The following is a 72089-nucleotide window of genomic DNA, read 5'->3' on the forward strand; positions in this document are numbered from 1 at the left end:
GTTCAAATTTAAACTATAAAACCTAAAGGGATAAATTGAAACTATTTCACAAGATAATTCAAATCTAAATTACAAATAATCAAACTTTATCTAATAAAACAAGTGATTATCTAAATTTTGACAATTATCTTCTATTTAGGTAAGGATAATCACATAATAATGAAAAAATTCGGATTTTATCACAAAAACGAGTTTATGGTAATTATCCAAAACCAAAACAGGAAGAAAATCGCGAAAACGAGCTGTCAGACACTTTGACTCGTCGAGTCTGGGCTTGGACTCGTCGAGTTCAGCTGACTCGGCGAGTTCACCAAGTGACTCGGCGAGTCAAACCTTCAAAACTCAAAAAAATCGATTTTCAGTGCTTATTACGATCAAATATGCATCAATACAATAGAAACCAATCAAGGCTCTGATACCACTGATGGGTTTTGGTCATAAGACATCCTATGTGCTCATACAAACCCTAATGCTTGGATCTAGGTTTCTCTATTGTACATGCTTTGAATCCAAGACTATAAACCCTAATTCTAACATGCAAGTAATCATATTAACATGTAATTAGGTTTAAGATCATACCTTGATTGTTATGTAGCAATAACAATCCCAATTCCCCTTGTATTGACTTTGGAATGCTTAGAGTCACAAGTGTCACTCCTCTAATGGTTCACAAACACCATAAGCAAGAGGATGAAGAGGAGAGAGGTTGGAGGCTGCCAAAAACGTGTGTAAACCCTTACAAGAACATTCGCCACGTTTTTGAGCCTTAAGGGGTCTTTATATAGTTAGGCTATTAGGGTTATCTAACAAGGAAACCCTAATTTGGATGCTTAAGCCCTAAGCAACCCATAGACTCCTTTAATTAAGCCCATGGATGATTTCCTTATGGGTTTCCCATTAGAATTCATCCATCCCTTAATACAAGGCAATCCATGGCCCAAATTGCAATTATCTTATAATTACAATTCCAGTCCCTTAAGTTTAATTAATCTCTTTTAGTCACAAAACTAATTACCAATTAATTATTGACTAATATTAATTAAACAATATGATTTCTCCTTTAATATATTATTCCCATAATATATTAATAAATCATATTTAATCCTTACTCTCCATAATTCATCCTATCAAGTTGCTTTGGTGAAGGCAACTCAAAAGGACCATGCACCATCGGGTCAAGTACATACCAAAATAGTTATGGACTTAGACACTAATCCAACAGTAAGCTCATGGATATAGGAAGCCAACATTCTTTTGAGATGTTTCAGAATCGGTTCATACTCTCTTTGATTTGAGAGAAGAATGTTGTATAGCAGAATCCAATCATGAGGATTCAGACTGGGAAGATCTGCCAGAGAAATAAAATGTTCTGTGTTGGCCGTTCCCCTGTTGACTTTGAAGTTAACGTTCACAAATTTCCTAGCCTGTGTTGGTTTCAGTACCTTGACCTTTATAATCTTCTGTGCACTCCATGTCAAGTACTGTGGTTGACCATACTTCAAATAAAAATCTATTAATTCTTTGTCAACCTTCAAGTTTGGATGAGGGACATCAGCAGTGACATCGAAGCAATGAAATGTAAAAGCCTTTCTTGTGATCGGCATGTCAAACTATGAGTCTTTAGTATTCTCACACTTAAAAGATGCAATCGGTTCCAACCAATACATGGAGGGAAACTCAATCGCTTGATTAATGAGTGTGTCTCTGTCCCATTCTGGGAACAGAGTCTTCTTGGCCTTTAAAGCATCCTCATCCTCTTTGATTTTTCTTTCTTTGGCCTCTGCCTCTCGAGCTATTTTCAGAGTCTCATCCAGCTCTTTGTCTCTTTTCTTTCGTTGAAGAGCTTCAGCAATAGTTTCATCAGTATCTGACTCGCTCTCAACAAGTAATTGTTTTCCAGAACCCGAAGCTAAATTAACCTTCGGGTCTATCTTTGGTATACCCTCCTCTCCCCCTTGTCTGGGAAGAATGAGCTTCTCCGAGACACCCTTCATCTCGCTCAGAATGGTAATCGCAGGAAGGAGTTTAGCCTGGAGATGCTGTCGGATGGTAAGGGTAAGAAAGGGATCATGAGTTTCGAGGACAGTCGTCAACATGTTCTTGACATCACCAGCACAACCTTGAAGAACAACCTACTGAGTTTTTAGCAAAGAGATTACTTTTTGTGCCTGGGCCAGTTGTATCTTCTGAAGGTCAATAGTTGCCTGATACTTGACAAGATCCTCTTTTAAAGTTCTCTCTGCTGCTAGAGAAGCAAAACGTGAATCCAAAGATTGAAGAAAAGAGGTGGATTCAGTTTTGAGGTCAGCACGCAGAGCCTCGAACTTGGAGGTTTCACCCTGAAGGGTAGCCTAAAAGGAGTCCACAGACGTTTGATACTTGGCCGCATTAGCATCAGCATGTGCTTTGAGAGAATCGAGAAAAATCTGAGTTGTGTGTACAACCTCAAAGACTTCCTTTGTGGCTTTGGAGCACGAAGCGGCTGATTTGTCAATGGCATCAGTGGAGCGATCCAGAGCATCAGTATACGTCTTGATTGCAGACTCGATAAAGGCTTTCAGCACCACATCCCCATAGGCTTTATTGTCAGCCAACAAACTATCGAGTTTGTCATGAATGTCTTGAAGCTTCTGACTGGTAATAGGGGTATCTACATCAGTATCAGTGGGAATCCGGTATGGGCTATAATAAAGAGAATCGTAGTCTTCATCATCACCACCCAAAGTAGCACCGGAGGTTGATGAAGGAGAAGGTGATGGTGGGATGTTAATGACAAGTGTTTCAACCACAGTAGTAGCCCCTGTATCAGATACATTGACTGTTACTGGTGGTTGGGAAGAGGTGGTAGTAACGGATTCGGTGAAGATTGGAGTGGGGATCAAAGATGTAGGGATAGGAACAGAGAAAGGAATGGTTGAGGTGGGTAAAGAGGTTGGTTCTGTTGTAGTGGGAGTGATGATGATAGGAACAGAACGTGAAACCTTCTGTTTCGGTGATGGGGGTGGGGTAGGAATTTTAGGAGAAGGTGGAGAAGTGGGTAGTTTTGTAACTTTGGGAGATGCTGGTGGAGAGGGAATATGAGTATCTGTAGGAGAGGATGGTTTTTGAGGAGACTGAGCAGGAGTTGGCTCTTTTGGTGAAGCATGAGGAGCTGCAGCCTCTGCGTCTGATGTTTCATTTGGAGCAGAGCCGGGAGAAGGGGATCCTTTGGCCCTTTTAGCCATCTTCTTAACCTTCTTTGATTTTGACTGAGAGGGTTCTTCTGCATCATGTTTTCGCTTAGAGGATCTCGACTTTCTCTCCTTTTTCGGTGCGGTTTCCTTCTTCTCTTCTTTCTCCTTTTTACCAGCCCTCTTGCCACGGTTTGCAGGTTGATCAAGGGCTTCCAAGGCAGCCTTCTGTTCGTCAGTCAGAACCCTGGGAGGCAAAGGAGTTCTGGTGCTGTAATCGGCCATGATCTTGCTATGAGGCGTGGCACACCTGTACATGGATTCAGGAATTAATCCATAATGTAGAAACTTACTCGGGTCAGAAACAATAATCTTCTTAGTATGGAAAGAAGCTATTGAGGCCAGAAGAGCATCCTTCATCACGGGGATTTCCAGAGAATCCATGGCTTTCTTCGTGATGAGCGTCCAGAAACATCCGCAGGAGATCTCGGAGTACCGGGTTGTGGTGTTAAGACTCTGAACGACTTGAGACCAGATTATGGAGCCATAATCTAAGTTGATGCCATTGTAAAGTCCATAAAGGATGGTGAGAAATCCTTTGCTCGTGGTATCAGAACCACCACAGCGTTCCGCTAAACCCTTGATTAACAGGGTAAGCAAGCCATTCCACTGCGAAGGAAGAAAAGACTTCTTGACCTTTGCGATCATTGTGAGTACATCGGTATAACCCATCTCGTACATCATCGAGAAAAGCTGGGCAGTTAAGACAAAATCTGGTGAGATGACGGATGAATCGACGGCAAGCCCTAGAAGAGAACAAAACTTGATTTTGGAGACGGAGGTTTTCTTGTCATGGATGGTGAATTAGATACGATCTTTGTGTTTATCATAACTTGTTGATGTGTAAACTTGAGAAAGCAGGGACATCGGAACTGCTTCCACCTGCGTGAGAGCCAACAGCAATAGGGAATATTTCAGACATTCCACCACATGGAGCATGTACGCATCATACAAGAAAGGAGTCATCTCGATAATCATATTCTGATTAGGCTTGATGGAAAGCAAAGATGAAGATGCAGTTTGATCGTGCGTAGAAGAAGAAGTCGCCATTGTTGAATCGAAGAAGAAGATGAACAGTGGAAACTTTTTCAGAGAGAGAGGATACGTGTGTGGTAAATGACAAAGAACACGATCACCCCTTATTTATACCGTTCACTGGAGAGAGAAAATCGTGATGATTATGGAACCAAAACGTCGCCTGAAAAAGCGCGATTGGATGTTATGGTGTATCCCAGGAAAACGTCAGCACACGTGGGTGTGAAACGAATCAACTACACGCGCCCAGATCATATTTTTGTACCGTTTGAAATTCCTTGTGCCCTTGTTTGGTTACAACTGAAACTTAAAACCACATACCAAACAGCAATAAGAATGTTGGAAAAATTAATTTTCGTGCATAAGAGTGTGAAAGATAAAGAAATAAATCAAAGGTGTTTGAGATGTGAGTGATGTCTATGAAGAAGACATAAGGCGGAGGATTCCGGGCAAGAATCACTTCCTTCAAAGCCAAGAGAGACTTGAAGTGCTTGTGTGGTTTCCCGAGAAATACGATCAATTGTCTGTCAATAAACAATGAAAGGCATCTTTTGATCATAGGCTGTTGGGTGGCTGTCCTCTAACCGAACATCAAGTCTCAACATAAAACTGAGTATTGGCATAGGTACCTGTAAGACCGATGTGATTTGTTGAACAGGTAGGTGGGAACTATCTTGTGACAAGCATGGGATAAACAAAAATCTCAAAAAAGAATAAACTGGACCTCTTTGGGAAGAAATGTCTGAGGTATAGACGATTTCATAAAAGATCACGCAAAAAGAAAATGAGATTTCCAAGTAACAACTTGAGTATATCACTCACCGTCAATTCATTTTAGGTATTGGATTTTGGGTTTCACTTAGAACGTGGTAATCGAATCCAAGATCATAAACACAGATGTTGTGTAACCATATGCTTCAGTGGTGAAGACCGAAAGCATCAAGGGTTACGTTAGGGAATCGAAGGTAAATGTAGAATTTTAGGAGGTGGTTAAGAAACCGAATGTACCTTCTGCTACAGAAGTGTGACAAAGCAAAGCAACTCTAGTCTCAAATGAGAAGAGTAAGGTAGCTCTAGACCGAGTGTTGGAAAATAGCCTGATTGGGAAGAAACGATAGGTATTGATCGAATCATTAAGGCTTAATCAAGGTCATAGAGGCTTGTGGCAACATACAACAACATGCTTCTAGGGACTTCTAACTAGTCTGAGAGAAAAATGAAACATACCTGGTTAAACACTATCGAAGGTGATACTTGTATTTACATGTGCAAAGCTTACACCAACCAGAACTAGCGAGTAGTGAAAATAAGTAAGAAACTGAATAAAAACGAAAATGAAAATATTTTTGTATTTTAAGATTTTTCTAAAAGAGAAAGATAAAATATTTTTGTGATTTTGAAATATTTATGAAAAAGAAATAAAAACAGAAAGATAAAATGTTTTTGTGATTTTGAAATTTTTCTAAAAAGAAATAAAAACAGAAAGATAAAATGTTTTTGTGATGTTGAAATTTTTCTGAAAATGAAATAAAAACAGAAAGATAAAATGTTTTTGTGATTTTGAAATTTTTCTGAAAAAGAAATAAAAACAGAAAGATAAATTGTACAACAGAAAAAAAAATGATGAAGCAGAGATAGACCGAGCGATCTGTGTATTTCGGTGACATTAAAATTTCAGAACAGAGAGGAACCGAGCGATTTGTCTATTTCGGTGTCATTAAAATTCCAGAACAGAGAGGGACCGAGCGGTCTGTCTATTTCGGTTCCATTAAATCGCCAGAACAGAGAGGGACCGAGCGGTCTGTCTATTTTGGTTCCATTAAATCTTAGTTAGAGATTTGAGGATTTGGGACCGACTCTCCTACCATCATACCTAAGCCTTGTAGAATTTTGTTGAAAGTCGCTTCAGGAAGAGCTTTGGTAAAGACATCGGCCAACTGATAAGTGGTTCGAACAAAGTGTACTTCAACGTTTCCATCTTCCACGTGATCTTTGATGAAGTGATACCTTAGTGCGATGTGCTTGGTCTTGGAGTGTTGCACTGGGTTATGACAGATCCTAATTGCACTTTCAGAGTCACAATATAGTGGGATCTTTTTCATATTGAGTCCATAGTCTCAGAGTTGACTCTGGATCCAAATCACTTGAGAGGTACAGGAAGCAGCGGCAATGTATTATGCTTCAGCTGTAGACAAGGATACACACGTTTGTTTCTTGGACTGCCAGCTAACCAACTTTCCATCGAGGAATTGGCAACCGCCAGTGGTGCTTTTCCTGTCGAGGCCACATCCACCAAGGTCTGCATCTGAGTAGGCTTGAACGAAGAAGCCTGAGTTAGAAGGGTACCACAGACCCAAAGAGGTAGTTCTCTTGAGATATCGTAATATGTTCTTTACTGCAAGAATGTGAGGCTCCCTAGGATTTGCCTGAAACCTAGCACAGTAACAAACAGAAAACATTATGTCCGGCCTGCTAGCAGTAAGATACATTAGAGAGCCTATCATTTGACGATAAAACGTAAGATCAATAGCCGGTTTATCCAGGGATGGAGTGAGTTTAGTGCCGAACGCCATTGCAACTTTGACCTTTGAATCTCCCATCATCCCAAATTTTGCTAAGAGGGTCTTCGTGTAAGCTTCCTGGTTGATAAAGATGCCTTCAGGTCCCTGTCTAATATTTAAACCAAGGAAAAAGTTAATGGGACCCATCGAGCTCATTTCAAATTTAGTCTCCATCAGCTTTCTGAATTCAGCTGTTAGGCTAGGATTCGTTGAGCCAAAGATGATATCATCGACATAAATTTGAACGATCATCAGGTGGTTACCTTCCTTTTTGCGAAAGAAGGTTGGGTCAACCGAACCTTGTTTGAATTTGGACATCTTTAAAAATTTAGTCAGCGTTTCATACCAGGCTCTCGGTGCTTGTTTCAGACCATACACGGCTTTATCCAAAATGTAACAATGATCGGGATACTTTTCATTCACGAATCCAGGAGGTTGCTCCACATACACAGTTTCTTCGAGTTCGCCATTGAGAAATGCACACTTGACGTCCATTTGAAAGACCTCAAAGTTTTTGTGAGCAGCATAGGCGAGAAATATTCTTACTGATTCCAGCCTAGCTACAGGAGCGAAAGTCTCTTCATAGTCAATGCCTTCCTCCTGACAGTATCGTTTTACGACCAGACGTGCTTTGTTTCTTATAACGTTCCCTTCCTTGTCAAGTTTGTTCCTAAAGACCCATTTGAGGCCAACAACCGAGGCATCTGGAGGAGTTGGAATAAGACGCCAAAATTTGTTCCTTTCAAATTCATTCAGTTCGTCTTGCATAGCTTGAACCCAATCGGAGTGATCAAGAGCAGTGTTAACAGTCTTTGGTTCAACTTTTGATAGCAATGAGTTAAACATGCAGAATTCTACTTTTGAGAACAAGGAAGCTTGTTTTGCCTTGAGTTTTGATCGAGTCAGAAATGTTTCTTAGACATTACCAACAAATTGAGAGACAGGATGATTTCTGGTCCATTTGGTGAGAGGAGGGAAGTTTGGATCAAAAGATGGATCTAATTCAACATTTATCATTTCTTCTGGTTCGGACAGACTGTCGAAGTCGTATGACATATCAGCATGCTCCTCCTCGACAAATGATCTTACAGGAATGTCTTGTGAATCTTGAGCTACAGTGGTTTCTTGTGGTGTTGAGCTTTCGGGCGTTGATGCACCTTCGGTTGGTGAGGCACTTTCGGATGGTGAGGCACTTTCGGTTGGTAAGGCACTTTCGGTTGGTAAGGCACTTTCGGTTGAAGTTTGAGACCTTAGCTCCCCCTCAACTTGTGAACCAGGCTGGGAGGATGGTGGATCCTCCCCCTCGACTGATGGTGGACACTCTCCTTCGACTGATGGTGGACACTCCCCCTCGACTGACGCATTGTGTTGGGGAGAGTCTTTTGAACCTGATTCTTCTTCATTCATTCTTCTTGCAGCATCGTCAACAAGTTGCTTCAAGTGATCTACTCTATTGTCTGTTGCATTGGATTCAGAAAGAGTGGCCTTCTCTGGTTCATCAAAAAGCTCCATGAAATTCTCGAATAGATTAGCGATCGAGGCTGTGACTTGGCCAGTTTGAGGAAAGATTTCTCCAGCTGTGTCATCGTTGGCCTTTAGCTTTTTAACATAGCTATCCTCAAAAGTCACGTAGTAAGTTTCTTCTATTTTCCTTGAACGCTTGTTTAACACCCTGTATGCTTTGGAAGTAAGAGAATAGCCAAGAAATATCCCTTCGTCAACTTTGACATCAAACTTGTTGCGGTGTTCTTTAGAATTGAAAATGAAACACCTTGAACCAAACACATGAAAAAACTTCACATTTGGCTTCCTATTGTTGATGATCTCATAAGGAGTGAGAGTGAAGCGCTTGTTAAGATACGACCTGTTCTGTGTAAAACAAGCAACAGAAATAGCATCAGCCCAAAAATATAAAGGTAAGGAAGCAAAACTTAGCATGGTTCGGGCAGCTTCACATAAGGATCGGTTTCGTCTTTCGACAATCCCGTTCTGTTGAGGTGTGTAGGGAGCTGAGAAGTTGTGACTGATTCCCTTTTCTTCCAGGAACTTTTCAAATTCTTTATTTTTGAACTCCAACCCATTGTCTCTTCTGATGTTGCGAACGGCCTTCTTCAGCTGTACTTCAATCTGCTTGATGAACACTTTTAGCTTGTGAGTCGCTTCAGATTTAAGCTTCAGAAAGAACACCCATGTAAAACGTGAAAAGTCATCAACAATAACAAGAATATACTTGCTACCACCAATGCTTTCGATAGAATATGGACCGCATAAATCAATATGAAGTAATTCTAGTGGTTCAACAACTTTGACGACTTTGCTTCCCCATTTCACATGCAGCACACAGATGATCTCTATCATACTTGAGCAATGGAAGACCTCTAACGTGACCTCCAGTAACAAGTTTGTTGATATCTTTGAAGTTGAGATGAGAGAGTCTTCGGTGCCATAGCCAGCTTTCGTCAGATTGTGCTTTGGATAACAAGCAGATGGTTGGGTTACCTTTGATGGGTTTGAGATTTAAAGGAAACATTTCGCCTTTACGCTCCGACTTGAGAATAACTCTTTTCGTCTTCTTTTTAATAATTTCCGAACCTTCATCATCGAATGAGACCTTGAGACTGGTACCTCCAACAAGCTGAGATACACTGATGAGATTATGTTGTAGTCCCTCTACATATGCAACCTTCCTGATTGTGAAATCACCGTTTGTAATCATCCCGTAGCCTTTGATGGTGCCGAAGGAGTTGTTCCCAAATTTGACTTTTCCACCATTTGAAAGAGATCTGAATTCCCTTAGCTCTTCCTTCCTTCCTGTCATGTGACGCGAGCAGCCACTATCAATGTACCATTCTTCGTCAAACTTCTCGTCACTGATAACCTGCAAAAATTAAGCAGATTTAGGAACCCAGAGCTTCTTGGGTCCACGTGAGCTTTTTACAGGAACAGGAATAGTAAGAGAGATGTCAACTAAATATGTTCTTTTTATTAGTGTTGTTTCATCTTTCCTTTTGATGGTGAAAACTTTGATTTTATTTGGATTTGATGCTTTTGGTATTGATTCTGGTTCAAGATCTGAAACCCTCTGTTTTCCTTTTTGTTCAGCTGATGACTGAGATTTTTGAGAAGGAACAGAGTGGAATTTAGGACAAGAAGAGACAGAAGATTTTGAAGAGTTAGAAGAGTTAGAATGAGATAGCTCAGATCGGTATGACTTCCTGGTTGACGATTCTAGGTGACTCTTTTGCTTTTGATTAACAGTAGGACCAACCCTAGAGTTTTGATCTCTTTTGATTTCTGAACCAAACCTGTGCTTTCGGTTGAGATCATTTTCTGAACCGAACCTATGCTTTCGGTTGTTGTTATGCTTTGAGCCGAACCTCTGCTTTCGGTTGTCATTGTGCTCTAAACCGAACCTCTGCTTTCGGTTTTCATTGTGCTCTGAACCGAACCTCTGCTTTCGGTTGTCGTTTTGCTCAGAACCGAGCCTCTGCTTTCGGTTGTTATTGCTCTCTGTCGATCCAACAGGATTTTTCTCTGGTTTTAAATTCTTGTCTTGATGTGAGAAATAGGCATTTTGCGATTGCCAAAATTGTTTTCTTTCTGAGAGATTCTTCCTGTATCTCTGATTCCTTTCTCGTTTTTGATTTCTCATCTGCTTTGGTTGATGATGGATGTTAGCTTTATGTTTTTGGTTTTCGTTGGCTGATCCACTCTGAACTGATGTAGTTTCACTTGGGGATGTGACTTCTTTTGAAGGAATTTCTTTCTCTTGGGGGACATCTTTTGTTCCACTGGTACTTGCCACGTTAAAGCTATCAGGTTTATTCAAAGGTTCTGGTACGTATCTGCCTTTGCTTTTCCATGAAGTCCTTTCAGACAGACCTACTGTTTCATCAGCATTGTCAGTGGGAGCTGACCAGAAGAACTCGTCACAGCCATCAGCATTATCTTCGTTCACAATAGCTGTGAGTTCAACAGTCTGATGTTCGGTTACACCTGTGACTTTATACACCTGATTTGGAGTGGTTCTAACTTTTTGGTATACGACTGCCTTCTCTACAAGAATCGGGGACTTTTGTTGGGACAACCTAGTGAACTCCACAGAATTTTCTGAAATGAGATTTTTGTGGTTCTCGGGTTCATTCTTGACAAATTCTGAACAATCAACTGTGTCCTCTACAGAAATTTCACTCATATTATCGTCCTCATTAAGCTCAGATGCATTTTCAACATCAATTTTATTTTCTAAGCTTAAGTTGACATTCAATGAGTCAAATTTTTGTATGGTTTCGGTTCTAAGCTTCAGTTTATCATTTTCATCCAAAAGGTTTTTGAGCATGTTCTTGTGGTCCTTGGATTTTATGAAAGATTCTATTTTGTCCAGTCCATACATATATGTTGGATTAACATCCTCAGATGAAATAATACTCTCATAATTATATGCTTCAGCATCAATTTCATCTTCCTTAAACTCAAGAAAGGGTAAAATCATGCGATGAATCTTTTGCCCTATATCACAATTCAAATGAAGCTGAGTAATATTTGTATAAAGACGTTTGGCAATCAAACAAAAAACATTTCGCTGTTTCAAAAGCTTTAAATTGTCTCTTTGCAAATAAATGTTTTCATCTTCTATTTTGATTAACTCCGACTCCTTCAGTTCGATCCACATCCGCCGTTCCTCACTCTTCGAAGACACCCTGCTTAATTGGTCAGTTAGGTTAGAATTGGTGGCCCGAGTTTGAGTTAAACTACTATCTAGATGAGAGATTCTTGAATTAACACTTTTTAATTCCTTTTCATATGAGCATTGTGGGACTTTAAATGAGACAAAAACTGATTGTACCTTCTTGATCAGTTCATCAAGTTCGTTGAACTGCAGCTGAGTGGTTTGGCAGTAAAGCACAGATTCTTTTGTTCGTTTGTGTCATCATTCCCACCATCAGTGTTGTATCCCCTCATCTGAGATACGTCGGACACCATCAAGCATCTTCCTCCACTGCTCCCTTCTTTCGCTACATAAGCCTTTCCATGTGAAGGCTTCCTCACTTCATCATCTTCGGAGTCGGTTGACCAGACCTCCATGCTACCGAACTCATCATCAGCTACCGAACCCTGCATAATTAAAGCATTCATAGGAGGGTTAGCAGCAGATTTCTTCATCCTTAATTCATCAAGCTTTTTCATCAACACAGCTTCTTCATCATTTTCCTCGTCCTTTTCTGCCATCTTTTTGAGGACGCAGTCTTTTGCATAGTGGTTCTTTCCTCCACAATAAAAGCAGCTCACTCCAGAATCTCCTTCAGCCTTCGGTTCCTTCTTTGACTCTGCAGCCTTCGGTTCATCTTTGACCTTTTCAGAGCTATAACTCCCTTGCCAGTTTCGGTTCCTGTTAGTGGGGAATCTCTTCTTGATGAATCTCTTGGGGTTTGACACCATCATAGCATAGTCCTCAGACGTGAGATCATAATCATCCAAGTTGAGATCTTCGTCCTCTATCACCGCTTTGCTTTTCGACAGGAGGGCCAATGAACCAAGACCTGAAACCACGTTTTTCTCCTGTAATACGATCTTTTCTTGAGATTTTAGGATCCCCACCAGTTTTGCCAAAGAATAGGATTTGAATTGCTCGTGCGCTTTAACTATGGACACGACTGCTCTCCACTCAGATCTGAGTCCGTTCAAAAACGTAACCTTCTGTTTAATAAGCTTCCTTTCGATGTCATGTTTGATCATCTTGCTAAGAAGATGATTGAAGTGATCGAACGTTTGAGTTACCGTTTCTTCTGTTCCTTGCTTGAACTCACCAAACTCAGACAAGAGTAAGTTTTGAATGGAGTGTTCAAGATCTTCGTCTGTAGAGTACAGTTCACGTAGCCTGTCCCATATCTCTTTTACAGTCGTGCATGAACTTACCAGCCTAAAAGTATCGGATTGAAGAGCAAATCTGATCAATCTTAACGCTTTGATATTGCACTGAAATTTAACTTTTTCGTCTTGCGCTACATCTTTAACATCTTTCAGAAGATCGTTATACTCCTTTTGATTTTTAATAATCCTTGAAGTTGTTGAATGAGAAAAAGGTCCAGAGATGATTGCTTCCCAGATGAGGTATCCATTATCCTCAGATCCTATGACATAATCTTCAAAGTGATTCGCCCAGACTTCATAATCATGGGTGTACAGGATGGGAATCTTCGTTGTTGATCCAATGCTGTTTGAAATATTGATGGGATTGGATTGCGACTCGTCCATAATTGATCGAATAACCTGTTCAAAGATCAGACTTGTAATATATCAAATTAGGGCAAAAATAATAAATATCGAGATACGTCAATTATGAGATGACGGCTCAATAAATATCAATGAATGCGGAATAACCCTAATCAAAGCTTTTGCACAGAAAAGAAGTGTATCGATTACACAGCCTCCTGCTCTGATACCAATTGATAAGTTTAATAATAAACTTGAAGATCAATTAGATCTATGAAACAGGTAGAGAAATAATCAGATAAACAATAAGAACAAGCAAATGGATCAAAAAGTGTCGAATGATTAATAAACAATCCTCAGAAGAGCTCGATAAAGAACATCAACTGTAGAGGATTTTAGGGTTTACAATAATCAATGAGAATGACGACTACCCCATTATACGCATACATGCATGCATATATTTATATTAAAACCCTAACAGTTTATCTAAGAAAAAGGAGGCTAATCTAGATAAACATGGATTGACAAGCCCAATCCGGTTGTAAAACAAAAGGGCCCAAGACGCAACACATTAATCTTCAACAACTGTGTTATGTGTTATGTGTTTCAGGTTTCTCAGGATCGTGGGACGACACTGGCTTGATTGTACACACTAGAGAAAGAGTTATGTCATGAGGATCCTGGATTATTAATTAATCAAACATGGAGTTTTGTTTTGTAAATTGAATAAATGAGATTTTTATACAATCTGTTATGAAAAGTATGTGATTTTAAAAATGAAAATTTTGTTTGAAAATTTACGTCGTTACAAGTTGTCGGTGGATTTTAAAAATGAAAATTTTCTTCCCCAATTCGCATTCTACTGTAAAATTCACATTCTTCATTCACCCTTTTTCTTCGCATGTTCCAGTCATTTTTTTTTAGTTCATTCGCATTTGAGTTGTTTGTCTCACCAAATACGAAATGAATATTAACCATAATCACCTTCGCATCTTTAACCCCAATCCATACAACCTCATATGCGAAACCCAATTTTGATTTGTATTACCAAATGCGAACATTTTTGCTTTTACACGTGAACTGCATTTGACTCCAATATTGAACAAATCACATTTCACAGTCCTTCTTGACTTCGCATTTTTCCTCACGAATCGTCCCTCAATCAATAACCCAATTAACCCAATTGCGAATCCAAAATCAAAACTTATCTGTTTTCATATGCGAACCCAACTGATTGGCTTTTCAAAATCAAATTCGCAACTCCAAATCGTTCGATTATTCGCCCCAATTCCAAAATCAAATAACAGATCCTTCGTATGATTCATTTAATAACCAAGGCTTCTTTTACTTCAAAATGACCATATTGCCCCTAACTTGATAAGTATTTCATATATCGCAATTAACAATTAAGACAAATCAATCAATCAATCAATTTGTATAATAAAAATGCGAAATTCTTAGCTTTCTTCCCCAATTCGCATTCTACTGTAAAATTCACATTCTTCATTCACCCTCTTTCTTCGCATGTTCCAGTCATTTTTTTTAGTTCATTCGCATTTGAGTTGTTTGTCTCACCAAATGCGAAATTAATATTAACCATAATCACCTTCGCATCTTTAACCCCAATCCATACAACCTCATATGCGAAACCCAATTTTGATTTGTATTACCAAATGCGAACATTTTTGCTTTTACACGTGAACTGCATTTGACTCCAATATTGAACAAATCACATTTCACAGTCCTTCTTGACTTCGCATTTTTCCTCACGAATCGTCCCTCAATCAATAACCCAATTAACCCAATTGCGAATCCAAAATCAAAACTTATCTGTTTTCATATGCGAACCCAACTGATTGGCTTTTCAAAATCAAATTCGCAACTCCAAATCGTTCGATTATTCGCCCCAATTCCAAAATCAAATAACAGATCCTTCGTATGATTCATCTAATAACCAAGGCTTCTTTTACTTCAAAATGACCATATTGCCCCTAACTTGATAAGTATTTCATATATCGCAATTAACAATTAAGACAAATCAATCAATCAATCAATTTGTATAATAAAAATGCGAAATTCTTAGCTTTCTTCCCCAATTCGCATTCTACTGTAAGCCTACACTACTCTCACAACGAATCACACATCCTAATCTACAAATATTTCTGAAAGAACATCAACAAGAATGACCAATACAGAAAACCCTAACTATTAAGAACTGTGTGTACAAGAGAGAAAATAAGCTCTGTGAAATATCTACCCGATAATGAAGCTGCAACAGGAGATAACTCAATATATAGTCGGGTCAAGAATACATGAAGAGATCCGCATACAAACCCACCCGAGAAACAACAATTTACAACATGCACCCTTCAAAACAAACAACTAAACAATATACACCCTTAACTTCAAAATGTTAGTTTGACACAATATAAATATTATTAATTTTAACAAATTCCCGTCAACATACCACACCTGTATTGGTATTTGATTGATTTGGATCTCCTTACATGGAAGTGAGCATATATGATTCAGCTCAATGGTGTGGTTTCTTTAAAAAATATGCGGGTGACGGTAGTTTCAAATCGTTGGGAGATAGTATATTAAGTGAACTAGACCACATATCATATTGGGCCCATTTTCCAAATAGACAGAAACCTACTAAGGTGGAATTCGTTAAAGCTAAGCATGTGCCGCAGCAGGAAAAAGTAGAAGAATGAGAAAGAGGAGATTGTGGAGTTCTTGTGTGCATGTTCATGGAAATGCTTGCATTGGATGTACCAGTGGAGACAAGTCAGTCACCTAGAGATACGAGATTTAGTTACCGTAATAGGATGGCATAATTATTTTGAATAGTAGACGTTGATTGTGTTATTTGGAATAGTAGACTTGGATTGTATTATGATTATTGTTTTAAGAATATTTTTTTTTTATGTTTTGATTATATTATTTGGAATAGTAAACTAGTCGTCCCTAATTACCAATTGTCATTGGGATTTTACAAAAAATACAAAATGCAACATATTACCACTTTAGGCTGACTTTACAAAAGATACAAAAAAACCTTTACATCCAATACATTCAGCTACACCAATTAAAACAAAACAAACATGAGATACCTAACAACTAGAACAACTACCAACAGCTTGTACATACGTATGCTCTTCTTGGAATCACACATCCCCTTCTCCATGCTTGCCACTAGACTCTTCTCCTTACTCAGGAGAAACTCCAACTCACCATTCTTAGTCCTCAAGTTTTTTATGACACCAAGATCCTCTTTGGAATCCAACTGTTGCTTCATGGAATAGATGAGGTTTTTGTAGTAACCATCTTCCAGTGCAACATCTTTCCATTCAAAGTAATCACATTTCCTCAATCTTGTCTGTATCAAACCCACATGAATAAAACATCAAAACACAATCACTAATCACCCAAGATGTATTTTAAACAACCGCGATCGTACATGTATTTTTAGAAACGAAATCATGACAACAACCTAAGATAATCAAAATTACTTTTAGGGTTTTTTTTGTAATATAATGGGTTTTTGATAGTAAAGCCCTAAAAAATCTTTCATTAACAAATCAAACTAGATCGAAGCTTACCAAGCAGTTGTTACAGTTCCAAAAACATCTGTCGGGGTTAGTGAGCTTCCAACATGTCCGTTCCTTAGCTGGAACATCGCAGTCACAGTTGTTAACATCATCTTTAACAAATTAACAGACGAGCAACTTGAAGGCGATTTCTTGCATTGGACGAGGTCGCAGACATTGTGTTGAAGAATCGAACAAGCTGATTATATAAAGGAGGGTGCTTGATTCGACTTTTCACGAAGGGGTAAGAAAGAAATGAATGAGGTCCAAATCGGGGTTTTAATTAATAGCATAATTGGGAATATAACACGTCAGGTGCCACGTTGGAAGTCCAGGTAAAGGGTTTTTGACACATCGCTTAGCCACGTAAGAACTGTTTTCTGCAGATCATTGTACACCTCTACGGATCGGTGTACACCTCTACGGATCGGTGTACACCTCTACAGATCGGTATACACCTCTAAGGATCAGTGTATACCTTTGTGGATCAGTGTACACAGTACACCTCTATGGATCAGTGTACATCTCTAATGATCAGTGTACACCTCTGCAGATCAGTTATAAAAGTTATAGACGTATTTAAGTGGTTTTTTGTGAGTTTCAATTACCAGTAGAAGTTCTTTTTTCGTTGTGTTTGTGGAGAGTGATTTGTAAAATGAATTGAATTTTTTAAATTTCGTTTACACTTCAGATTTATTTGTTGAAATGAATTTTGAATTATTTTAATTGTTTTAACGGGAATTGATTAATTTGTATTGCAAGAACTATTAGTAAGCAACTAATCATCTTCTATCGATAAAAAGGGTTCAAAACAATCATCTCATATCTAATTTGCATCAAGACGATTACATATAGAATTTGACAAACCTTTAAGAGCATATAATGGAACAAAACTAAGTATTAATATAAAAGGAGATGTAAAGAAGATATTTCTCTCCGTTTTGGGATTGAATAAACTTGAAAATTTGATTATGTGCATTGCATGTACTCATCATTTGCTGTTTATTCTTTTTCATGGAAACAAAAGTAGATAAACACAATCATCTTCGGCATTAAGTATGGCATAAATGTGCATCCGAATACAAAAGATCTAATACATACATGTTTTTAAGGAATCAGGAGCAGTGCTACTTAAAGTTTTTGAGATACTTTGCGGTTGATGTGGAACATAAAATCACAATCCATCACCATAATTAACTACTATCACAACGAATAAAAACTCAATGTATATCCTTTAAATGATATGTTGTGATAACCATAAAGTGGGACTTTAGCATTTATATGTTTAAAAATAAAATAAGAAAAACAAGAACGAACCAAATTGTTCAAAGCCACAAAACAAGTTCACGACCATAAGAGATAAAGTTTGTTGGTAAACAATTTGCAATTATAAAGTGAATTACGAGCACTATTCCATTCAATATGATTTTTTATATTATTTTGACCTTTAACAAATATAATATCGTTTTTTATTTTTTATTTTTTTTTAATTTTTTTTATTTGGGTAACATACCTCCTTTCTCCCGCCTATGTCAGTTATTCCAGTAGAGCACACTCCCACACCCAAAAATCGTGTCTCCATTTCGTCGTCTTCTTCTGATCTTCTCCCTGCTTCATCATCTCTTTGTTCGTCTCACTCATCTACTCATCCTTCAGGTGAATTATTCACTCCATCTCCGTTTTTTTTTATCGATGTTTGCTTCTATCATGTTTCGAGTGTAATAGAGGGGATCTTATATGTTGATATGCAGAATCGAGAGTTTATCTTCACACCTGAATTGTCTCTGCATTTCATCTTCTTTCTCCCTGGATCATGTTGTTCTTCACTCTATCAGCCTTCAGGTATTCACTCCATTTCCGGTTTATTTATCGGTGTCAGCTTGGTGTTTGAGTGTAATATAGGGATCTGTGAATTGATCCATTTCAATCAATGTTGATTTGCAGTGAGATCGAGAGATATCTTCACACCTGAATTGTCCAAGCGTTTCATCGTCTTCTCCCTGGTTCATCACGTTCTTCTTCATCTTCAATCCACTCAGCCTTCAGGTACTCACTCCATTTCTGGTTTTTTATTCATTTATGGATGTCAGCTTTCATGTTTAAGTGTAATAGAGGGATATGTGAGTTGATCTATTTCAATTAATGTTGATTTGCAGTGAAATCGAGAGTTTGTCTTCACACCTGAATTGTTTCTGTGTTTCATCTTCTTCTCCCTGCTGCATCGTGTTCTTATTCATCTTCAATCCTCTCAGCCTTTAGGTACTCATTCCATTTCCGGTTTTATTTATTTATTTATTGGTGTTAGCTTTCATGTTTAAGTGTAACAGAGGGATCAGTGAGTTGATCCATTTCCATTAATGTTGATTTGCAGTGAAATCGAGATAGTTGAATTGTTTTGCTGCTTGCTCCTCTCATTAGTCCTCTTGCTCATCTGACATTTGCTATTACCCTTGAGGTATTATATTTCGTTTTTAGTTCTATTGGTATTGAAGTCATTATGTATCCACTGTTACAGGGGATATCTGTGTTGATTCAATTCAGATTTCGTTGATCATTTATCAAATTTAGGGGATATTTTTATCAAATTTGGTTAAAATCTGTGAAGTCTTGATCATGCATCAACCCGTTGGTTTCAGTGGCTAGGTCTAGGTATACAATTTCGAGTTTTTGACCAACGGATTTTGACTACTTTATATGTTTAAAATAGAATTATAATGCATAAATATATTTAGCTGTTTTGGAAATTAACAAAAAATTTAATTGAAGTTTTGAGACTTTTAAGTGTTGAAATATCATATTTTATTTACTTAGTATATAATCTATACATCATATTTACACTTCTTAATTTTAAAAACATTGTATTTACCCAATTTCTTTTTTTAAACTTCTTTTTAAATCTTATAATCATATTTCATATTATATAATCACTTTAATTAATAAAAGAAAATCAAGTTTACGAAATTACACTTAAATATCGAAAACCCTTTTTGACTAAATTGGATTGACCACGTTGCTCTTAACCTTCTTTAATCACATAGATGTAAATTGCTAAAAATCAATAAAATTGACTACATAACTCATTTTTGTGTCATTTGATATTTTCTTCAAAATTATAGTGGTTGTATTCCATTAAAAAATCAAGAACACAAGTGAATCTTTGAGGGTGTGAATGACATCATCACACATTTTATTTATACAATTGGTTGTTTTAGCAACATGTCATATCCACGATTCAAGAAGAGTAAAGCGATTAGGGAGTAATTTTGTCAATCCAAGTCATTGCAAAGGGACTTTAATATTGAAGGGCAAGTTGGTCCATTGAGTTATTTTTATAAATTAAAATGATTATAAAATGTGAAAACTAATTAAAAGTTTTTAAACAATATTTAAAAAAAGAATTTGGATAAATATGATATTTTAGAAATTAATAAGGATAAATATGATATTTAAATTTTAAGTTGGGTAAATACGTATTTTGATGTTTAATAAGGATATATAATTGATAAGTGGAAACGCTTAAATTTGCTAAGGATAAGAGGCGGATTAATTATATCTCATCATATTTTGTAAATTTCAAAATAAGGGCAAAAACGTAAAAACAATTTTATTTTAAGTGAACATCTAATAGATAAGTGGAAATATCAATTCTCCCTAAAAAAAAAAAAGGGTTATATAAAGAAACATCCACTTCCATTTTTTTTTTATTATAGCACATACTTTCATTTCTTCTTTTTACAAAATTGTATATTAAAAATATGTGGTTATAGCAATGCCATTTAAATATAAAACAATTTTCACTCCTATCATTGTCCTAAGTAATAAGAATAACAAATATGTACATATGTCTTGAAAGGGCTTGTTTGTGTATGTAGACAGTTATTAGTTAAATTATGCAATATACATCGCCTTTTATCTTTTTTTCAACTTTATTTTGTTTATTGTTTCTTATAGCACTTTACAATAATACTGCCAACGAGGGATGGCTAGGTACTCTATATGATCTGGACTCTTTTATAGGTAGGTTTAATTTTAGTGTGTTTGTTCAAGGGGAGACTGCGTCAAATGTGGTATGATCTCCTATGTTATGCATGTGGTTTACAATTTGATTAGATTTCTGTTTGTGGGTCAAATGTATCAAACCTCATTAACCTGCAAACTAGTTGACATTGAACTAAAGGAAACTAGAAACTTGTTTTTAAATTATCGTTTCTGTGTTGTTTTTATAACATTTGATTTTGTATACAGGCATCTCATAAACAATGAATCATCCCGCACCTACTCTACTCGAAGTTAACAGAGCCAACTATTATGCAATCGCGGTTCCCTTATACAAGGCGTGTGTCCTCGGTGACTGGAGCATTGCTGAGCCCATCTTGGCACAAAACCCAGAAGCAGTGGGACTAGCTATTACAGCTAGTCTTGAGACTCCTTTAATGGTTTCGGCTTCGTCAGTTGTTAACAAAGATATTGAAGAGTTTGTGAGCCGCTTAGTACGCCGGATGACATACGAAGACTTCAAATTAGTAAACACAGAAGGAGAGACAGCTTTGTACATAGCTGCGTCACATGGAAGCAAAGAAATCGCAAGATCAATGTTAGAAAGATGCCAAGCATTGCTGACTATTCCTAAAGTTCCTGGCATTTATCCAATAACACGAAGTGTTGAGTGTGGAAATCGGGAAATGACGCGATTTCTCTATCTAACATCTCTCGGTATGAGCGGTGCAGTGTGGACACCAAACATTCGAAATAACATTCTCATAGGCTGCGTAGAAAATGAAATGTTTGGTAAGTCTTACATTAAATTTAATTTGGATATCATTTTGCTTTGTAATGTAATTTTTGTTGATTTTGATTATTAAACTCTATTTGTAGGCATGGCTAGAACCATTATGGATGCAAACCATGATTGGTTACATCCTGTTGTTTGTGGAGATATCTTCCGTGCTTTGGCTGGAAAGACGGACGCCCTCAACCGGAAGGAAAAGAATATGATTTTGAGTCGCTTAAGATGGAGTAAGTATATTCCTATTCATTTTTTTATTTTGTAGACCTACCATCTTCTTATACATTTAAGATTGTGGCACTTATCAAATTAAATTTTTTTATTACAATTGTAATGATCTAAAAGTGATAGCAAGATGGATAGAAAGAATAAATAGGAGAATATTTAATTTCTCTTTTAATAGATATAATAACTGTCATTTAATTTAGGGAAAACTTCATTTATGTCGTTGTAAATACTAAACTTCAATATCCTTATAAACTTTAATATTGCATGTATGTCCATCTAAAACTTTAAAAATTACAATTATATCCAAAATCATATTTTAATTAGAATTATATTAATTTTTTTTTTATCTAATATTCAAAATTATATACTTTTAGAGTAAATTACACGAATGGTCCCTATGGTTTGAGGTAATTTGCATGCTTGGTCCCTAACTTATTTTTTTAACTCGGAAGGTCCCTATGGTTTGTTTTTGTTACACGTTTGGTCCCTAATGTTTATTTTTGTTACACGTTTGGTCCCTGTCTTATCTAAAAAGACTATTATTTAAAGAGAAAAAAATGATGGGGTAGGTGAGGTAAGGTGAGGGGGTAGGATTAGGGGTGTGTTTATTTAGATAAATTAAAAAAATCAAGGGTATAATAGTCTTTTTAGGTAAGATAGGGACCAACCGCGTAACAAAAACAAACAGTAGGGACCTTCCGAGTTAAAAAAATAAGTTAGGGACCAAACACGCAAATTACCCTAAACCATAGGGACCATTCGTGTAATTTACTCATACTTTTACGATATACACGTAATATTAAAAAAGTTTATAAGGACATTGAAGAGTTCACAATGACCAAATTTTCCCTCATTTGATTTACATAACTATTTATTTTTTATAAGAAAATCTCCTATAAAGTCATTATATTTTGACATCATATTCAATTAAGTATGTATTTTTTTCTGATTAAGTCATTAATACTGGTAATTGTATTCATTTTAATCATTTTTTTCTTGTTATCATTCACTTTCAAAATTTATATTTTGGCCTAGATTTTAAACTTTATTAAAAATTTGGTCTAAAATTTACACTTTTAACTCAAATTTCAAAATTTTGTTATAAATTCATCCTAAATTTATTTTATATATATATATATATATATATATATATATATATATATATATATATATATATATATATATATATATATATATATATATTCATCCTAAATTTATTTTATTCAAAATTTTGTTTTGATCTTGTTATTTTTGCTTTATAAAATCATATTTATACAAAAAAACATATTTTCACATAAAAAAACCTTTTTTTTCTATATAAAACCTTTTTTTAAAACATTTTTGCTAAAAAAAGGTTTTTATATTTGAAAAATGTTAAAATATTACAAAAAACATAAGCAAGAAACAATGATCGCATACTATTTTATTACCATCATTATATTTATTGTCATTAATATTATTAGTTTTTGTTTTATAATTTTTTACTTTTGTTTGCTGGTTTATATTACAATATTAAAAAACAAAATAGAAAACTTTGGTTGAATAACAAGAGAAAACTTTGAAGTTGATTATGTTTACTAGATTTTGCTTAAAAACTAAAAAATATAAAACATATTTATTATTAACAAATGGATGGTCGTATGGTATGTATTTTACTAATTAATATTTGTAAATTAATAACTAAATAAAAAATCTATATAATTCGAAAACGAACAACAAGTCAAAAGTTATTTTTGTAAATATCTCGGTTCTTTATGTGAACATATGTTTTTTTTATTTGAAAAAATGTTTTTTTAAAAATAAAGGTTTTTATGTGAAAATATGTTTTTTTTTTTGTATAAATTTGATTTATAAAGCAAAAATAACATATATGAAACAAAATTCTGAAAAAAATATATGTAAAAAACACTAAATTTAGGATGAATTTGTAACAAAATTTTGAAATTCAGGCCAAAAATGTAAATTTTAGATCAAATTTGTAATAAAGTTTAAGATTTCGGCCAAAAGTATAAATTTTCAAAATGGGATGACCTTTAAACCGGGAAAAATGGTTAAAGTGAATACAATTATCGGTATTCGATACTTAATGGGAAAAAAAAAAATATAAGGATTTAATTGAATATGAGGTCAAAAATAAGATCAAAATGTAGGGACTTTATAGTAGATTTTCGTTTATTATAAAAATTATCTAATACTTCTAATAACTCTAGGGTTAATCTCATAAAAGATCTTTTTTTTCCAGATTAAACCTCAATTTATTTATTTTCATGGAAAAATCCTTGCATTTTTTCATTTTTTATTATATGGCCATTTTAGTTATTTTTCTCCAAAAAGAAGTTGTAAAATGTGAGATTTTTTTTTAATTTTTTAATTAAGGAAAAACTCAAAAAAAGTTGAGGATTTATTTGCAAATATTAGAAGGTTGAGGGTTTTTTTTTCAGAAAAAAAAATTGAAGGTTTTTAAAAGAAAAAAATGAAAAAATATAAGGTATTTTTCATAAAATAAATTAAAGATGAGTTTTAATCTTGAAAATAATACAAAATATAAGGTATGAGATTAACACGAACAATTAAATTGGATGTATTGGTGTTGGTTTCTAAATCCATTTTTTTTTATTTTTTATTATTACAGTTTTACAAAAAACAAATATCATGGGGTCAAATGAATCTGAAGAAGAGGCTAAAAATGCCTCTAGCATACTGACAAGCGCTCTAGGGGCTACTAATTCATTTTATAGGACGGAGGTTGATTCATTACTTCGGGGACCTAATAATCTACCCGCATACAATTGCATTTTTGAAGCGGCTAGGAATGGGAACACTGAGTTTTTATTGCAGATTATCCAGATCTACCCAGAGGTACTGACAAAGAGAAATGAAGATGGACACACCATCTTCCACGTGGTAGTAATGCATCGACAACTGGACCTGTACAATGCTTTGTTTTATGAAGTCGGGTCCAAAAGGTTTGGACTATTTGAGGTTGACAAGAATGGTAATACTCTACTCCACCTGGTCGGAATGACATCAAAAAGGGTCGAACTGGAAAGCACCACCCGATCATTTTTGTTGCTCCAAAAAGAATATCTTTGGTTCCAGGTATGTTTGATTTTGTAATAAGACTTTTTATACGATTATATCCGTGCATAATATAAATATATAAGTGATATATGAGTTTTGTTATATATAACGCATGCAGGAAGTAGAGAGGATGTTGTCACCCAGTCTAAGGGGTGTTAGGAACACTCATGGTAAAACAGCTCAGGAGTTGTTCCAGGAAAACACCAAAGATTTAGCATCAGGAGCTCTTGGTTGGGTAAAACATGGAATGGTTGCAACCGCCCTTATTGTCACGATCTCATTTGCAGCAGTATTAACCCCCCCGGGTGGTTATCGGCAGGATAATGGCTTCCCGATCTTTATGGCGGAGCCTTTCTTTTTAGTATTCCTTATAACGAATGGCTTTTCTTTACTAAGTTCATCATGCTCTTTTCTGGTCTTTCTTTCAATAATCACATCCCGCTCTCGTCTGAAAGACTACGTGCATCTGCTCCCTACAAAAATTATCGGTGGTCTCATATCACTTTTCTTTTCATTCCTGTGTCTGATGGCTGCCTATGCTGCCTGTTGCATAGTTCTTTATCGCGAAGGTTTGACGTGGGTTCCTATCAGTCTTGGTCTTGGTGCCTGCTCACCTGTGATGATATTCGGCGTTTTCCAGTTTCCTATTTGGTGGGATATTCTCTCGACTACCTATAACACAACCTATCTTTTCAATCCCCAGATATGTAGGCTTTACCCTAAAATGCGGGTGTTGCAAAGAGTTCGTAATTGGTGGCGATTTTTAAAGTTTTGTTAAAATTTGTTTTGGCTTTTATGTTTTTGTTTGTTAATGCTCTTAGACAATTCACGTTTTGAATTTGTATGTTTTGTTGTTAGATTTGTTTTGGATTTTACAGCCACTATTACATTTAAGTTGATAGCTAACAACAGAATTAATTGATGGTATATGATTTGATCATTGGACGATTAAGTGAATACTTGCATGCATGATAAACAATACAAGTACAACATAAATAGATAATTTGCTGATTACCAACACAACTACAACATACTTTGTTTTTTCTAGAAATACATTTGAATTTGAGGAATCGGAAAATATGCTCATTTATTCAAACATTAAAGGGGTGTTTGGAATTTGCTTATTTAAAAAACAATGTTTTTTTTTTTTTCTTAGTAAAAGTTCTTATTAGCTTATCCATTGTGAAAGGAAATTTTTAAATTTTTTTTTGAATTAGCTTAATCTAATAAGTTGATATATCGTTTTTTAGTGTTTAGTAAATTTGGCTTATTTGCGTAACATTACCAAAAACGACATCTTAGTTACGTATCATTGGTTCTTTTTGTATTTTTATTGATATTGTATTTAACATCATTTATAATATCCTTATTTATAGAAAACTAGGTGTAATACCCGTGTGTTACACGGGTTTCTTGAAAAAAATAATATAAAATTTCGAACATCAACGAATTATTAAAATAATACAACACATATAAGTGAAAAGTTTATTGAATAAGTGTGTAATTGAACTCAAAATACCAAAAAGAAATCATTAATGAAATGTTCTAATTAAATAATTTTTACAAATCACAAATTTCCAAATACTTCTTTGAATACAACATTAGATGTCTTATTGGTAGGGTTTCCTTCGTTGTCTAAAATTAATATTTTCAATCCATCTTTGCTTTTAACTCTAGACAATGCAACATACAACTGTCCATGAGTAAACACTGGTTGTCTTAAAAACAAACCAACCTTTGATAGCGACTGTCCTTGACTTTTGTTTATTGTCATCGCAAAGCATACAGCAAGTGGAAACTGTCTTCGCTGAAATGTGAAAGGAATCCTTTTATCCGAAGGGGTCAGTGACATTCTTGGAACAACTGAAATGCGAATATGAGACAACTGATTAATTTCTCAGTTAATGCGATGAAATGCGAATGAACTCAAAGACGGATGGATGCAAGATGCGAAGAATTTGAATGAAAATGCGAAGTTTTTAATGTATAAATGCGAATTGGGGAAGAAAGCTTAGAGTTTCGCATTTGGCACCTGATCTTTTCAAGAAATAATATAAGTGGTCCAACTTCGCAAAATGGGGTCATTTAATCAGAAAATCGATCATTCTTCAAATATGACATTTAATCAGAAAATCGATCTAAAAATGAGACATTTGGTGTTTATCGATTTTTCAGGGTCGACGGGTTGTATGAAAAGCGAAGGCTGAGTAATTGAAAATTAGAGGATCGATGGTTGCTACTAATTGCTTGTAACTGGTATTGGTTTCATATCGATGGATGTGGATTCGCATATGAAATCAATTGTGTTCGCATCTATGAAATCAGTTCGCATATGACAACAATTGAGTTCGCATTTGGTTTTTGTTGGATTAGTGTCTAAGTCCATAACTATTTTGGTATGTACTTGACCCGATGGTGCATGGTCCTTTTGGGTTGCCTTCACCAAAGCAACTTGATTGGAGAAATGAATAAAGAGAGAGAGGATAATATGATTTATTAATATGTTATAAGAATAATATATTAAAGGAGAAATCATATTTGTTTAATTAATATTGGTCAATAATTAATTAAGAATTAGTTTTGTGATCAAATGTAATTAATTAAACTAGAGGGGCTGAATTGTAATTATGTGATAGTTACAAAATAAGGTAAGGATTACCTTATATATATGGTGAACGAATTTGAGGTGTAAATCCCTTAGAATTCGAGTATGATAAGGATTCAAGGATTATCTTATTGGTTGCTTAATGGATAATCAACTAGATAAGGATAATGACTGAAACCTTATCTCTACACCTATATAAACACCCCTAGGGCCATGAATTCGTGTATCCCTTCCCAAGAGGTCCTAGATACGAATTCTAACCTCTCACCTCTCTCCTTGTACCTTCTCCACTTGCTTATGGTGTTTGTGAGCCATTAGAGGAGTGACACTTGTGACTCTAAGCCTTCCAAAGTCAATACAAGGAGATTTGGGATTGTTATTGCTACATAACAATCAAGGTAACACTATAAACTTATTCTCATGTTAATATGATTATATGTATGCTAGAATTAGGGTTTATAGTCTTGGATTCAAAGCATGTACAATAGAGAAACCTAGATCCAAGCATTAGGGTTTGTATGAGCACATAGGATGTCTTATGACCAAAAACCCAACAGTGGTATCAGAGCCTAGATTGGTTTCAATTGTATTGATGCTTGATATAACTGGAAAATTCGATTTTTTGGATTCTGGAGGCTGGACTCGCCGAGTCCATGGCTGAACTCGCCGAGTCCATGCAGACTCGACGAGTCCAAGGCTGACTCGACGAGTCAACTCGTCAGATTATGATTATCTCGGGATTTCTTGCTGTTTTTGGATTAGGATAGTTACCTTATCATGTTAGATCAATATAAATCCGATTTTATGATATATATGACTATATTTTGATCTAATAGAAGATATCTATCAATTAATAAGATAATTGTTCCCTTATGTGATAATTGTTTAATTATTTTGACTTAATTGGTAAATTGTTTTGCAAGAAATCATTAAACAAATCAAATATGGATAATTATGTGATTAAATGTTAATTTGAATTATTTGTTATTTGATTTTTGTTGTTATGAAAAGTTTCATATTTTGCCCTTTAAGTTTTATAGTTTAAATTTGAACCCAAAAAGTTTTGTTGTTTTGAAATTTAAATAGTTAAAACCCTAATGTTTTGAAAAAGGTTTCAAAACTTGCCCTCAAGTTTTGGAATTTAAAAGTTGATTAAAAGGTTTAATTAGAAATGTTAAATTCTAAAACTCTAGTAATGTTTTGAAAAAGTTCAAATCACACCCTTATGGTTTTATTAAATAATTAAGGAGTATAATTAAAAGAGGTTTAATAAATCCATAAAAGTTTAGGTTAACCATTTAATTGAATTAAAAGTGTAATTGTTAAAGTTAACCATATAGTATTTCAAAAGTATGAAATACACCCTATACTATATATAACATTGAAAGTCTAACATTATATACATGTATGAGTAAAAGTCAGTCTTACCGTTAGTAGGCCTCATTCACGAAGCTGGTCTATAAGGGGTGTTTAAGGAAATTGCCTATAAGATGGCGATTGAATGGGTATCCACTCTTACCCACCGCACTCTTGACTAGTGGAGGGTCGTTAGCCGAACGGGTAGGACAGGACGAAACCTTCCATTATAAGTATAATGAAATACAAAGTAACTAAATGTTTTTCGCAAATTCCCAATCTTAGTTACTTAGGCAAAAGTGAATTGATGCAATTCCATGAAATTACACTTTGTGCCCTTGCGAAGACGTTAGTGGAGCGTGTGTGGTTTACCGGCACACTAAATGGTTCTAAGCAAAGGTAGCAAAGGGTGACTCAATGTTTATCATAGTTCGGTGGAGCGTGTGTGGTTTACCGGCACATCGAATAGGTGATTGTAACATGTGAGGGCACCATGTAGTTTGCATGGTTATTCACACCCGCTTTGTGATCCTCGGCATCCCAGTCACAAACAAGAGGGGCATATCGAGATTTAAACATGCCATTGAAATGTTCAATGAATCTCAAAGGATCTAGGAGTTTTCATAAATTTAAAACTTAAATTTCTTTTTCGTTTTTCATGGTGGAAATTAGTGAATCGTCATTCACTTACCTTCAAATGTTCTGCATTTGGGTTACGGCATCCCTCTCCCGAGTTGTAGGATATTGTGTTGGGTCCTAGCCTTGGAATTTCATTTGGGTGATTTACCAAGGACTCAATCAATCAACTAACTTGAATTCGTTTTTCTCCCGATGTCAAAGTTCGACAACTATGGTCTTCTCAAATCCCGTGGAACAAGCATTCCACATGAAGATGATATTCCATGATTCGATCGAGGAACAAGAAATCATGCTTCACTTCCTCCTCCTCCTCCAATTATTCTCCCTAACCCACAAGATTGTAAAATTGAAAAGTTCAATATCACTCAAGCCCTTTTGGCAAGTAAACATAAAGAAGGAAAGTCGGTGTGTGCACACGTCCTAGGGATGAAGTCGCACATTGATAGACTAAGAATGATAGGATCCATTGTCGGTGAAGAGATGGCTGTTGATTGGGTTCTTCAATCACTTCCTAACTCATATAGTGAGTTCGTAAGAGAGTACTATATGATGAACCGCGACGTGACCCTTATAGATCTCACTTATATGCTTATTGCTACTGAATCAGCAATGGTTTGGCGCAATAGAAAAGCAAAGTTGATTGGTGAATCTGCCTTCGACACCTCTGTGGATATAGACAATGGCAATGAAAGACATGCAATGATCGAAAAGTTTGATCATAAGAGAAAGGCGATGTCTGAAGTAGTTCCATGTGTTGTTCCAAAAGGAGTCAATTTGCCTTTATTGCCAAGAGAAGGGGCATTGGATACGAAGCTGCCCTATTTACCTAAGAGATCTAAGAGATGGGAGAGTCGAAACGTATGGCTCTAATTTAGGTAAAATCCATTAACTAACTCTTTTAAGCTTCATTCTAGGTTCTGAATACATAATGTGATAAGATTACATTTGATGTTTAGAAGGATCAAAGAAAAGAAAAGAAGCTTAAGGGAAGAAGTGAGCAGAATCTAACCATGAAGGAATGGATTTCGATTGCGTCTCTCGAAGATTAGATTCTTGAGCTACTACTTAGAGTTAGAATTAGATTGCTAAGAAAGATGTATTCGCATAAGTTTTTCAAAGAGTTGCATTGTGAAGGACAAATTTTTCCGCAATAAAATAAATTTTGATTTTAAATTTTATTTATTTATCCTTACAATGGCGTGTATGAAAAATTGATGTTAAAATTATTAGCAATAATGGATTTGTTTCTTATTATGTTATGGAAAGTCAAGAATTTACACAAATAGGGAGAGTTTCTCATCGCCCAAGTTTCAATTGGACAGAAACTTGGAATCATGCAATTTGGTTGCATGATGAATGAGAAATTTCATATTTGATAATTAGACTAATTCGTTGACAAAGTGTCAAGTGAAGGACTAGGAGATCGAGTACACAAAGTTGTGTGTTGATCAAGTTCACCATAAGAATAACAAAGATATTCGTCATGATTTACTAAAAGGCTTAGTAAATATGATTATACTTACAAGATTAAGTGTAATTCTAAATTGATTAAAGGGTTTAGATCAATAGTAGAACGAATAGGAAGAATCAAATAGGCAGAAAGATAAGAGTTTCTCCATTCTAAGAAGAAGGGAGAGTGGCTTTTATGCTTTATGATAGGTCTTAATGATTAAGAACCATATCTCAATTGATCCTCTAAGTGAGTCTTGGTACAATTGTATGTCCAAGAAGAGGAATCAAAGATTGATGAAATGGTCAAATCAAGAAGACAATCATACTTTGTTCCAATAACAAGTCTTAAAGTTAAGACTGTGACAATGAGTAAAAAAATATTAAAGGTTTATAACATTCATCAAATGTGGAAAGTTGTGATGTCTTGGATAAGACAAAGACCAACTATGACCAATTTGTGAAGTGTTTTGATACAAGCTACACTAACTCTTGAAAATTTGTTTGTCAAGAAATGTTTATTGACAAAAGAATCTTATATGTCAAGGAGTCAGTGGGAGTCTTAATGGTCTCGAAAAGTTTCAAGAACAAATCAAATAAACCTTATCGATCATCACTAGCACACGAGTTGAGGTTTACAACCTATCGTGAAGACATTATTTTGTTTCTGTGTCAATCCAATCGAGTTAATTATGCATGTGAGTCCTATGAGTTCTCATTTGAATGCATAAAAGGCAAGGACCTTGATCAATGAAAGGTACATTGATAGGAAAAGGTAAGATGCTCAACTACTTGGAAGACGTGGTGGGCAGCTGTGCTACCATAAGGCAAGAAATCAAGATTAAGAAAGTTCGATCCATATGAGTTTGAATTTGTCGTAAACTTTGGTTTTAACAAATTCGCATGGATAGGAACACATACACCATTTAAATCTAAGTGTCATAAGATTTCCTCCTTCATGAAAATGATTGTGAGAAAATGCTTTCACTAAGAAAGTTTTTAAAAGATAGTGATTGTAAAATTGCATTCTCAAATTCGATCATGGTTACGGCATCCCTTTCCATAATTTGAATTGTGAGGTTTGGCAATTAGTCTTAATTGTTAAGACACACATATGAACTATCTAAGGCAAAAGTGTATAAGTTCAAGAAGCCTTGATAAAAGATTATCAAAGCACTAAGTATTAGAAACATGAACTTAAGAAATTCAATAAGTATTGTTTTTCTGAAAGTTAAGATGTTTATGAATATATGTCGAAGCTAGTGGGAGCATAAGTGTTATGTTTTATAATAATCATCATGATAGTGGGAGCATAAATGTTATGATTGTATGATTATTAAGGCAAGTATTGCATAGTTGGCAATATTAATTATAGAAAACAAGAGTCATACTTTGCAAAGTTGTAAGAGTTGAAAGGTTGTTTTGCTATAATTAAGGGAGAGAATATTATGCTTCATTTCAAATCTAAAGGATTAGGTTGCGAAATGTTGATAAATTTAGTCAAAGGTACATAGTGTGTTCTTAAAATTTCGATTGTGATTACGGCATTCCTCTTCGCAATTCGAATTTTGAGAACATAGCAAATAAAACATTATGCGTCGTGTCCCATACGCTTCGGGTATAGGATCCATTGCGAATGCTTTAATGTTTGACCATTCTAAAATTTTCCAAATGTATAGTGCATTTAGAGGGAAAAGGGACTAGAATTGGTTTTGACTAAAATAATTAAACAACTATCAAAGGACAATCCAAAGTTCGACGAGGATTGGTCGCTTGCGAGTAGTTGGAAGTATAGTATTGGAAATTATGGAAGTGTTTCCATATTGGATGGACGATATCGACATCATTACGAATAGATAAGATTCTATTAAGAATGAGTTGTCATATAGAAAATATGGAAGTGTGTCCATGTTGGGAAGAAAAAATCTATGTCTAGATTAGAAACTTTATGCGAAAGGATGTTCAAAGGAATGTACTTTGAGTGAGAGACATCATATCTAAGGAATTGTCTTGTAACAATCTCCGATAGAGGAATTTGTAATATCATTGGCAATAGTCTTTGAGACTTTGGTGCAGTGACATTACAAAAGGATCGTTGCATAAAGAGTTAGAATCTAGTATATTCTATAAGTAACAAGAATTTGACATTCTTACACTTAAGAAAATGGATTTGGTGTTGTAAAATGAGAATGATTGGAAATGTGTTCAATTTGTCTATTTCGCAAAAGTAAGAACCATAGGTAAACATTGTGTGCATGCTAGGAGCATGGGACAAGTGTTGAAATTCAAATGCGAAGTTGATTACCCGAAACGAAAAATAATGAGTAATCGATATGGTGATAAATAAAACGTGTTTTGTTTATACTCAAAGGTTTGAGGCCATATGGGATTAGTATTATTCTTGTGTTTCACCTTGCATGTTTTGACTTCCAGAATAATTGAGTTTATTAAGAATAATCGAATTATTCAAACGGGCCACAGTCGTTCATATGTTGGAAGTAGATATGAATGAAGACTGTCGTGAATTGGTGTGTGGATTGTCTAAAAGAGTATTAGACATAAGCAAATGTTTGCTGCAACGTTCATGAGTGCTTACGAATATGATTTAAGCATTGGATTAGACCCACGCTCACTTGGATCACTCCATGAATTGTATTACGAGTGATTGGTGAGACGATAACATCTTATATTCTTCAAACCGAGATGTGTGAGTTGTATCTTGCGAATCGGTTGCACATTGATAATATGTAAACGCACTAGTAACTTGGTGTTATAAAACATATTGTTGTGTGTGATTTGGTTAGTGAGTGCAAGCGAACATTGTATCAAAGTTTATCCATTCCTTTTATCCAAAGTAGGATAAAAGCGATATCTTTGGGCCCCTCGATGGTTTAGTGATGACATACGTAAATGCTCGGCCGGGCTAGGACTAATTTGATTTGTTCAGTTAGTCTGTCGTCATAAATCGGAAATCGAGAAGTAGTACAAAGAGAATGATTAGAAATCATGTCTCAGACGATATCAAGAATGGAGGAATATATGATCCCTTATCTAAGGACACGCGTATCTGATATGATCAGAGTTGACAGCGGCTTTGGAAAGCTACGATTGCGGATCAGGATCTGAAGTCATACGCAGAATAGTTGTTAGACTTATCCAAGTGGGAGACTGTTGGATTAGTGTCTAAGTCCATAACTATTTTGGTATGTACTTGACCCGATGGTGCATGGTCCTTTTGGGTTGCCTTCACCAAAGCAACTTGATTGGAGAAATGAATAAAGAGAGAGAGGATAATATGATTTATTAATATTTTATAAGAATAATATATTAAAGGAGAAATCATATTTGTTTAATTAATATTGGTCAATAATTAATTAAGAATTAGTTTTGTGATCAAATGTAATTAATTAAACTAGAGGGGCTGAATTGTAATTATGTGATAGTTACAAAATAAGGTAAGGATTACCTTATATATATGGTGAACGAATTTGAGGTGTAAATCCCTTAGAATTCGAGTATGATAAGGATTCAAGGATTATCTTATTGGTTGCTTAATGGATAATCAACTAGATAAGGATAATGACTGAAACCTTATCTCTACACCTATATAAACACCCCTAGGGCCATGAATTCGTGTATCCCTTCCCAAGAGGTCCTAGATACGAATTCTAACCTCTCACCTCTCTCCTTGTACCTTCTCCACTTGCTTATGGTGTTTGTGAGCCATTAGAGGAGTGACACTTGTGACTCTAAGCCTTCCAAAGTCAATACAAGGAGATTTGGGATTGTTATTGCTACATAACAATCAAGGTAACACTATAAACTTATTCTCATGTTAATATGATTATATGTATGCTAGAATTAGGGTTTATAGTCTTGGATTCAAAGCATGTACAATAGAGAAACCTAGATCCAAGCATTAGGGTTTGTATGAGCACATAGGATGTCTTATGACCAAAAACCCAACAGTTTTGTGGGTCAAAACAGTTCGCATAAGAAGTTCACGATTTGTTTGAGGTTAATTGATTTTGATTTCGCAAGCTTGGAGTCGGAGATCTGGATTGTGTTCGCATCTATAGAATGCGAGGAGAATTTAATGGTGATATTCAGTTCGCATTTGGTGACACAAGTACGTGGTTGATGATTTTTGGTTGGTTCGCATTTGAAATCAGTGGGTTTCGCATTTGGGTTCGTAAGTGGGTTTCTCAAACAACTGAAATGCGAATATGAGACAACTGATTAATTTCTCAGTTAATGCGATGAAATGCGAATGAACTCAAAGACGGATGGATGCAAGATGGGGTTAATTTGAATGAAAATGCGAAGTTTTTAATGTATAAATGCGAATTGGGGAAGAAAGCTTAGAGTTTCGCATTTGGCACCTGATCTTTTCAAGAAATAATATAAGTGGTCCAACTTCGCAAAATGGGGTCATTTAATCAGAAAATCGATCATTCTTCAAATATGACATTTAATCAGAAAATCGATCTAAAAATGAGACATTTGGTGTTTATCGATTTTTCAGGGTCGACGGGTTGTATGAAAAGCGAAGGCTGAGTAATTGAAAATTAGAGGATCGATGGTTGCTACTAATTGCTTGTAACTGGTATTGGTTTCATATCGATGGATGTGGATTCGCATATGAAATCAATTGTGTTCGCATCTATGAAATCAGTTCGCATATGACATCAATTGAGTTCGCATTTGGTTTTGTGGGTCAAAACAGTTCGCATAAGAAGTTCACGATTTGTTTGAGGTTAATTGATTTTGATTTCGCAAGCTTGGAGTCGGAGATCTGGATTGTGTTCGCATCTATGGAATGCGAGGAGAATTTAATGGTGATATTCAGTTCGCATTTGGTGACACAAGTACGTGGTTGATGATTTTTGGTTGGTTCACATTTGAAATCAGTGGGTTTCGCATTTGGGTTCGTAAGTGGGTTTCTCAAACAACTGAAATGCGAATATGAGACAACTGATTAATTTCTCAGTTAATGCGATGAAATGCGAATGAACTCAAAGACGGATGGATGCAAGATGGGGTTAATTTGAATGAAAATGCGAAGTTTTTAATGTATAAATGCGAATTGGGGAAGAAAGCTTAGAGTTTCGCATTTGGCACCTGATCTTTTCAAGAAATAATATAAGTGGTCCAACTTCGCAAAATGGGGTCATTTAATCAGAAAATCGATCATTCTTCAAATATGACATTTAATCAGAAAATCGATCTAAAAATGAGACATTTGGTGTTTATCGATTTTTCAGGGTCGACGGGTTGTATGAAAAGCGAAGGCTGAGTAATTGAAAATTAGAGGATCGATGGTTGCTACTAATTGCTTGTAACTGGTATTGGTTTCATATCGATGGATGTGGATTCGCATATGAAATCAATTGTGTTCGCATCTATGAAATCAGTTCGCATATGACATCAATTGAGTTCGCATTTGGTTTTGTGGGTCAAAACAGTTCGCATAAGAAGTTCACGATTTGTTTGAGGTTAATTGATTTTGATTTCGCAAGCTTGGAGTCGGAGATCTGGATTGTGTTCGCATCTATGGAATGCGAGGAGAATTTAATGGTGATATTCAGTTCGCATTTGGTGACACAAGTACGTGGTTGATGATTTTTGGTTGGTTCACATTTGAAATCAGTGGGTTTCGCATTTGGGTTCGTAAGTGGGTTTCTCAAACAACTGAAATGCGAATATGAGACAACTGATTAATTTCTCAGTTAATGCGATGAAATGCGAATGAACTCAAAGACGGATGGATGCAAGATGCGAAGAATTTGAATGAAAATGCGAAGTTTTTAATGTATAAATGCGAATTGGGGAAGAAAGCTTAGAGTTTCGCATTTGGCACCTGATCTTTTCAAGAAATAATATAAGTGGTCCAACTTCGCAAAATGGGGTCATTTAATCAGAAAATCGATCATTCTTCAAATATGACATTTAATCAGAAAATCGATCTAAAAATGAGACATTTGGTGTTTATAGATTTTTCAGGGTCGACGGGTTGTATGAAAAGCGAAGGCTGAGTAATTGAAAATTAGAGGATCGATGGTTGCTACTAATTGCTTGTAACTGGTATTGGTTTCATATCGATGGATGTGGATTCGCATATGAAATCAATTGTGTTCGCATCTATGAAATCAGTTCGCATATGACATCAATTGAGTTCGCATTTGGTTTTGTGGGTCAAAACAGTTCGCATAAGAAGTTCACGATTTGTTTGAGGTTAATTGATTTTGATTTCGCAAGCTTGGAGTCGGAGATCTGGATTGTGTTCGCATCTATGGAATGCGAGGAGAATTTAATGGTGATATTCAGTTCGCATTTGGTGACACAAGTACGTGGTTGATGATTTTTGGTTGGTTCACATTTGAAATCAGTGGGTTTCGCATTTGGGTTCGTAAGTGGGTTTCTCAAACAACTGAAATGCGAATATGAGACAACTGATTAATTTCTCAGTTAATGCGATGAAATGCGAATGAACTCAAAGACGGATGGATGCAAGATGGGGTTAATTTGAATGAAAATGCGAAGTTTTTAATGTATAAATGCGAATTGGGGAAGAAAGCTTAGAGTTTCGCATTTGGCACCTGATCTTTTCAAGAAATAATATAAGTGGTCCAACTTCGCAAAATGGGGTCATTTAATCAGAAAATCGATCATTCTTCAAATATGACATTTAATCAGAAAATCGATCTAAAAATGAGACATTTGGTGTTTATCGATTTTTCAGGGTCGACGGGTTGTATGAAAAGCGAAGGCTGAGTAATTGAAAATTAGAGGATCGATGGTTGCTACTAATTGCTTGTAACTGGTATTGGTTTCATATCGATGGATGTGGATTCGCATATGAAATCAATTGTGTTCGCATCTATGAAATCAGTTCGCATATGACATCAATTGAGTTCGCATTTGGTTTTGTGGGTCAAAACAGTTCGCATAAGAAGTTCACGATTTGTTTGAGGTTAATTGATTTTGATTTCGCAAGCTTGGAGTCGGAGATCTGGATTGTGTTCGCATCTATGGAATGCGAGGAGAATTTAATGGTGATATTCAGTTCGCATTTGGTGACACAAGTACGTGGTTGATGATTTTTGGTTGGTTCACATTTGAAATCAGTGGGTTTCGCATTTGGGTTCGTAAGTGGGTTTCTCAAACAACTGAAATGCGAATATGAGACAACTGATTAATTTCTCAGTTAATGCGATGAAATGCGAATGAACTCAAAGACGGATGGATGCAAGATGGGGTTAATTTGAATGAAAATGCGAAGTTTTTAATGTATAAATGCGAATTGGGGAAGAAAGCTTAGAGTTTCGCATTTGGCACCTGATCTTTTCAAGAAATAATATAAGTGGTCCAACTTCGCAAAATGGGGTCATTTAATCAGAAAATCGATCATTCTTCAAATATGACATTTAATCAGAAAATCGATCTAAAAATGAGACATTTGGTGTTTATCGATTTTTCAGGGTCGACGGGTTGTATGAAAAGCGAAGGCTGAGTAATTGAAAATTAGAGGATCGATGGTTGCTACTAATTGCTTGTAACTGGTATTGGTTTCATATCGATGGATGTGGATTCGCATATGAAATCAATTGTGTTCGCATCTATGAAATCAGTTCGCATATGACATCAATTGAGTTCGCATTTGGTTTTGTGGGTCAAAACAGTTCGCATAAGAAGTTCACGATTTGTTTGAGGTTAATTGATTTTGATTTCGCAAGCTTGGAGTCGGAGATCTGGATTGTGTTCGCATCTATGGAATGCGAGGAGAATTTAATGGTGATATTCAGTTCGCATTTGGTGACACAAGTACGTGGTTGATGATTTTTGGTTGGTTCACATTTGAAATCAGTGGGTTTCGCATTTGGGTTCGTAAGTGGGTTTCTCAAACAACTGAAATGCGAATATGAGACAACTGATTAATTTCTCAGTTAATGCGATGAAATGCGAATGAACTCAAAGACGGATGGATGCAAGATGCGAAGAATTTGAATGAAAATGCGAAGTTTTTAATGTATAAATGCGAATTGGGGAAGAAAGCTTAGAGTTTCGCATTTGGCACCTGATCTTTTCAAGAAATAATATAAGTGGTCCAACTTCGCAAAATGGGGTCATTTAATCAGAAAATCGATCATTCTTCAAATATGACATTTAATCAGAAAATCGATCTAAAAATGAGACATTTGGTGTTTATCGATTTTTCAGGGTCGACGGGTTGTATGAAAAGCGAAGGCTGAGTAATTGAAAATTAGAGGATCGATGGTTGCTACTAATTGCTTGTAACTGGTATTGGTTTCATATCGATGGATGTGGATTCGCATATGAAATCAATTGTGTTCGCATCTATGAAATCAGTTCGCATATGACATCAATTGAGTTCGCATTTGGTTTTGTGGGTCAAAACAGTTCGCATAAGAAGTTCACGATTTGTTTGAGGTTAATTGATTTTGATTTCGCAAGCTTGGAGTCGGAGATCTGGATTGTGTTCGCATCTATGGAATGCGAGGAGAATTTAATGGTGATATTCAGTTCGCATTTGGTGACACAAGTACGTGGTTGATGATTTTTGGTTGGTTCACATTTGAAATCAGTGGGTTTCGCATTTGGGTTCGTAAGTGGGTTTCTCAAACAACTGAAATGCGAATATGAGACAACTGATTAATTTCTCAGTTAATGCGATGAAATGCGAATGAACTCAAAGACGGATGGATGCAAGATGCGAAGAATTTGAATGAAAATGCGAAGTTTTTAATGTATAAATGCGAATTGGGGAAGAAAGCTTAGAGTATAAATGCGATGAAATGCGAATGAACACAACAATTCCCCGTCCGTTACAGAAGTTACAGTAATTAACACATCAAGCAAAGCATCACAGAAATAGTAATTAATGTAAATGGTTCCTATCACTTTAAACACAAAAAGAATACATCAATGCTATATACGACAAAGTAGAATCGTATATGTTCACTCAATATAAGCAATAATATCTGGTTTTGTATAGATTCAATAGTAATTAACACATCAAACCTTGTTAACTGCTTATCAATCTTTTGATTTCGCAAGCTTGGAGTCGGAGATCTGGATTGTGTTCGCATCTATGGAATGCGAGGAGAATTTAATGGTGATATTCAGTTCGCATTTGGTGACACAAGTACGTGGTTGATGATTTTTGGTTGGTTCACATTTGAAATCAGTGGGTTTCGCATTTGGGTTCGTAAGTGGGTTTCTCAAACAACTGAAATGCGAATATGAGACAACTGATTAATTTCTCAGTTAATGCGATGAAATGCGAATGAACTCAAAGACGGATGGATGCAAGATGGGGTTAATTTGAATGAAAATGCGAAGTTTTTAATGTATAAATGCGAATTGGGGAAGAAAGCTTAGAGTTTCGCATTTGGCACCTGATCTTTTCAAGAAATAATATAAGTGGTCCAACTTCGCAAAATGGGGTCATTTAATCAGAAAATCGATCATTCTTCAAATATGACATTTAATCAGAAAATCGATCTAAAAATGAGACATTTGGTGTTTATCGATTTTTCAGGGTCGACGGGTTGTATGAAAAGCGAAGGCTGAGTAATTGAAAATTAGAGGATCGATGGTTGCTACTAATTGCTTGTAACTGGTATTGGTTTCATATCGATGGATGTGGATTCGCATATGAAATCAATTGTGTTCGCATCTATGAAATCAGTTCGCATATGACAACAATTGAGTTCGCATTTGGTTTTGTGGGTCAAAACAGTTCGCATAAGAAGTTCACGATTTGTTTGAGGTTAATTGATTTTGATTTCGCAAGCTTGGAGTCGGAGATCTGGATTGTGTTCGCATCTATAGAATGCGAGGAGAATTTAATGGTGATATTCAGTTCGCATTTGGTGACACAAGTACGTGGTTGATGATTTTTGGTTGGTTCGCATTTGAAATTAGTGGGTTTCGCATTTGGGTTCGTATCTGGGTTTCTCAAACAACTGAAATGCGAATATGAGACAACTGATTAATTTCTCAGTTAATGCGATGAAATGCGAATGAACTCAAAGACGGATGGATGCAAGATGCGAAGAATTTGAATGAAAATGCGAAGTTTTTAATGTATAAATGCGAATTGGGGAAGAAAGCTTAGAGTTTCGCATTTGGCACCTGATCTTTTCAAGAAATAATATAAGTGGTCCAACTTCGCAAAATGGGGTCATTTAATCAGAAAATCGATCATTCTTCAAATATGACATTTAATCAGAAAATCGATCTAAAAATGAGACATTTGGTGTTTATCGATTTTTCAGGGTCGACGGGTTGTATGAAAAGCGAAGGCTGAGTAATTGAAAATTAGAGGATCGATGGTTGCTACTAATTGCTTGTAACTGGTATTGGTTTCATATCGATGGATGTGGATTCGCATATGAAATCAATTGTGTTCGCATCTATGAAATCAGTTCGCATATGACATCAATTGAGTTCGCATTTGGTTTTGTGGGTCAAAACAGTTCGCATAAGAAGTTCACGATTTGTTTGAGGTTAATTGATTTTGATTTCGCAAGCTTGGAGTCGGAGATCTGGATTGTGTTCGCATCTATGGAATGCGAGGAGAATTTAATGGTGATATTCAGTTCGCATTTGGTGACACAAGTACGTGGTTGATGATTTTTGGTTGGTTCACATTTGAAATCAGTGGGTTTCGCATTTGGGTTCGTAAGTGGGTTTCTCAAACAACTGAAATGCGAATATGAGACAACTGATTAATTTCTCAGTTAATGCGATGAAATGCGAATGAACTCAAAGACGGATGGATGCAAGATGCGAAGAATTTGAATGAAAATGCGAAGTTTTTAATGTATAAATGCGAATTGGGGAAGAAAGCTTAGAGTTTCGCATTTGGCACCTGATCTTTTCAAGAAATAATATAAGTGGTCCAACTTCGCAAAATGGGGTCATTTAATCAGAAAATCGATCATTCTTCAAATATGACATTTAATCAGAAAATCGATCTAAAAATGAGACATTTGGTGTTTATCGATTTTTCAGGGTCGACGGGTTGTATGAAAAGCGAAGGCTGAGTAATTGAAAATTAGAGGATCGATGGTTGCTACTAATTGCTTGTAACTGGTATTGGTTTCATATCGATGGATGTGGATTCGCATATGAAATCAATTGTGTTCGCATCTATGAAATCAGTTCGCATATGACATCAATTGAGTTCGCATTTGGTTTTGTGGGTCAAAACAGTTCGCATAAGAAGTTCACGATTTGTTTGAGGTTAATTGATTTTGATTTCGCAAGCTTGGAGTCGGAGATCTGGATTGTGTTCGCATCTATGGAATGCGAGGAGAATTTAATGGTGATATTCAGTTCGCATTTGGTGACACAAGTACGTGGTTGATGATTTTTGGTTGGTTCACATTTGAAATCAGTGGGTTTCGCATTTGGGTTCGTAAGTGGGTTTCTCAAACAACTGAAATGCGAATATGAGACAACTGATTAATTTCTCAGTTAATGCGATGAAATGCGAATGAACTCAAAGACGGATGGATGCAAGATGCGAAGAATTTGAATGAAAATGCGAAGTTTTTAATGTATAAATGCGAATTGGGGAAGAAAGCTTAGAGTATAAATGCGATGAAATGCGAATGAACACAACAATTCCCCGTCCGTTACAGAAGTTACAGTAATTAACACATCAAGCAAAGCATCACAGAAATAGTAATTAATGTAAATGGTTCCTATCACTTTAAACACAAAAAGAATACATCAATGCTATATACGACAAAGTAGAATCGTATATGTTCACTCAATATAAGCAATAATATCTGGTTTTGTATAGATTCAATAGTAATTAACACATCAAACCTTGTTAACTGCTTATCAATCTTTTGATTTCGCAAGCTTGGAGTCGGAGATCTGGATTGTGTTCGCATCTATGGAATGCGAGGAGAATTTAATGGTGATATTCAGTTCGCATTTGGTGACACAAGTACGTGGTTGATGATTTTTGGTTGGTTCACATTTGAAATCAGTGGGTTTCGCATTTGGGTTCGTAAGTGGGTTTCTCAAACAACTGAAATGCGAATATGAGACAACTGATTAATTTCTCAGTTAATGCGATGAAATGCGAATGAACTCAAAGACGGATGGATGCAAGATGGGGTTAATTTGAATGAAAATGCGAAGTTTTTAATGTATAAATGCGAATTGGGGAAGAAAGCTTAGAGTTTCGCATTTGGCACCTGATCTTTTCAAGAAATAATATAAGTGGTCCAACTTCGCAAAATGGGGTCATTTAATCAGAAAATCGATCATTCTTCAAATATGACATTTAATCAGAAAATCGATCTAAAAATGAGACATTTGGTGTTTATCGATTTTTCAGGGTCGACGGGTTGTATGAAAAGCGAAGGCTGAGTAATTGAAAATTAGAGGATCGATGGTTGCTACTAATTGCTTGTAACTGGTATTGGTTTCATATCGATGGATGTGGATTCGCATATGAAATCAATTGTGTTCGCATCTATGAAATCAGTTCGCATATGACAACAATTGAGTTCGCATTTGGTTTTGTGGGTCAAAACAGTTCGCATAAGAAGTTCACGATTTGTTTGAGGTTAATTGATTTTGATTTCGCAAGCTTGGAGTCGGAGATCTGGATTGTGTTCGCATCTATAGAATGCGAGGAGAATTTAATGGTGATATTCAGTTCGCATTTGGTGACACAAGTACGTGGTTGATGATTTTTGGTTGGTTCGCATTTGAAATTAGTGGGTTTCGCATTTGGGTTCGTATCTGGGTTTCTCAAACAACTGAAATGCGAATATGAGACAACTGATTAATTTCTCAGTTAATGCGATGAAATGCGAATGAACTCAAAGACGGATGGATGCAAGATGCGAAGAATTTGAATGAAAATGCGAAGTTTTTAATGTATAAATGCGAATTGGGGAAGAAAGCTTAGAGTTTCGCATTTGGCACCTGATCTTTTCAAGAAATAATATAAGTGGTCCAACTTCGCAAAATGGGGTCATTTAATCAGAAAATCGATCATTCTTCAAATATGACATTTAATCAGAAAATCGATCTAAAAATGAGACATTTGGTGTTTATCGATTTTTCAGGGTCGACGGGTTGTATGAAAAGCGAAGGCTGAGTAATTGAAAATTAGAGGATCGATGGTTGCTACTAATTGCTTGTAACTGGTATTGGTTTCATATCGATGGATGTGGATTCGCATATGAAATCAATTGTGTTCGCATCTATGAAATCAGTTCGCATATGACATCAATTGAGTTCGCATTTGGTTTTGTGGGTCAAAACAGTTCGCATAAGAAGTTCACGATTTGTTTGAGGTTAATTGATTTTGATTTCGCAAGCTTGGAGTCGGAGATCTGGATTGTGTTCGCATCTATGGAATGCGAGGAGAATTTAATGGTGATATTCAGTTCGCATTTGGTGACACAAGTACGTGGTTGATGATTTTTGGTTGGTTCACATTTGAAATCAGTGGGTTTCGCATTTGGGTTCGTAAGTGGGTTTCTCAAACAACTGAAATGCGAATATGAGACAACTGATTAATTTCTCAGTTAATGCGATGAAATGCGAATGAACTCAAAGACGGATGGATGCAAGATGCGAAGAATTTGAATGAAAATGCGAAGTTTTTAATGTATAAATGCGAATTGGGGAAGAAAGCTTAGAGTATAAATGCGATGAAATGCGAATGAACACAACAATTCCCCGTCCTTTACAGAAGTTACAGTAATTAACACATCAAGCAAAGCATCACAGAAATAGTAATTAATGTAAATGGTTCCTATCACTTTAAACACAAAAAGAATACATCAATGCTATATACGACAAAGTAGAATCGTATATGTTCACTCAATATAAGCAATAATATCTGGTTTTGTATAGATTCAATAGTAATTAACACATCAAACCTTGTTAACAGCTTATCAATCTTTTGATTTCGCAAGCTTGGAGTCGGAGATCTGGATTGTGTTCGCATCTATGGAATGCGAGGAGAATTTAATGGTGATATTCAGTTCGCATTTGGTGACACAAGTACGTGGTTGATGATTTTTGGTTGGTTCACATTTGAAATCAGTGGGTTTCGCATTTGGGTTCGTAAGTGGGTTTCTCAAACAACTGAAATGCGAATATGAGACAACTGATTAATTTCTCAGTTAATGCGATGAAATGCGAATGAACTCAAAGACGGATGGATGCAAGATGGGGTTAATTTGAATGAAAATGCGAAGTTTTTAATGTATAAATGCGAATTGGGGAAGAAAGCTTAGAGTTTCGCATTTGGCACCTGATCTTTTCAAGAAATAATATAAGTGGTCCAACTTCGCAAAATGGGGTCATTTAATCAGAAAATCGATCATTCTTCAAATATGACATTTAATCAGAAAATCGATCTAAAAATGAGACATTTGGTGTTTATCGATTTTTCAGGGTCGACGGGTTGTATGAAAAGCGAAGGCTGAGTAATTGAAAATTAGAGGATCGATGGTTGCTACTAATTGCTTGTAACTGGTATTGGTTTCATATCGATGGATGTGGATTCGCATATGAAATCAGTTGTGTTCGCATCTATGAAATCAGTTCGCATATGACATCAATTGAGTTCGCATTTGGTTTTGTGGGTCAAAACAGTTCGCATAAGAAGTTCACGATTTGTTTGAGGTTAATTGATTTTGATTTCGCAAGCTTGGAGTCGGAGATCTGGATTGTGTTCGCATCTATGGAATGCGAGGAGAATTTAATGGTGATATTCAGTTCGCATTTGGTGACACAAGTACGTGGTTGATGATTTTTGGTTGGTTCACATTTGAAATCAGTGGGTTTCGCATTTGGGTTCGTAAGTGGGTTTCTCAAACAACTGAAATGCGAATATGAGACAACTGATTAATTTCTCAGTTAATGCGATGAAATGCGAATGAACTCAAAGACGGATGGATGCAAGATGGGGTTAATTTGAATGAAAATGCGAAGTTTTTAATGTATAAATGCGAATTGGGGAAGAAAGCTTAGAGTTTCGCATTTGGCACCTGATCTTTTCAAGACATAATATAAGTGGTCCAACTTCGCAAAATGGGGTCATTTAATCAGAAAATCGATCAATCTTCAAATATGACATTTAATCAGAAAATCGATCTAAAAATGAGACATTTGGTGTTTATCGATTTTTCAGGGTCGACGGGTTGTATGAAAAGCGAAGGCTGAGTAATTGAAAATTAGAGGATCGATGGTTGCTACTAATTGCTTGTAACTGGTATTGGTTTCATATCGATGGATGTGGATTCGCATATGAAATCAATTGTGTTCGCATCTATGAAATCAGTTCGCATATGACATCAATTGAGTTCGCATTTGGTTTTGTGGGTCAAAACAGTTCGCATAAGAAGTTCACGATTTGTTTGAGGTTAATTGATTTTGATTTCGTAAGCTTGGAGTCGGAGATCTGGATTGTGTTCGCATCTATGGAATGCGAGGAGAATTTAATGGTGATATTCAGTTCGCATTTGGTGACACAAGTACGTGGTTGATGATTTTTGGTTGGTTCACATTTGAAATCAGTGGGTTTCGCATTTGGGTTCGTAAGTGGGTTTCTCAAACAACTGAAATGCGAATATGAGACAACTGATTAATTTCTCAGTTAATGCGATGAAATGCGAATGAACTCAAAGACGGATGGATGCAAGATGCGAAGAATTTGAATGAAAATGCGAAGTTTTTAATGTATAAATGCGAATTGGGGAAGAAAGCTTAGAGTATAAATGCGATGAAATGCGAATGAACACAACAATTCCCCGTCCTTTACAGAAGTTACAGTAATTAACACATCAAGCAAAGCATCACAGAAATAGTAATTAATGTAAATGGTTCCTATCACTTTAAACACAAAAAGAATTCATCAATGCTATATACGACAAAGTAGAATCATATATGTTCACTCAATATAAGCAATAATATCTGGTTTTGTATAGATTCAATAGTAATTAACACATCAAACCTTGTTAACAGCTTATCAATCTTTTGATTTCGCAAGCTTGGAGTCGGAGATCTGGATTGTGTTCGCATCTATGGAATGCGAGGAGAATTTAATGGTGATATTCAGTTCGCATTTGGTGACACAAGTACGTGGTTGATGATTTTTGGTTGGTTCACATTTGAAATCAGTGGGTTTCGCATTTGGGTTCGTAAGTGGGTTTCTCAAACAACTGAAATGCGAATATGAGACAACTGATTAATTTCTCAGTTAATGCGATGAAATGCGAATGAACTCAAAGACGGATGGATGCAAGATGGGGTTAATTTGAATGAAAATGCGAAGTTTTTAATGTATAAATGCGAATTGGGGAAGAAAGCTTAGAGTTTCGCATTTGGCACCTGATCTTTTCAAGAAATAATATAAGTGGTCCAACTTCGCAAAATGGGGTCATTTAATCAGAAAATCGATCATTCTTCAAATATGACATTTAATCAGAAAATCGATCTAAAAATGAGACATTTGGTGTTTATCGATTTTTCAGGGTCGACGGGTTGTATGAAAAGCGAAGGCTGAGTAATTGAAAATTAGAGGATCGATGGTTGCTACTAATTGCTTGTAACTGGTATTGGTTTCATATCGATGGATGTGGATTCGCATATGAAATCAATTGTGTTCGCATCTATGAAATCAGTTCGCATATGACAACAATTGAGTTCGCATTTGGTTTTGTGGGTCAAAACAGTTTGCATAAGAAGTTCACGATTTGTTTGAGGTTAATTGATTTTGATTTCGCAAGCTTGGAGTCGGAGATCTGGATTGTGTTCGCATCTATAGAATGCGAGGAGAATTTAATGGTGATATTCAGTTCGCATTTGGTGACACAAGTACGTGGTTGATGATTTTTGGTTGGTTCGCATTTGAAATTAGTGGGTTTCGCATTTGGGTTCGTATCTGGGTTTCTCAAACAACTGACATGCGAATATGAGACAACTGATTAATTTCTCAGTTAATGCGATGAAATGCGAATGAACTCAAAGATGGATGGATGCAAGATGCGAAGAATTTGAATGAAAATGCGAAGTTTTTAATGTATAAATGCGAATTGGGGAAGAAAGCTTAGAGTTTTGCATTTGGCACCTGATCTTTTCAAGAAATAATATAAGTGGTCCAACTTCGCAAAATGGGGTCATTTAATCAGAAAATCGATCATTCTTCAAATATGACATTTAATCAGAAAATCGATCTAAAAATGAGACATTTGGTGTTTATCGATTTTTCAGGGTCGACGGGTTGTATGAAAAGCGAAGGCTGAGTAATTGAAAATTAGAGGATCGATGGTTGCTACTAATTGCTTGTAACTGGTATTGGTTTCATATCGATGAATGTGGATTCGCATATGAAATCAATTGTGTTCGCATCTATGAAATCAGTTCGCATATGACATCAATTGAGTTCGCATTTGGTTTTGTGGGTCAAAACAGTTCGCATAAGAAGTTCACGATTTGTTTGAGGTTAATTGATTTTGATTTCGCAAGCTTGGAGTCGGAGATCTGGATTGTGTTCGCATCTATGGAATGCGAGGAGAATTTAATGGTGATATTCAGTTCGCATTTGGTGACACAAGTACGTGGTTGATGATTTTTGGTTGGTTCACATTTGAAATCAGTGGGTTTCGCATTTGGGTTCGTAAGTGGGTTTCTCAAACAACTGAAATGCGAATATGAGACAACTGATTAATTTCTCAGTTAATGCGATGAAATGCGAATGAACTCAAAGACGGATGGATGCAAGATGCGAAGAATTTGAATGAAAATGCGAAGTTTTTAATGTATAAATGCGAATTGGGGAAGAAAGCTTAGAGTATAAATGCGATGAAATGCGAATGAACACAACAATTCCCCGTCCTTTACAGAAGTTACAGTAATTAACACATCAAGCAAAGCATCACAGAAATAGTAATTAATGTAAATGGTTCCTATCACTTTAAACACAAAAAGAATACATCAATGCTATATACGACAAAGTAGAATCGTATATGTTCACTCAATATAAGCAATAATATCTGGTTTTGTATAGATTCAATAGTAATTAACACATCAAACCTTGTTAACAGCTTATCAATCTTTTGATTTCGCAAGCTTGGAGTCGGAGATCTGGATTGTGTTCGCATCTATGGAATGCGAGGAGAATTTAATGGTTATATTCAGTTCGCATTTGGTGACACAAGTACGTGGTTGATGATTTTTGGTTGGTTCACATTTGAAATCAGTGGGTTTCGCATTTGGGTTCGTAAGTGGGTTTCTCAAACAACTGAAATGCGAATATGAGACAACTGATTAATTTCTCAGTTAATGCGATGAAATGCGAATGAACTCAAAGACGGATGGATGCAAGATGGGGTTAATTTGAATGAAAATGCGAAGTTTTTAATGTATAAATGCGAATTGGGGAAGAAAGCTTAGAGTTTCGCATTTGGCACCTGATCTTTTCAAGAAATAATATAAGTGGTCCAACTTCGCAAAATGGGGTCATTTAATCAGAAAATCGATCATTCTTCAAATATGACATTTAATCAGAAAATCGATCTAAAAATGAGACATTTGGTGTTTATCGATTTTTCAGGGTCGACGGGTTGTATGAAAAGCGAAGGCTGAGTAATTGAAAATTAGAGGATCGATGGTTGCTACTAATTGCTTGTAACTGGTATTGGTTTCATATCGATGGATGTGGATTCGCATATGAAATCAATTGTGTTCGCATCTATGAAATCAGTTCGCATATGACATCAATTGAGTTCGCATTTGGTTTTGTGGGTCAAAACAGTTCGCATAAGAAGTTCACGATTTGTTTGAGGTTAATTGATTTTGATTTCGCAAGCTTGGAGTCGGAGATCTGGATTGTGTTCGCATCTATGGAATGCGAGGAGAATTTAATGGTGATATTCAGTTCGCATTTGGTGACACAAGTACGTGGTTGATGATTTTTGGTTGGTTCACATTTGAAATCAGTGGGTTTCGCATTTGGGTTCGTAAGTGGGTTTCTCAAACAACTGAAATGCGAATATGAGACAACTGATTAATTTCTCAGTTAATGCGATGAAATGCGAATGAACTCAAAGACGGATGGATGCAAGATGGGGTTAATTTGAATGAAAATGCGAAGTTTTTAATGTATAAATGCGAATTGGGGAAGAAAGCTTAGAGTTTCGCATTTGGCACCTGATCTTTTCAAGAAATAATATAAGTGGTCCAACTTCGCAAAATGGGGTCATTTAATCAGAAAATCGATCATTCTTCAAATATGACATTTAATCAGAAAATCGATCTAAAAATGAGACATTTGGTGTTTATCGATTTTTCAGGGTCGACGGGTTGTATGAAAAGCGAAGGCTGAGTAATTGAAAATTAGAGGATCGATGGTTGCTACTAATTGCTTGTAACTGGTATTGGTTTCATATCGATGGATGTGGATTCGCATATGAAATCAATTGTGTTCGCATCTATGAAATCAGTTCGCATATGACATCAATTGAGTTCGCATTTGGTTTTGTGGGTCAAAACAGTTCGCATAAGAAGTTCACGATTTGTTTGAGGTTAATTGATTTTGATTTCGCAAGCTTGGAGTCGGAGATCTGGATTGTGTTCGCATCTATGGAATGCGAGGAGAATTTAATGGTGATATTCAGTTCGCATTTGGTGACACAAGTACGTGGTTGATGATTTTTGGTTGGTTCACATTTGAAATCAGTGGGTTTCGCATTTGGGTTCGTAAGTGGGTTTCTCAAACAACTGAAATGCGAATATGAGACAACTGATTAATTTCTCAGTTAATGCGATGAAATGCGAATGAACTCAAAGACGGATGGATGCAAGATGCGAAGAATTTGAATGAAAATGCGAAGTTTTTAATGTATAAATGCGAATTGGGGAAGAAAGCTTAGAGTATAAATGCGATGAAATGCGAATGAACACAACAATTCCCCGTCCGTTACAGAAGTTACAGTAATTAACACATCAAGCAAAGCATCACAGAAATAGTAATTAATGTAAATGGTTCCTATCACTTTAAACACAAAAAGAATACATCAATGCTATATACGACAAAGTAGAATCGTATATGTTCACTCAATATAAGCAATAATATCTGGTTTTGTATAGATTCAATAGTAATTAACACATCAAACCTTGTTAACTGCTTATCAATCTTTTGATTTCGCAAGCTTGGAGTCGGAGATCTGGATTGTGTTCGCATCTATGGAATGCGAGGAGAATTTAATGGTGATATTCAGTTCGCATTTGGTGACACAAGTACGTGGTTGATGATTTTTGGTTGGTTCACATTTGAAATCAGTGGGTTTCGCATTTGGGTTCGTAAGTGGGTTTCTCAAACAACTGAAATGCGAATATGAGACAACTGATTAATTTCTCAGTTAATGCGATGAAATGCGAATGAACTCAAAGACGGATGGATGCAAGATGGGGTTAATTTGAATGAAAATGCGAAGTTTTTAATGTATAAATGCGAATTGGGGAAGAAAGCTTAGAGTTTCGCATTTGGCACCTGATCTTTTCAAGAAATAATATAAGTGGTCCAACTTCGCAAAATGGGGTCATTTAATCAGAAAATCGATCATTCTTCAAATATGACATTTAATCAGAAAATCGATCTAAAAATGAGACATTTGGTGTTTATCGATTTTTCAGGGTCGACGGGTTGTATGAAAAGCGAAGGCTGAGTAATTGAAAATTAGAGGATCGATGGTTGCTACTAATTGCTTGTAACTGGTATTGGTTTCATATCGATGGATGTGGATTCGCATATGAAATCAATTGTGTTCGCATCTATGAAATCAGTTCGCATATGACAACAATTGAGTTCGCATTTGGTTTTGTGGGTCAAAACAGTTCGCATAAGAAGTTCATGATTTGTTTGAGGTTAATTGATTTTGATTTCGCAAGCTTGGAGTCGGAGATCTGGATTGTGTTCGCATCTATAGAATGCGAGGAGAATTTAATGGTGATATTCAGTTCGCATTTGGTGACACAAGTACGTGGTTGATGATTTTTGGTTGGTTCGCATTTGAAATTAGTGGGTTTCGCATTTGGGTTCGTATCTGGGTTTCTCAAACAACTGAAATGCGAATATGAGACAACTGATTAATTTCTCAGTTAATGCGATGAAATGCGAATGAACTCAAAGACGGATGGATGCAAGATGGGGTTAATTTGAATGAAAATGCGAAGTTTTTAATGTATAAATGCGAATTGGGGAAGAAAGCTTAGTGTTTCGCATTTGGCACCTGATCTTTTCAAGAAATAATATAAGTGGTCCAACTTCGCAAAATGGGGTCATTTAATCAAAAAATCGATCATTCTTGAAATATGACATTTAATCAGAAAATCGATCTAAAAATGAGACATTTGGTGTTTATCGATTTTTCAGGGTCGACGGGTTGTATGAAAAGCGAAGGCTGAGTAATTGAAAATTAGAGGATCGATGGTTGCTACTAATTGCTTGTAACTGGTATTGGTTTCATATCGATGGATGTGGATTCGCATATGAAATCAATTGTGTTCGCATCTATGAAATCAGTTCGCATATGACATCAATTGAGTTCGCATTTGGTTTTGTGGGTCAAAACAGTTCGCATAAGAAGTTCACGATTTGTTTGAGGTTAATTGATTTTGATTTCGCAAGCTTGGAGTCGGAGATCTGGATTGTGTTCGCATCTATGGAATGCGAGGAGAATTTAATGGTGATATTCAGTTCGCATTTGGTGACACAAGTACGTGGTTGATGATTTTTGGTTGGTTCACATTTGAAATCAGTGGGTTTCGCATTTGGGTTCGTAAGTGGGTTTCTCAAACAACTGAAATGCGAATATGAGACAACTGATTAATTTCTCAGTTAATGCGATGAAATGCGAATGAACTCAAAGACGGATGGATGCAAGATGCGAAGAATTTGAATGAAAATGCGAAGTTTTTAATGTATAAATGCGAATTGGGGAAGAAAGCTTAGAGTATAAATGCGATGAAATGCGAATGAACACAACAATTCCCCGTCCTTTACAGAAGTTACAGTAATTAACACATCAAGCAAAGCATCACAGAAATAGTAATTAATGTAAATGGTTCCTATCACTTTAAACACAAAAAGAATACATCAATGCTATATACGACAAAGTAGAATCGTATATGTTCACTCAATATAAGCAATAATATCTGGTTTTGTATAGATTCAATAGTAATTAACACATCAAACCTTGTTAACTGCTTATCAATCTTTTGATTTCGCAAGCTTGGAGTCGGAGATCTGGATTGTGTTCGCATCTATGGAATGCGAGGAGAATTTAATGGTGATATTCAGTTCGCATTTGGTGACACAAGTACGTGGTTGATGATTTTTGGTTGGTTCACATTTGAAATCAGTGGGTTTCGCATTTGGGTTCGTAAGTGGGTTTCTCAAACAACTGAAATGCGAATATGAGACAACTGATTAATTTCTCAGTTAATGCGATGAAATGCGAATGAACTCAAAGACGGATGGATGCAAGATGGGGTTAATTTGAATGAAAATGCGAAGTTTTTAATGTATAAATGCGAATTGGGGAAGAAAGCTTAGAGTTTCGCATTTGGCACCTGATCTTTTCAAGAAATAATATAAGTGGTCCAACTTCGCAAAATGGGGTCATTTAATCAGAAAATCGATCATTCTTCAAATATGACATTTAATCAGAAAATCGATCTAAAAATGAGACATTTGGTGTTTATCGATTTTTCAGGGTCGACGGGTTGTATGAAAAGCGAAGGCTGAGTAATTGAAAATTAGAGGATCGATGGTTGCTACTAATTGCTTGTAACTGGTATTGGTTTCATATCGATGGATGTGGATTCGCATATGAAATCAGTTGTGTTCGCATCTATGAAATCAGTTCGCATATGACATCAATTGAGTTCGCATTTGGTTTTGTGGGTCAAAACAGTTCGCATAAGAAGTTCACGATTTGTTTGAGGTTAATTGATTTTGATTTTGCAAGCTTGGAGTCGGAGATCTGGATTGTGTTCGCATCTATGGAATGCGAGGAGAATTTAATGGTGATATTCAGTTCGCATTTGGTGACACAAGTACGTGGTTGATGATTTTTGGTTGGTTCACATTTGAAATCAGTGGGTTTCGCATTTGGGTTCGTAAGTGGGTTTCTCAAACAACTGAAATGCGAATATGAGACAACTGATTAATTTCTCAGTTAATGCGATGAAATGCGAATGAACTCAAAGACGGATGGATGCAAGATGGGGTTAATTTGAATGAAAATGCGAAGTTTTTAATGTATAAATGCGAATTGGGGAAGAAAGCTTAGAGTTTCGCATTTGGCACCTGATCTTTTCAAGAAATAATATAAGTGGTCCAACTTCGCAAAATGGGGTCATTTAATCAGAAAATCGATCATTCTTGAAATATGACATTTAATCAGAAAATCGATCTAAAAATGAGACATTTGGTGTTTATCGATTTTTCAGGGTCGACGGGTTGTATGAAAAGCGAAGGCTGAGTAATTGAAAATTAGAGGATCGATGGTTGCTACTAATTGCTTGTAACTGGTATTGGTTTCATATCGATGGATGTGGATTCGCATATGAAATCAATTGTGTTCGCATCTATGAAATCAGTTCGCATATGACATCAATTGAGTTCGCATTTGGTTTTGTGGGTCAAAACAGTTCGCATAAGAAGTTCACGATTTGTTTGAGGTTAATTGATTTTGATTTCGCAAGCTTGGAGTCGGAGATCTGGATTGTGTTCGCATCTATGGAATGCGAGGAGAATTTAATGGTGATATTCAGTTCGCATTTGGTGACACAAGTACGTGGTTGATGATTTTTGGTTGGTTCACATTTGAAATCAGTGGGTTTCGCATTTGGGTTCGTAAGTGGGTTTCTCAAACAACTGAAATGCGAATATGAGACAACTGATTAATTTCTCAGTTAATGCGATGAAATGCGAATGAACTCAAAGACGGATGGATGCAAAATGCGAAGAATTTGAATGAAAATGCGAAGTTTTTAATGTATAAATGCGAATTGGGGAAGAAAGCTTAGAGTATAAATGCGATGAAATGCGAATGAACACAACAATTCCCCGTCCTTTACAGAAGTTACAGTAATTAACACATCAAGCAAAGCATCACAGAAATAGTAATTAATGTAAATGGTTCCTATCACTTTAAACACAAAAAGAATACATCAATGCTATATACGACAAAGTAGAATCGTATATGTTCACTCAATATAAGCAATAATATCTGGTTTTGTATAGATTCAATAGTAATTAACACATCAAACCTTGTTAACTGCTTATCAATCTTTTGATTTCGCAAGCTTGGAGTCGGAGATCTGGATTGTGTTCGCATCTATGGAATGCGAGGAGAATTTAATGGTGATATTCAGTTCGCATTTGGTGACACAAGTACGTGGTTGATGATTTTTGGTTGGTTCACATTTGAAATCAGTGGGTTTCGCATTTGGGTTCGTAAGTGGGTTTCTCAAACAACTGAAATGCGAATATGAGACAACTGATTAATTTCTCAGTTAATGCGATGAAATGCGAATGAACTCAAAGACGGATGGATGCAAGATGGGGTTAATTTGAATGAAAATGCGAAGTTTTTAATGTATAAATGCGAATTGGGGAAGAAAGCTTCGAGTTTCGCATTTGGCACCTGATCTTTTCAAGAAATAATATAAGTGGTCCAACTTCGCAAAATGGGGTCATTTAATCAGAAAATCGATCATTCTTCAAATATGACATTTAATCAGAAAATCGATCTAAAAATGAGACATTTGGTGTTTATCGATTTTTCAGGGTCGACGGGTTGTATGAAAAGCGAAGGCTGAGTAATTGAAAATTAGAGGATCGATGGTTGCTACTAATTGCTTGTAACTGGTATTGGTTTCATATCGATGGATGTGGATTCGCATATGAAATCAATTGTGTTCGCATCTATGAAATCAGTTCGCATATGACAACAATTGAGTTCGCATTTGGTTTTGTGGGTCAAAACAGTTCGCATAAGAAGTTCATGATTTGTTTGAGGTTAATTGATTTTGATTTCGCAAGCTTGGAGTCGGAGATCTGGATTGTGTTCGCATCTATAGAATGCGAGGAGAATTTAATGGTGATATTCAGTTCGCATTTGGTGACACAAGTACGTGGTTGATGATTTTTGGTTGGTTCGCATTTGAAATCAGTGGGTTTCGCATTTGGGTTCGTATCTGGGTTTCTCAAACAACTGAAATGCGAATATGAGACAACTGATTAATTTCTCAGTTAATGCGATGAAATGCGAATGAACTCAAAGACGGATGGATGCAAGATGGGGTTAATTTGAATGAAAATGCGAAGTTTTTAATGTATAAATGCGAATTGGGGAAGAAAGCTTAGTGTTTCGCATTTGGCACCTGATCTTTTCAAGAAATAATATAAGTGGTCCAACTTCGCAAAATGGGGTCATTTAATCAAAAAATCGATCATTCTTGAAATATGACATTTAATCAGAAAATCGATCTAAAAATGAGACATTTGGTGTTTATCGATTTTTCAGGGTCGACGGGTTGTATGAAAAGCGAAGGCTGAGTAATTGAAAATTAGAGGATCGATGGTTGCTACTAATTGCTTGTAACTGGTATTGGTTTCATATCGATGGATGTGGATTCGCATATGAAATCAATTGTGTTCGCATCTATGAAATCAGTTCGCATATGACATCAATTGAGTTCGCATTTGGTTTTGTGGGTCAAAACAGTTCGCATAAGAAGTTCACGATTTGTTTGAGGTTAATTGATTTTGATTTCGCAAGCTTGGAGTCGGAGATCTGGATTGTGTTCGCATCTATGGAATGCGAGGAGAATTTAATGGTGATATTCAGTTCGCATTTGGTGACACAAGTACGTGGTTGATGATTTTTGGTTGGTTCACATTTGAAATCAGTGGGTTTCGCATTTGGGTTCGTAAGTGGGTTTCTCAAACAACTGAAATGCGAATATGAGACAACTGATTAATTTCTCAGTTAATGCGATGAAATGCGAATGAACTCAAAGACGGATGGATGCAAGATGCGAAGAATTTGAATGAAAATGCGAAGTTTTTAATGTATAAATGCGAATTGGGGAAGAAAGCTTAGAGTATAAATGCGATGAAATGCGAATGAACACAACAATTCCCCGTCCTTTACAGAAGTTACAGTAATTAACACATCAAGCAAAGCATCACAGAAATAGTAATTAATGTAAATGGTTCCTATCACTTTAAACACAAAAAGAATACATCAATGCTATATACGACAAAGTAGAATCGTATATGTTCACTCAATATAAGCAATAATATCTGGTTTTGTATAGATTCAATAGTAATTAACACATCAAACCTTGTTAACTGCTTATCAATCTTTTGATTTCGCAAGCTTGGAGTCGGAGATCTGGATTGTGTTCGCATCTATGGAATGCGAGGAGAATTTAATGGTGATATTCAGTTCGCATTTGGTGACACAAGTACGTGGTTGATGATTTTTGGTTGGTTCACATTTGAAATCAGTGGGTTTCGCATTTGGGTTCGTAAGTGGGTTTCTCAAACAACTGAAATGCGAATATGAGACAACTGATTAATTTCTCAGTTAATGCGATGAAATGCGAATGAACTCAAAGACGGATGGATGCAAGATGGGGTTAATTTGAATGAAAATGCGAAGTTTTTAATGTATAAATGCGAATTGGGGAAGAAAGCTTCGAGTTTCGCATTTGGCACCTGATCTTTTCAAGAAATAATATAAGTGGTCCAACTTCGCAAAATGGGGTCATTTAATCAGAAAATCGATCATTCTTCAAATATGACATTTAATCAGAAAATCGATCTAAAAATGAGACATTTGGTGTTTATCGATTTTTCAGGGTCGACGGGTTGTATGAAAAGCGAAGGCTGAGTAATTGAAAATTAGAGGATCGATGGTTGCTACTAATTGCTTGTAACTGGTATTGGTTTCATATCGATGGATGTGGATTCGCATATGAAATCAATTGTGTTCGCATCTATGAAATCAGTTCGCATATGACAACAATTGAGTTCGCATTTGGTTTTGTGGGTCAAAACAGTTCGCATAAGAAGTTCATGATTTGTTTGAGGTTAATTGATTTTGATTTCGCAAGCTTGGAGTCGGAGATCTGGATTGTGTTCGCATCTATAGAATGCGAGGAGAATTTAATGGTGATATTCAGTTCGCATTTGGTGACACAAGTACGTGGTTGATGATTTTTGGTTGGTTCGCATTTGAAATTAGTGGGTTTCGCATTTGGGTTCGTATCTGGGTTTCTCAAACAACTGAAATGCGAATATGAGACAACTGATTAATTTCTCAGTTAATGCGATGAAATGCGAATGAACTCAAAGACGGATGGATGCAAGATGGGGTTAATTTGAATGAAAATGCGAAGTTTTTAATGTATAAATGCGAATTGGGGAAGAAAGCTTAGTGTTTCGCATTTGGCACCTGATCTTTTCAAGAAATAATATAAGTGGTCCAACTTCGCAAAATGGGGTCATTTAATCAAAAAATCGATCATTCTTGAAATATGACATTTAATCAGAAAATCGATCTAAAAATGAGACATTTGGTGTTTATCGATTTTTCAGGGTCGACGGGTTGTATGAAAAGCGAAGGCTGAGTAATTGAAAATTAGAGGATCGATGGTTGCTACTAATTGCTTGTAACTGGTATTGGTTTCATATCGATGGATGTGGATTCGCATATGAAATCAATTGTGTTCGCATCTATGAAATCAGTTCGCATATGACATCAATTGAGTTCGCATTTGGTTTTGTGGGTCAAAACAGTTCGCATAAGAAGTTCACGATTTGTTTGAGGTTAATTGATTTTGATTTCGCAAGCTTGGAGTCGGAGATCTGGATTGTGTTCGCATCTATGGAATGCGAGGAGAATTTAATGGTGATATTCAGTTCGCATTTGGTGACACAAGTACGTGGTTGATGATTTTTGGTTGGTTCACATTTGAAATCAGTGGGTTTCGCATTTGGGTTCGTAAGTGGGTTTCTCAAACAACTGAAATGCGAATATGAGACAACTGATTAATTTCTCAGTTAATGCGATGAAATGCGAATGAACTCAAAGACGGATGGATGCAAGATGCGAAGAATTTGAATGAAAATGCGAAGTTTTTAATGTATAAATGCGAATTGGGGAAGAAAGCTTAGAGTATAAATGCGATGAAATGCGAATGAACACAACAATTCCCCGTCCTTTACAGAAGTTACAGTAATTAACACATCAAGCAAAGCATCACAGAAATAGTAATTAATGTAAATGGTTCCTATCACTTTAAACACAAAAAGAATACATCAATGCTATATACGACAAAGTAGAATCGTATATGTTCACTCAATATAAGCAATAATATCTGGTTTTGTATAGATTCAATAGTAATTAACACATCAAACCTTGTTAACTGCTTATCAATCTTTTGATTTCGCAAGCTTGGAGTCGGAGATCTGGATTGTGTTCGCATCTATGGAATGCGAGGAGAATTTAATGGTGATATTCAGTTCGCATTTGGTGACACAAGTACGTGGTTGATGATTTTTGGTTGGTTCACATTTGAAATCAGTGGGTTTCGCATTTGGGTTCGTAAGTGGGTTTCTCAAACAACTGAAATGCGAATATGAGACAACTGATTAATTTCTCAGTTAATGCGATGAAATGCGAATGAACTCAAAGACGGATGGATGCAAGATGGGGTTAATTTGAATGAAAATGCGAAGTTTTTAATGTATAAATGCGAATTGGGGAAGAAAGCTTAGAGTTTCGCATTTGGCACCTGATCTTTTCAAGAAATAATATAAGTGGTCCAACTTCGCAAAATGGGGTCATTTAATCAGAAAATCGATCATTCTTCAAATATGACATTTAATCAGAAAATCGATCTAAAAATGAGACATTTGGTGTTTATCGATTTTTCAGGGTCGACGGGTTGTATGAAAAGCGAAGGCTGAGTAATTGAAAATTAGAGGATCGATGGTTGCTACTAATTGCTTGTAACTGGTATTGGTTTCATATCGATGGATGTGGATTCGCATATGAAATCAGTTGTGTTCGCATCTATGAAATCAGTTCGCATATGACATCAATTGAGTTCGCATTTGGTTTTGTGGGTCAAAACAGTTCGCATAAGAAGTTCACGATTTGTTTGAGGTTAATTGATTTTGATTTTGCAAGCTTGGAGTCGGAGATCTGGATTGTGTTCGCATCTATGGAATGCGAGGAGAATTTAATGGTGATATTCAGTTCGCATTTGGTGACACAAGTACGTGGTTGATGATTTTTGGTTGGTTCACATTTGAAATCAGTGGGTTTCGCATTTGGGTTCGTAAGTGGGTTTCTCAAACAACTGAAATGCGAATATGAGACAACTGATTAATTTCTCAGTTAATGCGATGAAATGCGAATGAACTCAAAGACGGATGGATGCAAGATGGGGTTAATTTGAATGAAAATGCGAAGTTTTTAATGTATAAATGCGAATTGGGGAAGAAAGCTTAGAGTTTCGCATTTGGCACCTGATCTTTTCAAGAAATAATATAAGTGGTCCAACTTCGCAAAATGGGGTCATTTAATCAGAAAATCGATCATTCTTGAAATATGACATTTAATCAGAAAATCGATCTAAAAATGAGACATTTGGTGTTTATCGATTTTTCAGGGTCGACGGGTTGTATGAAAAGCGAAGGCTGAGTAATTGAAAATTAGAGGATCGATGGTTGCTACTAATTGCTTGTAACTGGTATTGGTTTCATATCGATGGATGTGGATTCGCATATGAAATCAATTGTGTTCGCATCTATGAAATCAGTTCGCATATGACATCAATTGAGTTCGCATTTGGTTTTGTGGGTCAAAACAGTTCGCATAAGAAGTTCACGATTTGTTTGAGGTTAATTGATTTTGATTTCGCAAGCTTGGAGTCGGAGATCTGGATTGTGTTCGCATCTATGGAATGCGAGGAGAATTTAATGGTGATATTCAGTTCGCATTTGGTGACACAAGTACGTGGTTGATGATTTTTGGTTGGTTCACATTTGAAATCAGTGGGTTTCGCATTTGGGTTCGTAAGTGGGTTTCTCAAACAACTGAAATGCGAATATGAGACAACTGATTAATTTCTCAGTTAATGCGATGAAATGCGAATGAACTCAAAGACGGATGGATGCAAGATGGGGTTAATTTGAATGAAAATGCGAAGTTTTTAATGTATAAATGCGAATTGGGGAAGAAAGCTTAGAGTTTCGCATTTGGCACCTGATCTTTTCAAGAAATAATATAAGTGGTCCAACTTCGCAAAATGGGGTCATTTAATCAGAAAATCGATCATTCTTCAAATATGACATTTAATCAGAAAATCGATCTAAAAATGAGACATTTGGTGTTTATCGATTTTTCAGGGTCGACGGGTTGTATGAAAAGCGAAGGCTGAGTAATTGAAAATTAGAGGATCGATGGTTGCTACTAATTGCTTGTAACTGGTATTGGTTTCATATCGATGGATGTGGATTCGCATATGAAATCAATTGTGTTCGCATCTATGAAATCAGTTCGCATATGACATCAATTGAGTTCGCATTTGGTTTTGTGGGTTAAAACAGTTCGCATAAGAAGTTCACGATTTGTTTGAGGTTAATTGATTTTGATTTCGCAAGCTTGGAGTCGGAGATCTGGATTGTGTTCGCATCTATGGAATGCGAGGAGAATTTAATGGTGATATTCAGTTCGCATTTGGTGACACAAGTACGTGGTTGATGATTTTTGGTTGGTTCACATTTGAAATCAGTGGGTTTCGCATTTGGGTTCGTAAGTGGGTTTCTCAAACAACTAAAATGCGAATATGAGACAACTGATTAATTTCTCAGTTAATGCGATGAAATGCGAATGAACTCAAAGACGGATGGATGCAAGATGCGAAGAATTTGAATGAAAATGCGAAGTTTTTAATGTATAAATGCGAATTGGGGAAGAAAGCTTAGAGTATAAATGCGATGAAATGCGAATGAACACAACAATTCCCCGTCCGTTACAGAAGTTACAGTAATTAACACATCAAGCAAAGCATCACAGAAATAGTAATTAATGTAAATGGTTCCTATCACTTTAAACACAAAAAGAATACATCAATGCTATATACGACAAAGTAGAATCGTATATGTTCACTCAATATAAGCAATAATATCTGGTTTTGTATAGATTCAATAGTAATTAACACATCAAACCTTGTTAACTGCTTATCAATCTTTTGATTTCGCAAGCTTGGAGTCGGAGATCTGGATTGTGTTCGCATCTATGGAATGCGAGGAGAATTTAATGGCGATATTCAGTTCGCATTTGGTGACACAAGTACGTGGTTGATGATTTTTGGTTGGTTCACATTTGAAATCAGTGGGTTTCGCATTTGGGTTCGTAAGTGGGTTTCTCAAACAACTGAAATGCGAATATGAGACAACTGATTAATTTCTCAGTTAATGCGATGAAATGCGAATGAACTCAAAGACGGATGGATGCAAGATGGGGTTAATTTGAATGAAAATGCGAAGTTTTTAATGTATAAATGCGAATTGGGGAAGAAAGCTTAGAGTTTCGCATTTGGCACCTGATCTTTTCAAGAAATAATATAAGTGGTCCAACTTCGCAAAATGGGGTCATTTAATCAGAAAATCGATCATTCTTCAAATATGACATTTAATCAGAAAATCGATCTAAAAATGAGACATTTGGTGTTTATCGATTTTTCAGGGTCGACGGGTTGTATGAAAAGCGAAGGCTGAGTAATTGAAAATTAGAGGATCGATGGTTGCTACTAATTGCTTGTAACTGGTATTGGTTTCATATCGATGGATGTGGATTCGCATATGAAATCAATTGTGTTCGCATCTATGAAATCAGTTCGCATATGACAACAATTGAGTTCGCATTTGGTTTTGTGGGTCAAAACAGTTCGCATAAGAAGTTCACGATTTGTTTGAGGTTAATTGATTTTGATTTCGCAAGCTTGGAGTCGGAGATCTGGATTGTGTTTGCATCTATAGAATGCGAGGAGAATTTAATGGTGATATTCAGTTCGCATTTGGTGACACAAGTACGTGGTTGATGATTTTTGGTTGGTTCGCATTTGAAATTAGTGGGTTTCGCATTTGGGTTCGTATCTGGGTTTCTCAAACAACTGAAATGCGAATATGAGACAACTGATTAATTTCTCAATTAATGCGATGAAATGCGAATGAACTCAAAGACGGATGGATGCAAGATGCGAAGAATTTGAATGAAAATGCGAAGTTTTTAATGTATAAATGCGAATTGGGGAAGAAAGCTTAGAGTTTCGCATTTGGCACCTGATCTTTTCAAGAAATAATATAAGTGGTCCAACTTCGCAAAATGGGGTCATTTAATCAGAAAATCGATCATTCTTCAAATATGACATTTAATCAGAAAATCGATCTAAAAATGAGACATTTGGTGTTTATCGATTTTTCAGGGTCGACGGGTTGTATGAAAAGCGAAGGCTGAGTAATTGAAAATTAGAGGATCGATGGTTGCTACTAATTGCTTGTAACTGGTATTGGTTTCATATCGATGGATGTGGATTCGCATATGAAATCAATTGTGTTCGCATCTATGAAATCAGTTCGCATATGACATCAATTGAGTTCGCATTTGGTTTTGTGGGTCAAAACAGTTCGCATAAGAAGTTCACGATTTGTTTGAGGTTAATTGATTTTGATTTCGCAAGCTTGGAGTCGGAGATCTGGATTGTGTTCGCATCTATGGAATGCGAGGAGAATTTAATGGTGATATTCAGTTCGCATTTGGTGACACAAGTACGTGGTTGATGATTTTTGGTTGGTTCACATTTGAAATCAGTGGGTTTCGCATTTGGGTTCGTAAGTGGGTTTCTCAAACAACTGAAATGCGAATATGAGACAACTGATTAATTTCTCAGTTAATGCGATGAAATGCGAATGAACTCAAAGACGGATGGATGCAAGATGCGAAGAATTTGAATGAAAATGCGAAGTTTTTAATGTATAAATGCGAATTGGGGAAGAAAGCTTAGAGTATAAATGCGATGAAATGCGAATGAACACAACAATTCCCCGTCCTTTACAGAAGTTACAGTAATTAACACATCAAGCAAAGCATCACAGAAATAGTAATTAATGTAAATGGTTCCTATCACTTTAAACACAAAAAGAATACATCAATGCTATATACGACAAAGTAGAATCGTATATGTTCACTCAATATAAGCAATAATATCTGGTTTTGTATAGATTCAATAGTAATTAACACATCAAACCTTGTTAACAGCTTATCAATCTTTTGATTTCGCAAGCTTGGAGTCGGAGATCTGGATTGTGTTCGCATCTATGGAATGCGAGGAGAATTTAATGGTGATATTCAGTTCGCATTTGGTGACACAAGTACGTGGTTGATGATTTTTGGTTGGTTCACATTTGAAATCAGTGGGTTTCGCATTTGGGTTCGTAAGTGGGTTTCTCAAACAACTGAAATGCGAATATGAGACAACTGATTAATTTCTCAGTTAATGCGATGAAATGCGAATGAACTCAAAGACGGATGGATGCAAGATGGGGTTAATTTGAATGAAAATGCCAAGTTTTTAATGTATAAATGCGAATTGGGGAAGAAAGCTTAGAGTTTCGCATTTGGCACCTGATCTTTTCAAGAAATAATATAAGTGGTCCAACTTCGCAAAATGGGGTCATTTAATCAGAAAATCGATCATTCTTCAAATATGACATTTAATCAGAAAATCGATCTAAAAATGAGACATTTGGTGTTTATCGATTTTTCAGGGTCGACGGGTTGTATGAAAAGCGAAGGCTGAGTAATTGAAAATTAGAGGATCGATGGTTGCTACTAATTGCTTGTAACTGGTATTGGTTTCATATCGATGGATGTGGATCCGCATATGAAATCAATTGTGTTCGCATCTATGAAATCAGTTCGCATATGACATCAATTGAGTTCGCATTTGGTTTTGTGGGTCAAAACAGTTCGCATAAGAAGTTCACGATTTGTTTGAGGTTAATTGATTTTGATTTCGCAAGCTTGGAGTCGGAGATCTGGATTGTGTTCGCATCTATGGAATGCGAGGAGAATTTAATGGTGATATTCAGTTCGCATTTGGTGACACAAGTACGTGGTTGATGATTTTTGGTTGGTTCACATTTGAAATCAGTGGGTTTCGCATTTGGGTTCGTAAGTGGGTTTCTCAAACAACTGAAATGCGAATATGAGACAACTGATTAATTTCTCAGTTAATGCGATGAAATGCGAATGAACTCAAAGACGGATGGATGCAAGATGGGGTTAATTTGAATGAAAATGCGAAGTTTTTAATGTATAAATGCGAATTGGGGAAGAAAGCTTAGAGTTTCGCATTTGGCACCTGATCTTTTCAAGAAATAATATAAGTGGTCCAACTTCGCAAAATGGGGTCATTTAATCAGAAAATCGATCATTCTTCAAATATGACATTTAATCAGAAAATCGATCTAAAAATGAGACATTTGGTGTTTATCGATTTTTCAGGGTCGACGGGTTGTATGAAAAGCGAAGGCTGAGTAATTGAAAATTAGAGGATCGATGGTTGCTACTAATTGCTTGTAACTGGTATTGGTTTCATATCGATGGATGTGGATTCGCATATGAAATCAATTGTGTTCGCATCTATGAAATCAGTTCGCATATGACATCAATTGAGTTCGCATTTGGTTTTGTGGGTTAAAACAGTTCGCATAAGAAGTTCACGATTTGTTTGAGGTTAATTGATTTTGATTTCGCAAGCTTGGAGTCGGAGATCTGGATTGTGTTCGCATCTATGGAATGCGAGGAGAATTTAATGGTGATATTCAGTTCGCATTTGGTGACACAAGTACGTGGTTGATGATTTTTGGTTGGTTCACATTTGAAATCAGTGGGTTTCGCATTTGGGTTCGTAAGTGGGTTTCTCAAACAACTAAAATGCGAATATGAGACAACTGATTAATTTCTCAGTTAATGCGATGAAATGCGAATGAACTCAAAGACGGATGGATGCAAGATGCGAAGAATTTGAATGAAAATGCGAAGTTTTTAATGTATAAATGCGAATTGGGGAAGAAAGCTTAGAGTATAAATGCGATGAAATGCGAATGAACACAACAATTCCCCGTCCGTTACAGAAGTTACAGTAATTAACACATCAAGCAAAGCATCACAGAAATAGTAATTAATGTAAATGGTTCCTATCACTTTAAACACAAAAAGAATACATCAATGCTATATACGACAAAGTAGAATCGTATATGTTCACTCAATATAAGCAATAATATCTGGTTTTGTATAGATTCAATAGTAATTAACACATCAAACCTTGTTAACTGCTTATCAATCTTTTGATTTCGCAAGCTTGGAGTCGGAGATCTGGATTGTGTTCGCATCTATGGAATGCGAGGAGAATTTAATGGCGATATTCAGTTCGCATTTGGTGACACAAGTACGTGGTTGATGATTTTTGGTTGGTTCACATTTGAAATCAGTGGGTTTCGCATTTGGGTTCGTAAGTGGGTTTCTCAAACAACTGAAATGCGAATATGAGACAACTGATTAATTTCTCAGTTAATGCGATGAAATGCGAATGAACTCAAAGACGGATGGATGCAAGATGGGGTTAATTTGAATGAAAATGCGAAGTTTTTAATGTATAAATGCGAATTGGGGAAGAAAGCTTAGAGTTTCGCATTTGGCACCTGATCTTTTCAAGAAATAATATAAGTGGTCCAACTTCGCAAAATGGGGTCATTTAATCAGAAAATCGATCATTCTTCAAATATGACATTTAATCAGAAAATCGATCTAAAAATGAGACATTTGGTGTTTATCGATTTTTCAGGGTCGACGGGTTGTATGAAAAGCGAAGGCTGAGTAATTGAAAATTAGAGGATCGATGGTTGCTACTAATTGCTTGTAACTGGTATTGGTTTCATATCGATGGATGTGGATTCGCATATGAAATCAATTGTGTTCGCATCTATGAAATCAGTTCGCATATGACAACAATTGAGTTCGCATTTGGTTTTGTGGGTCAAAACAGTTCGCATAAGAAGTTCACGATTTGTTTGAGGTTAATTGATTTTGATTTCGCAAGCTTGGAGTCGGAGATCTGGATTGTGTTCGCATCTATGGAATGCGAGGAGAATTTAATGGTGATATTCAGTTCGCATTTGGTGACACAAGTACGTGGTTGATGATTTTTGGTTGGTTCACATTTGAAATCAGTGGGTTTCGCATTTGGGTTCGTAAGTGGGTTTCTCAAACAACTGAAATGCGAATATGAGACAATTGATTAATTTCTCAGTTAATGCGATGAAATGCGAATGAACTCAAAGACGGATGGATGCAAGATGCGAAGAATTTGAATGAAAATGCGAAGTTTTTAATGTATAAATGCGAATTGGGGAAGAAAGCTTAGAGTATAAATGCGATGAAATGCGAATGAACACAACAATTCCCCGTCCTTTACAGAAGTTACAGTAATTAACAAATCAAGCAAAGCATCACAGAAATAGTAATTAATGTAAATGGTTCCTATCACTTTAAACACAAAAAGAATACATCAATGCTATATACGACAAAGTAGAATCGTATATGTTCACTCAATATAAGCAATAATATCTGGTTTTGTATAGATTCAATAGTAATTAACACATCAAACCTTGTTAACAGCTTATCAATCTTTTGATTTCGCAAGCTTGGAGTCGGAGATCTGGATTGTGTTCGCATCTATGGAATGCGAGGAGAATTTAATGGTGATATTCAGTTCGCATTTGGTGACACAAGTACGTGGTTGATGATTTTTGGTTGGTTCACATTTGAAATCAGTGGGTTTCGCATTTGGGTTCGTAAGTGGGTTTCTCAAACAACTGAAATGCGAATATGAGACAACTGATTAATTTCTCAGTTAATGCGATGAAATGCGAATGAACTCAAAGACGGATGGATGCAAGATGGGGTTAATTTGAATGAAAATGCGAAGTTTTTAATGTATAAATGCGAATTGGGGAAGAAAGCTTAGAGTTTCGCATTTGGCACCTGATCTTTTCAAGAAATAATATAAGTGGTCCAACTTCGCAAAATGGGGTCATTTAATCAGAAAATCGATCATTCTTCAAATATGACATTTAATCAGAAAATCGATCTAAAAATGAGACATTTGGTGTTTATCGATTTTTCAGGGTCGACGGGTTGTATGAAAAGCGAAGGCTGAGTAATTGAAAATTAGAGGATCGATGGTTGCTACTAATTGCTTGTAACTGGTATTGGTTTCATATCGATGGATGTGGATTCGCATATGAAATCAGTTGTGTTCGCATCTATGAAATCAGTTCGCATATGACATCAATTGAGTTCGCATTTGGTTTTGTGGGTCAAAACAGTTCGCATAAGAAGTTCACGATTTGTTTGAGGTTAATTGATTTTGATTTTGCAAGCTTGGAGTCGGAGATCTGGATTGTGTTCGCATCTATGGAATGCGAGGAGAATTTAATGGTGATATTCAGTTCGCATTTGGTGACACAAGTACGTGGTTGATGATTTTTGGTTGGTTCACATTTGAAATCAGTGGGTTTCGCATTTGGGTTCGTAAGTGGGTTTCTCAAACAACTGAAATGCGAATATGAGACAACTGATTAATTTCTCAGTTAATGCGATGAAATGCGAATGAACTCAAAGACGGATGGATGCAAGATGGGGTTAATTTGAATGAAAATGCGAAGTTTTTAATGTATAAATGCGAATTGGGGAAGAAAGCTTAGAGTTTCGCATTTGGCACCTGATCTTTTCAAGAAATAATATAAGTGGTCCAACTTCGCAAAATGGGGTCATTTAATCAGAAAATCGATCATTCTTCAAATATGACATTTAATCAGAAAATCGATCTAAAAATGAGACATTTGGTGTTTATCGATTTTTCAGGGTCGACGGGTTGTATGAAAAGCGAAGGCTGAGTAATTGAAAATTAGAGGATCGATGGTTGCTACTAATTGCTTGTAACTGGTATTGGTTTCATATCGATGGATGTGGATTCGCATATGAAATCAATTGTGTTCGCATCTATGAAATCAGTTCGCATATGACATCAATTGAGTTCGCATTTGGTTTTGTGGGTCAAAACAGTTCGCATAAGAAGTTCACGATTTGTTTGAGGTTAATTGATTTTGATTTCGCAAGCTTGGAGTCGGAGATCTGGATTGTGTTCGCATCTATGGAATGCGAGGAGAATTTAATGGTGATATTCAGTTCGCATTTGGTGACACAAGTACGTGGTTGATGATTTTTGGTTGGTTCACATTTGAAATCAGTGGGTTTCGCATTTGGGTTCGTAAGTGGGTTTCTCAAACAACTGAAATGCGAATATGAGACAACTGATTAATTTCTCAGTTAATGCGATGAAATGCGAATGAACTCAAAGACGGATGGATGCAAGATGCGAAGAATTTGAATGAAAATGCGAAGTTTTTAATGTATAAATGCGAATTGGGGAAGAAAGCTTAGAGTATAAATGCGATGAAATGCGAATGAACACAACAATTCCCCGTCCGTTACAGAAGTTACAGTAATTAACACATCAAGCAAAGCATCACAGAAATAGTAATTAATGTAAATGGTTCCTATCACTTTAAACACAAAAAGAATACATCAATGCTATATACGACAAAGTAGAATCGTATATGTTCACTCAATATAAGCAATAATATCTGGTTTTGTATAGATTCAATAGTAATTAACACATCAAACCTTGTTAACTGCTTATCAATCTTTTGATTTCGCAAGCTTGGAGTCGGAGATCTGGATTGTGTTCGCATCTATGGAATGCGAGGAGAATTTAATGGTGATATTCAGTTCGCATTTGGTGACACAAGTACGTGGTTGATGATTTTTGGTTGGTTCACATTTGAAATCAGTGGGTTTCGCATTTGGGTTCGTAAGTGGGTTTCTCAAACAACTGAAATGCGAATATGAGACAACTGATTAATTTCTCAGTTAATGCGATGAAATGCGAATGAACTCAAAGACGGATGGATGCAAGATGGGGTTAATTTGAATGAAAATGCGAAGTTTTTAATGTATAAATGCGAATTGGGGAAGAAAGCTTAGAGTTTCGCATTTGGCACCTGATCTTTTCAAGAAATAATATAAGTGGTCCAACTTCGCAAAATGGGGTCATTTAATCAGAAAATCGATCATTCTTCAAATATGACATTTAATCAGAAAATCGATCTAAAAATGAGACATTTGGTGTTTATCGATTTTTCAGGGTCGACGGGTTGTATGAAAAGCGAAGGCTGAGTAATTGAAAATTAGAGGATCGATGGTTGCTACTAATTGCTTGTAACTGGTATTGGTTTCATATCGATGGATGTGGATTCGCATATGAAATCAGTTGTGTTCGCATCTATGAAATCAGTTCGCATATGACATCAATTGAGTTCGCATTTGGTTTTGTGGGTCAAAACAGTTCGCATAAGAAGTTCACGATTTGTTTGAGGTTAATTGATTTTGATTTTGCAAGCTTGGAGTCGGAGATCTGGATTGTGTTCGCATCTATGGAATGCGAGGAGAATTTAATGGTGATATTCAGTTCGCATTTGGTGACACAAGTACGTGGTTGATGATTTTTGGTTGGTTCACATTTGAAATCAGTGGGTTTCGCATTTGGGTTCGTAAGTGGGTTTCTCAAACAACTGAAATGCGAATATGAGACAACTGATTAATTTCTCAGTTAATGCGATGAAATGCGAATGAACTCAAAGACGGATGGATGCAAGATGGGGTTAATTTGAATGAAAATGCGAAGTTTTTAATGTATAAATGCGAATTGGGGAAGAAAGCTTAGAGTTTCGCATTTGGCACCTGATCTTTTCAAGAAATAATATAAGTGGTCCAACTTCGCAAAATGGGGTCATTTAATCAGAAAATCGATCATTCTTCAAATATGACATTTAATCAGAAAATCGATCTAAAAATGAGACATTTGGTGTTTATCGATTTTTCAGGGTCGACGGGTTGTATGAAAAGCGAAGGCTGAGTAATTGAAAATTAGAGGATCGATGGTTGCTACTAATTGCTTGTAACTGGTATTGGTTTCATATCGATGGATGTGGATTCGCATATGAAATCAATTGTGTTTGCATCTATGAAATCAGTTCGCATATGACATCAATTGAGTTCGCATTTGGTTTTGTGGGTCAAAACAGTTCGCATAAGAAGTTCACGATTTGTTTGAGGTTAATTGATTTTGATTTCGCAAGCTTGGAGTCGGAGATCTGGATTGTGTTCGCATCTATGGAATGCGAGGAGAATTTAATGGTGATATTCAGTTCGCATTTGGTGACACAAGTACGTGGTTGATGATTTTTGGTTGGTTCACATTTGAAATCAGTGGGTTTCGCATTTGGGTTCGTAAGTGGGTTTCTCAAACAACTGAAATGCGAATATGAGACAACTGATTAATTTCTCAGTTAATGCGATGAAATGCGAATGAACTCAAAGACGGATGGATGCAAGATGCGAAGAATTTGAATGAAAATGCGAAGTTTTTAATGTATAAATGCGAATTGGGGAAGAAAGCTTAGAGTATAAATGCGATGAAATGCGAATGAACACAACAATTCCCCGTCCGTTACAGAAGTTACAGTAATTAACACATCAAGCAAAGCATCACAGAAATAGTAATTAATGTAAATGGTTCCTATCACTTTAAACACAAAAAGAATACATCAATGCTATATACGACAAAGTAGAATCGTATATGTTCACTCAATATAAGCAATAATATCTGGTTTTGTATAGATTCAATAGTAATTAACACATCAAACCTTGTTAACTGCTTATCAATCTTTTGATTTCGCAAGCTTGGAGTCGGAGATCTGGATTGTGTTCGCATCTATGGAATGCGAGGAGAATTTAATGGTGATATTCAGTTCGCATTTGGTGACACAAGTACGTGGTTGATGATTTTTGGTTGGTTCACATTTGAAATCAGTGGGTTTCGCATTTGGGTTCGTAAGTGGGTTTCTCAAACAACTGAAATGCGAATATGAGACAACTGATTAATTTCTCAGTTAATGCGATGAAATGCGAATGAACTCAAAGACGGATGGATGCAAGATGGGGTTAATTTGAATGAAAATGC

General features: G+C 36.0%; 1 protein-coding gene across 1 annotated transcript; it reads left to right on the forward strand.

Annotated features, from left to right (window-relative positions):
- Positions 1-20891: 20891 nt before the first annotated feature.
- On the forward strand, positions 20892-25505 carry LOC145009451 (uncharacterized). Its single transcript, XM_078968143.1, has 4 exons — positions 20892-21420; positions 21508-21648; positions 24279-24745; positions 24846-25505. Exons 1-4 carry the CDS (start codon positions 20892-20894, stop codon positions 25503-25505), a joined length of 1797 nt encoding a protein of 598 aa, XP_078824269.1.
- Positions 25506-72089: the final 46584 nt, after the last annotated feature.

The sequence above is a fragment of the Lactuca saligna genome, chromosome 8 (assembly GCF_052625555.1).
Source record: "Lactuca saligna cultivar CGN05327 chromosome 8, ASM5262555v1, whole genome shotgun sequence".
Lineage (NCBI taxonomy): Eukaryota > Viridiplantae > Streptophyta > Magnoliopsida > Asterales > Asteraceae > Lactuca > Lactuca saligna.

Excerpts from the sequence above, each read along its gene's own strand:
- LOC145009451 (XM_078968143.1), top strand. The coding sequence starts at position 20,892 with ATGAATCATCCCGCACCTACTCTACTCGAAGTTAACAGAGCCAACTAT. Across the intron at positions 21,649-24,278 it reads TTTGAGTCGCTTAAGATGGA|TTTTACAAAAAACAAATATC; the intron begins GTAAGTATATTC and ends TTATTATTACAG. Across the intron at positions 24,746-24,845 it reads AAGAATATCTTTGGTTCCAG|GAAGTAGAGAGGATGTTGTC; the intron begins GTATGTTTGATT and ends TAACGCATGCAG.